This window comes from Oncorhynchus tshawytscha, linkage group LG30 (assembly GCF_018296145.1).
Source record: "Oncorhynchus tshawytscha isolate Ot180627B linkage group LG30, Otsh_v2.0, whole genome shotgun sequence".
NCBI classification, from domain to species: Eukaryota; Metazoa; Chordata; class Actinopteri; order Salmoniformes; family Salmonidae; genus Oncorhynchus; species Oncorhynchus tshawytscha.
Genome location: NC_056458.1, coordinates 45,633,757 through 45,701,772, shown reverse-complemented (window position 1 = coordinate 45,701,772; position 68,016 = coordinate 45,633,757). Strand labels below are relative to the sequence as shown.

Genomic DNA, 68,016 nt, shown 5'->3' with positions numbered 1-68,016 from the left:
TTAAAAATGCTAAATTGTTGCTGCACCTCATGACAAAATGTATAGATTTGCAGGAAATGTGCTTTCAAACCTGCAAAATGTTCCCTCCGTCAACAAGAGGGGTGTTTACAGTTTGTGTCATGAACAGTGCTTGTGCCCATACAAATAGACGTTGCTCGGGATGTTCCCCAATGCTGGAAGGGGGAGGCTGAATTAGAGAGCTGCCACACCCTGGTTAAGGGGACAGTGTTCAGCTGGAGCATGTTCCCCGAGCCAGCGTTCCTCGTGCCGGCTGGGCTTGGCCATGCTTGCACCACAGATCTGTTATACAGAGACAGACAACGGACATTGTTCTTTCTGTTGCTTCATGACTCTACGCGATGACAAACACTGTCTGCTCATTCAGTCCCACAGAGGAAGGTTCAGATGAGCTTAAACTACAGTAAAACATGTTTTAACCTTTGGATTTCAAGTTCAATTCTGTAGGAATCGTCTCTCATCCAACTTGTGTCAAAATGTAGAATTCTGAAGAGAAAACACTAGGATTCTGATCATTCAGTCCGGTAGACTGCAGGTTATATGAGGCTAAGTTAACACAGTTTCTAATCATTAGTAACCATCTCAGTCTTCATTGTTGTGGAAATCCTGCGCCAACGCCAGCCGGGAATCTGAGAAACGCCACCATGAATAGCGTCCGCGGTCCAGTCACAAGCGAAGCCTCCAACACATGATTGGGCTGTGACAGCTAACCCTTTGAAGAGAGGGAGAGAGGGATGAATTGTCTCCACACCACTCTCACCACTGGCTGAGGTCCAGTGGACCTGTGGGAGAACTACAGAAGTATAATTCAAATTAATATCTACGTATGTACTGTCAAACAACCTATTAAATATACAGTCAACTAATAAACCATTGACTTGAAGGGATTCTATATTTAAAGAGGACACTGGACCTGGTAAACAATGTATTTGAAAGTAACGCAATAAGGATTAAGCAAACCAGACACAATTGGGCTGAGACGGATCAAGGACAAGCAGGAAAAAAGTGGGTGAACTGCTATAGTATACTACTACATTTTCAGATCAGACAATGGCTGTTGGCTTCGGGCCGGCTAAAACTGATTTTTAGAGAGAGAACTCTGTGGAGGTGTCAGGTAAAGCACACCTTTTTGACCAGACAATAGGACTGAGATTGTCCCAGGTTGGACATGAAAGGTAAATACTGTAGTTATGTAAGAATTAGCAAGAGTCTGAAATAATAATGTGTTTTTGATTTCAGCTAAATTCCATACGAGTACAAAGTATGTTCCAGATGCACAGATAGGATGTAGGTACATCGTTCTATTTGACACAAGGCTTTGAGACGGGGTTCAACATGAATGGTGACGACACATACATGTACGTCGGTGTACATTGGTGAATATCGGAGTACATTGGTGTACATTGGTGTACATTGGTGTACATCGGTGTACATCGTGTACATTGGTGTACATTGGTGAATATCGGGGGTAATTTGGTGTACATCAGTGTACATCGGTGTACATTGGTGTACATTGGTGTACATTGGTGTACATCGGTGTACATTGGTGTACATTGGTGTACATTGGTGTACATTGGTGAATATCGGGGGTAATTTGGTGTACATCAGTGTACATCAGTGTACATCGGTGTACATTGGTGTACATTGGTGTACATTGGTGTACATTGGTGAATATCGGGGGTAATTTGGTGTACATCGGTGTACATTGGTGTGCATTGGTGTACATCGTGTACATTGGTGTACATTGGTGTACATTGGTGAATATCGGAGTACATTGGTGTACATTGGTGAATATCGGAGTACATTAGTGTACATCGGTGTACATTGTTGTACATCGGTGTACATTTGACAGTTGTGCGATGGTTAGAAAATAAGATGATTGGTTTTGATTTCAGCCAAATTACATACTATTATATTATATTATAAACTATTCATGCCAGCTGATGCTTATTTTGGGAAGAATCTGTTCTGATATGATGCGAGCATTCCTCTTGACCAGACACAGAAGGCCTGATATTGGGGCGAGGATTGTCATCAATGGTTTATTAGTTGACTGTATAGCTACGTATATTTAATAGGTTGTTTGATAGTACATACGTAGATATTAATTTGAATTATACTTCTGTAGTTCTCCCACTGGACCTCAGCCAGCGGTGAGAGTGGCGTGGAGACAATTCATCCCTCTCTCGCTCTCTTCAAAGGGTTAGCTGTCACAGCCCAATCATGTGTTGGAGGCTTCGCTTGTGACTGGACGGCGGACGCTATTCATGGTGGCGTTTCTCAGATTCCCGGCTGGCGTTGGCGCAGGATTTCCACAACAATGAAGACTGAGATGGTTACTATTGATTAGGAACGGTGTTAACTTAGCCTCATATAACCTGCAGTCTACCGGACTGAATGAGCAGAATCCTAGTGTTTTCTCTTCAGAATTGTACATTTTGACACAAGTTGGATGAGAGACGATTCCTACAGAATTGAACTTGAAATCCAAAGGTTAAAACATGTTTTACTGTAGTTTAAGCTCATCTGAACCTTCCTCTGTGGGACTGAATGAGCAGACAGTGTTTGTCATCGCGTAGAGTCATGAAGCAACAGAAAGAACAATGTCCGTTGTCTGTCTCTGTATAACAGATCTGTGGTGCAAGCATGGCCAAGCCCAGCCGGCACGAGGAACGCTGGCTCGGGGAACATGCTCCTGCTGAACACTGTCCCCTTAACCAGGGTGTGGCAGCTCTCTAATTCAGCCTCCCCCTTCCAGCATTGGGGAACATCCCGAGCAACGTCTATTTGTATGGGCATAAGCACTGTTCATGACACAGGATTTCCACAACAATGAAGACAGATGTTATATCGGTGTCATTTTGATAGTTGTGTGAGGGGTTAGATCAGTGTCATTTTGATAGTTGTGTGAGGGGTTAGATCAGTGTCATTTTGATAGTTGTGTGAGGGGTTAGATCGGTGTCGTTTTGATAGTTGTGTGAGGGGTTAGATCAGTGTCATTTTGATAGTTGTGTGAGGGGTTAGATCAGTGTCATTTTGATAGTTGTGTGAGGGGTTAGATCAGTGTCATTTTGATAGTTGTGTGAGGGGATAGATCGGTGTCATTTTGAATTTTGTGTGAGGGGTTAGATCAGTGTCCTTTTGATAGTTGTGTGAGGGGTTAGATCAGTGTAATTTTGATAGTTGTGTGAGGGGTTAGATCGGTGTCGTTTTGATAGTTGTGAGGGGTTAGATCGGTGTCATTTTGATAGTTGTGTGAGGGGTTAGATCGGTGTCATTTTGAATTTTGTGTGAGGGGTTAGATCAGTGTCATTTTGATAGTTGTGTGAGGGGTTAGATCAGTGTCCTTTTGATAGTCATTTTGATAGTTGTGTGAGGGGTTAGATCAGTGTCATTTTGATAGTTGTGTGAGGGGTTAGATCAGTGTCATTTTGATAGTTGTGTTTAGATCAGTGTCATTTTGATAGTTGTGTGAGGGGTTAGATTGATTTTGATAGTTGTGTGAGGGGATAGATCGGTGTCATTTTGAATTTTGTGTGAGGGGTTAGATCAGTGTCCTTTTGATAGTTGTGTGAGGGGTTAGATCAGTGTAATTTTGATAGTTGTGTGAGGGGTTAGATCGGTGTCATTTTGATAGTTGTGTGAGGGGTTAGATAGGTGTCATTTTGATAGTTGTGTGAGGGGTTAGATCGGTGTCATTTTGATGGGAAACAACATTTTAATAACACCAACAATGTTTTCATTCCAACTAGAACATTGGTGTTATCTACAGTATACATTGATTGGTGTTATTTACATAATACATTAATTTCACAATCATATCAATCAAGAGATTAGTTTGAATAGAAAATCTGAATAGAGGTTGATTCTACATTAGCTGTGAACATAGGATCATATTTAATGCTTAGGCTCTGCTTTCTCTGCTGTTTGGTCATGCTTCAGTATGCCTAGTGAATGGGGAACAGTGCCTCCTAGGTTTCTGGTTATAGATGAGTGGGGTACTTGGTCAGGCAACACCAGCAAGCATATTACTATAAAGATTGATTTACGTGTGTGTCATCAGTGTGCGTTCTGAAAACTTGTCCTCCCCAAAACGTGGCTCTGAAACTCTAATACATTCAACAAGTATATTTATTGTCTATCATTCAATGTTGGGTGTTTATTCCTTAATTAAACTATATATTTTTCTAGCAGACAGTCCCAGGCTTTTTCTCTCTGTGTGTTTCCTTCCTATCCAGGAGGCTGTATCATCTTGCACAATGCTGTGGCGGGACACAATCAAGCGCGTTTCTGATTCCTTGTGCCTTTTGTTTGTAAAAAAAAAAACGTTTTTTTCTCTCTCTCTTTTTTACGTAACATAGTTTCTGGCACACATTCCTGAGCTGTGAAAAACAGTTTGGGAGAGAGGGAGGGAGAGAGAGAAAGAAAGAGAGAGAGAGAGAGAGAGAGAGAGAGAGAGAGAGGGGGGAGATAGACAGAGTGGAGCGTGAGAGAGGGGGAAAAACAGACCGAGAGGATATGGAGAGGGGAAGGATTTGGAGAGGGGAGGATAGGAAGAGGGACAGGGAGAGATGGGGAAAAGGAGAGGTGGGAGGATAGGAAGAGGGACAGGGAGAGATGGGGAAAACAGACAGAGAGAGAGAGAGCGGATATGGAGAGGGGGGAAGGATTTGGAGAGGGGGAGGATAGGGAGAGAGGGGAGGATAGGGAGGGGGAGAGAGGGAGAGGGGGGGAGGGACAGAGTGAAATGGGGATATGGAGAGAGGGGAGGATAGGGAGGGGGAGAGGGAGAGGGGAGAGGGACAGAGCGAAATGGGGATATGGAGAGGGGGGAGGATAGGGAGAGGGACAGGGAGAGATGGGGAAAAGGAGAGGTGGGAAGATAGGAAGAGAGGGAGGATAGGGAGAGGGGAGAGGGAGAGGGGGAGGATAGGGAGAGAGGGGAGGATAGGGAGGGGGAGAGGGAGAGGGGGAGCGACAGAGCAAAATGGGGATATGGAGAGGGGGAGGATAGGGAGGGGGAAGAACGGGAGAGTGGGAGGATAGGGAGAGAGAGAAAGGACCGGGCCACTTGTTCTTATGTTTTCAACACTCCTCTGTCGAGACTGGAGAGGCACTGAGGCATTCTGGGTAAGCTACTGTAGTGACCCCCCCATACACAAACACCGACTTTCAACTAATGACAGAATGCATCTAAGAGATGCTATACATGCATGTTACAGTATATGACTACATGAATAATAGTTGTATGTAGCATATAGAATGTGTTAATATTGTAGACAGTGGTGGCAGTAATACATTCAGGGATGAAGAAGTGTTGTGGTGGTGATAATGACACAATCTTGCTTTAGCATTTTCTAGCTTTTCCTTTTCCTCCAGGTTACAAAATCATCCGACCAACCGTGAAACTAATACCCTGGTTAGAGAGTGTGGGATCCGGGGGCCTGGAGGTTCAGACTAGTGAGGATTAGCCCTGTGAAACAGAATCCCCGTGTTTTGACTCTTCCGATGAATCGGGTGACACTCGTAGCATAGCGTCCTTGAATTGGCCCCCTGAGAACCCTAACAATTGGGTGTAAACAGCTAGCCACGTTTCTCTGCCGAGGCTCAGGAAGGATTAGCTTTTTTTCAAGGAAAGTCGACTTTTAGCCTACGCTACAACGCAGGCTGCAATTCTGCTGTGAAATTCCAGTTAGGGCTGGATGGCCAGGGCTTTTTCTTGTGAGAGAAATAGGCAATTTGAGGATGGAGCCGCCCACACCCCATGTTTTGGCTCATACTGTATGAAGGTAGGGTTCCTGCTACTATGTGGTCAGATTTCCTGAAAAGCAGAGATATATATCCCCGAGCTGATAAGGTACAAATCTGTCGTTCTGCCCCTGAACAGTTAACCCACTGTTCCTAGGCCGTCATTGAAAATAAGAATTTGTTCTTAACTGACTTACCTTGTTAAATAAACAGTTAAATAAATAAGAAATATTTAGTTGTATTTTTTTGTGATGAACTGTAACAGTCCACCTACATCAATACCTCAGGTCTTCAAAAATACATCTATTGTTCCTGATATGACACTATGTTTAGCCAGCCAAGCTCCTTATGATACACCGTAAATAGTTTGATGATCAGAGATATTGAGACAGAGTGTCACACCCTGGACATAGAGAGGCTTTTTATTCTCTATCTTGGTTAGGCCAGGGTGTGACTAGGGTGGGCATTCTAGTTTCTTTATTTCTATGTTGGTGTGGTTCCCAATCAGAGGCAGCTGTCTATCGTTGTCTCTGATTGGGGATCATTTATAAGTTGTCCTTTTTTCGTTTGGGTTTTATGGGTAGTTATTTTCTGTTTAGTGTCTGCACCTGACCGGGACTGTTTCGGTTTTCACTCGTTGTTATTTTGTACGAGTGTTTTGAGTAATAAATCGCTTGCCAACGCTTGCCACGCTTTGGTCCATCTGACGAGAGACGTGACACTGTGTACAATCAAAAGGTCACGTACTGTATTGACCTCGCAGCCGGTGAATTTTTAACGTTGATTTAAATACTTCCTCTGGAAGAAAAAAAACAAAAAAAAAGGAAACCCCCAACAAAACACACAAGACACCTAAAAAATAATATGGGTGAATAGTCTCTTTGTTGTCTGCTACTACTCTATTGTGGCTGCATGTGGTCATTGTAAAGAAACACTGCGGGTATATTTCAGAGAGTGCGGAACTACAGCGGAACTACAGCGTGACTAACCAATGGGCTTTACCAGTAAAAACTCCCAAAGGGAATTTTTCCAGGAAGGAAGAAATGTCAGATTGCCATGGAAACGTCAGTCACCTGTACTCATCTGGAACAATGGGTTAAAGCGAGCAAATAAGAAATGAATCTCTGCTTTTTTTGTTGATGTGTGCTCCAATTTCCTTCTGCCTCAATGAGTCTGTTTTTGTTTTTTTCCTGGTAAGCCCCTTTTGTTGGAGTTTGGTCATTTGTTGTTGAGCATCCATCTTACTTTCTTGAGTTTGCTGTAGCATTGAGGCCTATCTGAACTCACACATCATGGGAACTTTTATTTTGTCACAAAATCTGAATACAATTTGAGCCTGTTTTAATTTTTTTATTTGTTTTCAAAAAACAAACAACAACAAAAAACTAAACAAGGTGGAATTTTATTTCAAATATTAACCTGAAACATTGAATCAGTTTCACAACTTCATAATCACACTGTGCTACTTTACTACTGTGACTGTGGGTGGGAGACACACGCACACACACACACACACACACACTACAGTCACTGCCCTCCCCCCGCATCCTCCCCATTGTGACTGTACAGTCCCTTAGATGAAGAGGACAGCGCCTTCCGTGAGCATCAGCTGAAACTGGAGATGACCAGGTACCTGTGAAGGGTTGGCTTTCAACATGGCCTTTTCTTCTGTTCTGTTTCTTCTAACCACAGGCAGTTAAAAGGGGGACGTTAGGTTATTAACATACAATGGAGATGTCTATTGTTATACGTAATCTTATCACTGAAGCCAGGTACTTATAGTCAAGGGGAAAAAGAGATGAAGGACAGTGTGTTTTCCTACATTTTTCGGACTGCGAGAGTCTGGGGAACTGTTCTACGACCTGCCATCTGAAAATACAAGGGTAATTTATTTTTTGTAGAGACTTGTTTTGGGGAACTTTGATTTTTGATAATTATTTTTTTTCCTGTGGGAGAAGAGAGCAACTTTTATTTCAGGTATGTTTCTCATCTTTGAAAATGTTTTCATTATTTTATCAAATGCACATTTTCCAGACGCCTGGCAATTTAAATTCTATTTCAAGCCAATGATTGGAAAGTAGTGTTAAATGTCCCTTTTGAATGGTTCACCACAGTGGTTCTGTATATATGGTACACCACAGTGGTTCTGTACTGTATATATGGTACACCACAGTGGTTCTGTATATATGGTACACCACAGTGGTTCTGTATATATGGTACACCACAGTGGTTCTGTACTGTATATATGGTTCACCACAGTGGTTCTGTATATATGGTACACCACAATGGTTCTGTACTGTATATATGGCACACCACAGTGGTTCTGTATATATGGTTCACCACAGTGGTTTTGTACTGTATATATGGTTCAACTCAGTGGTTCTGTATATATGGTTCACCACAGTGGTTCTGTATATATGGTTCACCACAGTGGTTCTGTATATATGGTACACCACAGTGGTTCTGTACTGTATATATGGTTCACCACAGTGGTTCTGTATATATGGTACACCACAGTGGTTCTGTATATATGGTACACCACAGTGGTTCTGTATACATGGCACACCACAGTGGTTCTGTATATATGGTTCACCACAGTGGTTCTGTATATATGGTACACCACAGTGGTTCTGTATATATGGTACCCCACAGTGGTTTTGTACTGTATATATGGTACACCACAGTGGTTCTGTATATATGGTACACCACAGTGGTTCTGAATATATGGTTCACCACAGTGGTTCTGTATATATGGTACACCACAGTGGTTCTGTATATATGGTTCACCACAGTGGTTCTGTATATATGGTACACCACAGTGGTTCTGTATATATGGTACACCACAGTGGTTTTGTACTGTATATATGGTTCACCACAGTGGTTCTGTATATATGGTACACCACAGTGGTTCTGTACTGTATATATGGTACACCACAGTGGTTCTGCATATATGGTACACCACAGTGGTTCTGTATATATGGTACACCACAGTGGTTCTGTATATATGGTACACCACAGTGGTTCTGTATATATGGTACACCACAGTGGTTCTGTATATATGGCACACCACAGTGGTTCTCTATATATGGTACACCACAGTGATTCTGTATATATGGTACCCCACAGTGGTTTTGTACTGTATATATGGTACACCACAGTGGTTCTGTATATATGGTACCCCACAGTGGTTTTGTATATATGGTACACCACAGTGTTCTGTATATATGGTACACCACAGTGGTTCTGTATATATGGTACACCACAGTGGTTCTGTATATATGGTACACCACAGTGGTTCTGTATATATGGTACCCCACAGTGGTTTTGTACTGTATATATGGTACACCACAGTGGTTCTGTATATATGGTACCCCACAGTGGTTTTGTACTGTATATATGGTACACCACAGTGGTTCTGTATATATGGTACACCACAGTGGTTTTGTACTGTATATATGGTACACCACAGTGGTTCTGTATATATGGTACACCACAGTGGTTCTGTATATATGGTTCACCACAGTGGTTCTGTATATATGGTACACCACAGTGGTTTTGTACTGTATATATGGTACACCACAGTGGTTCTGTATATATGGTACACCACAGTGGTTCTGTATATATGGTTCACCACAGTGGTTCTGTATATATGGTACACCACAGTGGTTCTGTATATATGGTACACCACAGTGGTTCTGTACTGTATATATGGTACACCACAGTGGTTTTGTATATATGGTACACCACAGTGGTTCTGTATATATGGTACACCACAGTGGTTCTGTATATATGGTACACCACAGTGGTTCTGTATATATGGTACACCACAGTGGTTCTGTATATATGGTACACCACAGTGGTTCTGTACTGTATATATGGTACACCACAGTGGTTTTGTATATATTCACTTTTTAGTTAATCAGACAATATTTCAGTGGATGGAACAACAACAGAAATAATTGAAAGGACTCCAAAAGTGGCATCTGAATTTTGACATGACAGATTTCAGATTGGGACACCAGGTAGCCTAGCGGGATGGAGCGTTGAGCCAATAACAAAAAGATCACTAGTTTGAATCCCAGAGCCGACGAGGTTAAAAACGAGCAGTGCCCTTGAGCAAGGCACTTAACCCAACTACAACCTTGGAATGCTTTGCCACTTGCTGTGTTTACATGCAAGCTATTTTCTTAGATTTTTTTTGTTCAATAATTATGATTGAAGATATGCCTCTTCCCTATTAATTAATTAGGTAAACAAAAGGAAATCTGCAATGTGGGGGTTGATGGGGCGGCAGGGTAGCCTAGTGGTTAGAGCATTGGACTAAAGGTTGCAAGTTCGAATCCCTGAGCTGACAAGGTACAAATCTGTTGTTCTGCCCCTGAACAAGGCAGTTAACCCACTGTTCCTCGGCCGTCATTGAAAATAAGAATTTGTTCTTAACTGACTTGCCTAGTTAAATGAAGGTAAAATAAATAAATAAATAAAATGATGTTTCCATGTTAATGGATAAGGGTTAAAACACGCCTGTTGACAGATGCAATAAATTGGAATTTAATGGGGTCAAAATTCCTCCCTTTTCAGTGTGTGTGTGTGACCGTGAGAGAGAGAGAGAGTGTTATATTCCTGGTTATCTTAGACGTTCATGAGTATTGTCATGGGTCCGAGGATCTTTCAGCGGCGCGGGGCAGAGAGGAGGGAGGAGAAGCACGGCGACACAAAAGGCAACATTATTCCCCGTCTGACCTGCGCTACATCCCACTATGAATGGAGTATTGAAAAACACAACATTGGGGACTAGATTATTTTTCATTCCTCATAACTGAACCGTTTGTGCCGGGGATTTGAGCGGTTTGTTAGCACGCTGTGCTCAATGGGACAGCCACGGTGCTGGGTTGCTTGGCCGATGTTAAAATCCCTGCTTCCTAATTGGACAGCACAATGATCTCTCTGATCTCTCTCTGTCTCGACCTCCTGAATGCTCGGCTATGAAAAGCCGACTGACCTTTACTCCTGAGGTACTGACCTGTTGCACCTTCTACGTCTACAACCACTGTGATTATTATTTGACCCTGCTGGTCATCTATGAACGTTTGAACATCTTGAAGAACAATCTGGTGCTAATGGTCATCTCCGGGACATTTACAGCACTCTGTGTCAAAGGACGGACAAGAAGATCCTCAAGAACCTCATCCACCTGAGTCATGGTCTGTTCACCCTGCTGCCATCTAGCAGACAGAGACAGTAAAGGTGCATCATAGCTTGGACAGAGAGACTGAGAAACAGCTTCTATCACCAGGCCATCAGACTGTTGAATCGCTTCTATTACCATGAGACTGTTAAACAGCTTCTATCACCAGGCCATCAGACTGGTAAACAGCTTCTATTACGAGGCCATCAGACTGAGAAACGGCTTCTATCACCAGGCCATCAGACTGTTAAACAGCTTCTATCACCAGGCCATCAGACTGTTAAAAAGCTTATATTACCATCAGACTGTTAAACAGCTTCTATCACCAGGCCATCAGACTGTTGAATAGCTTCTATTACCATCAGACTGTTAAACAGCTTCTATCACCAGGCCATCAGACTGAGAAACGGCTTCTATCACCAGGCCATCAGACTGTTAAACAGCTTCTATCACCAGGCCATCAGACTGTTAAAAAGCTTATATTACCAGACAGTTGAACAGCCATCACTAGCCTGCCCTGTACTCTTCCCTGCACCTTCAGACTGTTACGTTACAGCATTATTCTAATATGGATTAAATAAAACATTTTCCTCATCAATCTACACACAATATCCCACAATGACAAAATCCGTTTTCTTTTGTGTACAAATGTTTGAAAAAACCTTATTTGTATTTATTCAGAACTTTCGCCATGAGACTCAAAATTAATCTCAGGTGCATCCTGTTTCCTTTGATTACCCTTGAGATGTTTCTACAACTTGATTGTAGTCCACCTGTGGTAAATTCAATTGATTGGACATGATTTGGAAAGGTACACTGTCACCATCGTCATAAGGAGTGGACCAAGATGCAGCGTGGTATGTTTCCATCCTTCATTTTGGAATAGAAAACTTTAAAGAACAAACGAAACGTGAAGCTAATATAATGCTCACAGGCAACTATACATAGACAATATCCCACAAAGCACAATGGGAAAATGGCTACCTAAATATGATCCCCAATCAAAGACAACAATAAACAGCTGCCTTTGATTGGGAACCATACTAGGCCAACATAGAAATGTAATTCTAGATGTAACCTAGATAACCCACCCTTAAATCACACCCCGACCTAACCAACATAGAGAATAAAAGCTCTCTATGGTCAGGGCGTGACATACACACCTGTCTATATAAGGCCCCAGAGATGACAGTGCATTTCAGTAGAATTCTCCATAGAGCTCCTAGACAGGATTGTGTCGAGGCACAGATCTGGGGAAGGCTACCAAAACATGTCTGCAGCTTTGAAGGTCCCCAAGAACACAATGGCCTCCATCATTCTTAAATGGTTTGGAACCACCAAGACTCTTCCTAGAGCTGGCCTCCCGGCCAAACTGAGCAATAGGTGGAGAAGGGCCTTGTTCAGGGAGGTGACTAAGAACCCGATCTGGTCTGGTTTTGATGTGGAATTGTAGGATATTACCTGTTAGATACTGCTGCACTGTTGGATCTAGAAGCATTTCGCTACACTCACAATAATATCTGCTAACCATGTGTATGTGACCAATACAATTTGATTTGGTTTGACTAAAATGTAACATGTTCAGGCATAGGCAAAACAAGCATATTTTCCTAAATCTTATCGGTAGACTCAACAGCCTTGGTTTCTCAAATGACTGCCTTGCCGGTTCACCAACTACTTCTCAGACAGTGTTCAGTGTGCCAAATCGAAGGGCCTGTTGTCCGGACCTCTGGCAGTCTCTATGGGGGTGCCACAGGGTTCAATTCTCGGGCCGATTCTTTCCTCTGTTTCCATCAATGATGTCGCTCTTGCTGCTGGGGATTCTCTGATCCACCTCTAAGAAGACGACAACATTCTGTATACTTCTGGCCCTTCTTTGGACACTGTGTTAAACTAACCTCTAGACAAGCTTCAAAGCCACACAACTCTCCTTCCGTGGCCTCCAACTGCTCTTAAATGCAAGTAATACTAAATGCATGCTCTTCAACCAATTGCTGCCTGCACCTGCCCGCACATCCAGTGTCACTGCTCTGGACAGTTCTGACTTAGAATATGTGGACAATTACAAATACTTAGGTGTCTGTAAACTCTCCTTCCAGCCTCACATTAAGCATCTCCAATCCAAAATTAAATCTAGAATCGGTTTCCTATTTCGCAACAAAACATCCTTCACTCATGCTGCCAAACATACCCTCGTAAAACTGACTATCCTACAGATCCTTGACTTCAACGATGTAATTCGTAAAATAGCCTCCAACACTTTACTCAGTAAATTGGATGCAGTCTATCACAGTGCCATCCGTTTTGTCACCAAAGCCCCATATACTACCCACCACTGCGACCTGTATGCCCTCGTTGGCTGGCCCTCGTTTCATATTCGTCGCCAAACCCACATGTTTTCAGGTCATCTATAAGTCTTTGCTAGGTAAAGCCCCACCTTATCTCAGCTCACTAGTCACTATAGCAGAACCCACCCTTAGCACGTGCTCCAGCAGGTATATTTCACTGGTCACCCCCAAAGCCTATTCCTACTTTGGCCGCCTTTCCTTCCAGTTCTCTGCAGCCAAAGACTGGAACGAATTGCAAAAATCACTGGAGCTGGAGACTCTTATCTCCCTCACTAACATTAAGCATCAGCTGTCAGAGCAGCTCACAGATCACTGTACCTGTACATAGCCCATCTGTAAATAGCACATCCAACTACCTCATCCCCATATTGTTATTTATTGATTTATTTCGCTCCTTTACATCCCAGTATCTCTACTTGCACATTCATCTTCTGCACATCTATCACTCCAGTGTTTAATTGCTATATTGTAATTATTTCACCACTATGGCCTATTTATTGCCTACCTCCCTTTTCCTACCTCATCTGCAAACACTCTATATAGACTTTTTTTATTGTATTATTGACTGTATGTTTGTTTATTCCATATGTAACTCTGTGTTGTTGTCTGTGTCACACTGCTTTGCTTTATCTTGGCCAGGTCACAGTTGTAAATGAGAACTTGTTCTCAACTGGCCTACCTGGTTAAATAAAGGTGAAATAAAAATAAATAATAAAAGTTTTAAATAAAAATAAAAAACTGATTTAGATTGCTTTCCGCTTTATCAAATCAAAAATGCATTCAGCATTCTGTGGATCAATACAAGGATGAGGATGTGATTTCAGGACCATATTTATATATATATATATTAAAAACCAATTATTATATATATTTGTAATCAATTTATTACTACTCTATATCAGAGCCAAAAACAAACAGCCCTCAAGGCAACAGCTGTTTGTTGACCAGAAATGGAGAAATCAGCAACAAGAGTCTACAAGAGTTGTTTCTTGCTGACAGAAAGCGTCTCCTTCCTGAGCGGTATGACGGCTGTGTGGTCCCATGGTGTTTATACTTGTCTCCTTCCTGAGCGGTATGACGGCTGTGTGGTCCCGTGGTGTTTATACTTGTCTCCTTCCTGAGCGGTATGACGGCTGTGTGGTCCCATGGTGTTTATACTTGTCTCCTTCCTGAGCGGTATGACGGCTGTGTGGTCCCATGGTGTTTATACTTGTCTCCTTCCTGAGCGGTATGACTGCTGCGTGGTCCCATGGTGTTTATACTTGTCTCCTTCCTGAGCGGTATGACGGCTGTGTGGTCCCATGGTGTTTATACTTGTCTCCTTCCTGAGCGGTATGACGGCTGTGTGGTCCCATGGTGTTTATACTTGTCTCCTTCCTGAGCGGTATGACGGCTGTGTGGTCCCATGGTGTTTATACTTGTCTCCTTCCTGAGCGGTATGACGGCTGTGTGGTCCCATGGTGTTTATACTTGTCTCCTTCCTGAGCGGTATGACGGCTGTGTGGTCCCATGGTGTTTATACTTGTCTCCTTCCTGAGCGGTATGACGGCTGTGTGGTCCCATGGTGTTTATACTTGTCTCCTTCCTGAGCGCTATGACGGCTGCGTGGTCCCATGGTGTTTATACTTGTCTCCTTCCTGAGCGGTATGACGGCTGCGTGGTCCCATGGTGTTTATACTTGTTTTCCTGAGGCACAGTCAATTTCCCAGTGTTTATGTAAACTTCCTGACCAACTGGAATTGTGATACAGTGAATTGTAAAATAAATAATCTGTCTGTAAACAATTGTTGGAGAAATTAGATGTCCTAACTGACTTGCCAAAACTATAGTTTGTTAACAACACATTTGTAGAGTGGTTGAAAAACGAGTCTTAATGATTCCAACCTAAGTGTATGTAAACTTCAGACTTCAACTGTAACTGTTATTATGATGTAACTGTTATCATGATGTAACTGTTATTACGATGTGACTGTTATTATGATGTGACTGTTATTATGATGTAACTGTTATTATGATGTAACTGTTATTATGATGTAACTGTTATTATAGATGTAACTGTTATTATGATGTAACTGTTGCTATGATGTAACTGTTATTATGATGTGACTGTTATTATGATGTAACTGTTATTATGATGTAACTGTTATTATGATGTAACTGTTATTACGATGTAACTGTTATTATGATGTAACTGTTATTATGATGTAACTGTTATTATAGATGCAAAGGACCCCTTGAGTCACTGTAACCTGCACCTTTGTTGAAACTGAATCCCAATGTCAAAATACAGGCAGGAAAGTCCCTTATTTCACTCTTCTCAAAACACCACAAAACCTGGCTGTCTTCGTGTTACTGTACATGAATGACTTGCAATTTTCACACCACATATTCCGTTGTACAGAATAGACTCAACGGAACAGAATGGACGATGTTTGCCATCCTATCGAGTCTAGCAGTGGCACACTGGATACTCAATTTATCTGTGCCCAAGTGCTTTAGCAGCCAGCCAATGAGCAGTGGGGTAGAGTGGCAGTGCAGTTGGTGGCTTGGTGGCCATTTTGGCCTGGGGGAATGGGCCAGTTCTCTTCATGTTCCAGCTGGTCCTGGGGGAAACTGGGAGCTGCATTTGTGCCAATCAATCATGGCATGCCCCTCACACACATGGTTTTTCAACCACTCCACAAATGTCTTGTTAAGAAACTACAGTTTTTTCGCAAGTCGGTTAGGACATCTACTTTGCGCAAGTCATTTCTCCAAAAATTGTTTACAGACAGATTATTTCACTTATAATTCACTGTATCACAATTCCAGTTGGTCAGAAGTTTAGATGTACACTAAGTTGACTATGCCTTTAAACAGCTTGGAAAATTCCAGAAAATGATGTCATGGCTTTAGAAACTTCTGATAGGCTAATTGACATCATTTGAGTGAAGTGGTGTACCTATGGACGTATTTCAAGGCCTACCTTCAAACTCAGTGCCTCTGTGCTTGACCTCATGGGAAAATCAAAAGAAATCAGCAAGACCTCAGAATAAAATGGTAGACTTCCACAAGTCTGGTTCATCCTTCGGAGCAATTTCCAAACGCCTGAAGGTTCCACGTTTATCTGTACAAACAATAGTACGCAAGTAAAAACACCATGGGACCACACAGCCATCATACCGCTCAGGAAGGAGACACGTTCTGTCTCCAAGATATGAACGTACTTTGGTGTGAAAAGTGCAAATTAACAGAGAGGGACATGGACAGAGAGACACAGAGACAGAAAGAGACAGACAGAGAAAGAGATGGAGACAGAGAGAGAGACAGAGAAAGACACAGACAAAGACACAGACAGAGAGAAAGACGTAGACAGAGAGATATTTAGACAGAGAGATATGGAGACAAAAAAGACACAGAGACAGAGGGAGACACGGAGACAGAGAGAGAGACAGAGAAAGACAGAAAGAGTTACAGAGAGAGAGACAGAGAGACAGAGAGACAGAGAGACACGGAGAGAGAGAGAGAGAGTTGCCGAGAGAGAGACAGAGAGAGAGAGACAGAGAGAGTTACAGAGAGAGAGACAGAGAGAGAGAGACAGAGAGAGTTACAGAGAGAGAGACAGAGAGAGAGATGAAGTCAGAGAGACAGAGAGAGACAGACAGAAAGAGAGACAGAGTCAGAGACATAGTCAGAGAGAGTCAGAGTGAGTCGGAGAGAGACAGAAAGAGAGACAGAGACCTAGACAGAGAGAGACAAGGAGACAGAGAGAGAGAGGGAGACGGAGAGGGAGACAGAGACAAAGAGAGAGACAGAGAGAGAGAGAGAGAGACAGACAGAGACAGAGAGAGAGAGAGATAGACGGAGACAGAAAGAGAGACAGAGAGACACACAGAGACAGAGAGAGAGAGAGGGAGAGACAGACAGAGGGTCCAGTGCACTGATAGATTGTGTGTGTGTTCCACCAGACTGATGGGATCGTCAGTCAGACAGCGAGAGAGACAGAGAGCCATGCAATGCCAGCGTGTAAAGGAGTGTGTGTGCTGGCCGTGTGGGGGCTGGAAGTTGGCTGTCTGGCTGCTGGCATCCCTGCTAGGGTCCCTGCTACTGGTGGCTGTCGGAGTGACACTGCAGATCGGTGAGTGTATGTGTATAATGGAGTGATATATCAACCCAGCTCATTTTTGAATTGGGAGACAATCTATTTTAAAGCCCCTCGTTGTCTGAGCTGAGTGTGGAACATTTGTGAGTGTTTACTGTTAATCTTTTCATGTTTATTTCACTTTTGGTCCTCTGTAGTTCAGTTAGTAGAACATGGTTCTCTGTAGTTCAGTTAGTAGAACATGGTCCTCTGTAGTTCAGTTAGTAGAACATGGTCCTCTGTAGTTCAGTTAGTAGAACATGGTCCTCTGTAGTTCAGTTAGTAGAACATGGTCCTCTGTAGTTCAGTTAGTAGAACATGGTTCTCTGTAGTTCAGTTTGTAGAACATGGTCCTCTGTTGTTCAGTTAGTAGAACATGGTCCTCTGTAGTTCAGTTAGTAGAACATGGTCCTCTGTAGTTCAGTTTGTAGAACATGGTCCTCTGTAGTTCAGTTAATAGAACATGGTCCTCTGTAGTTCAGTTAGTAGAACATGGTCCTCTGTAGTTCAGTTAGTAGAACATGGTCCTCTGTAGTTCAGTTAGTAGAACACAGTCCTCTGTAGTTCAGTTAGTAGAACATGGTTCTCTGTAGTTCAGTTAGTAGAACATGGTCCTCTGTAGTTCAGTTAGTAGAACATGGTCCTCTGTAGTTCAGTTAGTAGAACATGGTCCTCTGTAGTTCAGTTAGTGGAACATGGTCCTCTGTCGTTCAGTTAGTAGAACATGGTCCTCTGTAGTTCAGTTAGTAGAACATGGTCCTCTGTAGTTCAGTTAGTAGAACATGGTCCTCTGTAGTTCAGTTAGTAGAACATGGTTCTCTGTAGTTCAGTTAGTAGAACATGGCGCTTGCAACGCCAAGATAGTGGGTTCGATTCCCATTATCACCTCCACATATATATACATATATAAATATATGTATGGATGACTGAGTTGCTTTGGATAAAAATTGCCTGCTAAATGGAACATGGACCGACCAGGTGAAATCTATTAACCCTTAATGATGTCTTATGACATGCACTCAGTGTGGATGAAGGGGGGAGACAGGCTAAAGAAGAATGTTTAAGACTCAAGCTAATCGAGATGTGTTGAGTGCCACTCACAGGGTAGATGGGAAAGAAAATAGATTTAAGAACTGTGTACGGTAATGGTTGCCAGGCGCACCAGTTTGTGTCAAGAACTGCAACGCTGATGTTTTTTGTGACGCTCAACAGTTTCCTGTGTGTATCAAGAATGGTCCACCACCTAAAGGACATCCAGCCAATTTGACACAACTGTGGGAAGCATTGGGGTCAACATGGGCCAGTGTCTCTGTGGAACGCTTTCGACATCTTGTAGAGTCCATACCCCGACGAATTGAGGCTGTTCTGAGGGCAAAAGGTGGGGGTGAAACTCAATATTGGGAAGGTGTTCCTAATGTTTTGTATACTCAGTGTATGTACAGTATATATATATGGTGGTATATATATCTCTGTCTCCTTGTCTCTCTCTGTCTAGGTGGTGTATATATATATATATTATTATTTAAACTGCATTGTTGGTTAGGGGGTTGCAAGTAAGCATTTCACTGTAAGGTCTACACCTGTTGTATTCGGCGCATATGACAAATACGATTTGATTTGATATATATAAATTGGATTGTGTGAAATTCGTTTTCATATGTAGCCTTTTGCAAAAAGACAGATGCATCTCTCATGATTTCCCTTTGACTAGACCAGTGAGATGCAAACTTCAAGTGTTTATTGGCTTAATGTTGCCATCGATCAAATTCATGAGGGATTGCTGTGCTATCTGACATTTCTTTGTGACGTTTTTATTTTCTGATTTCAGGAGATTTGACCGAAATCAGCAGAAGAGCCATGCCTGGTAAGTGGTTTTCTACGTGAATCTCTTCTCATTTTACTGACTGTATTTTCTGAACCGTAACATTACTGATCCCACCGCAGATTTCAGTCCTACGTCACCTATATGAATAAGAGAAGACCAAAAAAAACATATCATATTGTAACATTCTAGGACACTTTTTCAATAACTAACCCACATTGCGAACATAACACAACTGTGTTTAGGGCCTCTTGTTTCATTGACACAAGCACCCATGCACTGGGAAGCCAAAGTCATTCCGCTACCCAAGAGTGGTAAAGAGGCCTTTACTGGCTCTAACAGCCGACCAATCAGCTTGCTGCCAGCTCATAGCAAACTGTCAGGGGAAAAAATTGTGGTTGACAAAATACAATGCTATTTCTCTGTAAACAAATTAACAACATACTTTCAGCATGCTTATAACATGTACTGCACTGACACAAATGACTGATGATTGGTTGAAAGAAATTGATAATAAAAAGATTGTGGGAGCTGCATTGTTAGATTTCAGTGCAGCCTTTGATATTATTGGCCATAACATGTTGAAAAAAACGTAGGTGTTATGGCTTTTCAACGTCTGCCAAATTGTGGATGCAGAGCTATCCATCTAATAGAACAGAGGGTTTTCTTTAATGGAAGTTTCTATAATAATGTTAAACATGTGAAGTGTGGAGTACCACAGGGCAGTTCTCTAGGCCCTCTACTCTTTTCTATTTTTTCTAATGACATACCACTGGCATTAAACAAAGCCTGCGTGTCCATGTGTGCTGATGATTTAAGCATATGCGTGTCAGCAACCACAGATAATGAAGTCACTGAAACCCTTAACATGGATTTGCAGTCAGTTTTGAAATGGGTGGCCAGTAATTAACTGGTCCTGAACATCTCTAAAACTAAGAGCATTGTATTTGGTAAAGCTGAATCTGGTAATGAATGATGTGACTGTTGAACAAGCTGAGGAGACTCAATTACTTGGTGTTACCTTAGATTGTAAACTGTCATGGTCAAAACATATTGATTCAATGGTTGTAAAGATGGGGAGAGGTCTGTCCGTAATAAAGAGATGTTATTATTTTTCGAAACCACACTCCACAAAGAAAGTCCTGCAGGCTCTACTTTTGTCTTATTTTGATTATTGTCCAGCCAAGTTGTCAAATGCTTCAAAGAAAGACCTAGTTACTGTAAGCTACAGCTGGCCCAGAACAGAGCTACACATCTTGCTCTTCATTGTAATCAGAGGGCTATTATAAACATTATGCTGTCAGTCTCTCTTGTCTAAGAGTTGAGGAAAGACTGACTGCATCACTTCTTCTTTTAATAAGAAACATGAATGTGTTGAAAATCCCAAATAGTTTGCATAGTCAACTTACGCACAGCTCTGAAACACACACTTATCCCACCAGACATGCCACCAGGGGTCTTTTCATAGTCCCCAAATCCAGAACAAATTCAAGAAAGCGTATTAAATATTATATTATAATAATATACAGAGCCATTATTGCATGGAACTCCGTTCCATCTCATGTTGCTCAAATAAACAGCAAACCTGTTTTCAAAAAACAGATAAAGCAACACCTCAAGGCACAACGCCTCTCCCCTTATTTGACCTAAATAGTTTGTAAATAGTGTGTATTGATATGTAGGCTATGTGTGCATTTCTAAATGTATATAGTGCTGTTCTTGTCTATTAATGTTCTGTATTATGTTATGTTTCATGTTCTGTGTGGATCCCAGGAAGAGTAGCTAAGGCATTCACAACAGCTAATGGGGATCCTAATAAAATACCCCTTCCAAAAAACAAAAACAAATCCTAAAGGGAGAAAGCCTGTGAATTGACATACTGTATTTTGTGTGTGGTGTTTAGAATGGTTACTATTATCTGTTTTTGAGGAAGTGAATGGAACTAGAAACTAGAATAACGTCTCTACAGGAAACGGGAAACTGGATGGAAATAGACCCACATTACTGTTTGCTTTTGCTGTACCAACAAAACTTCAAATCGCGGGATAGACTACCGACCGTCATTAACCTGAGGAGTAAAACACAGCATAATCGTGATGCCCAACTTTCTCACAGTCTTTCCAAAAGAGGAACAAGACTCAGAGCACAAGACTAAACAGAACTCAACTCTAAGTAATCTGTGTGGTTGCTAAATGATGGGCGATATACCTAAGATGTCCAATCGTTATTGCTGCATGCAACTTTTATCAGTTATTTGGTTAATGTCTAAAGATATAGCGTTGAGGGAAAACAGTGTTTCCCAAACCTCTCCTCCAGTATCCCAGCCAGTCTAAACCTCTCCTCCAGTATCCCAGCCAGTCTAAACCTCTCCTCCAGTATTCCAGCCTGTCTAAACCTCTCCTCCAGTATCCCAGCCAGTCTAAACCTCTCCTCCAGTATCCCAGTCAGTCCAAACCTCTCCTCCAGTACCCCAGCCAGTCCAAACCTCTCCTCCAGTAACCCAGCCAGTCTAAACCTCTCCTCCAGTATCCCAGCCAGTCTAAACCTCTCCTCCAGTATCCCAGTCCAGTCCAAACCTCTCCTCCAGTACCCCAGCCAGTCCCTCTCCTCCAGCCCAGCCAGTCTAAACCTCTCAAACCTCTCCTCTCAGTATCCTAGCTAGTCCAAACCTCTCCTATCCAGTAGTCCTAGCCTCTCCTCCAGTATCCAAACCTCTCCTCCAGTATCCCAGCCAGTCTAAACCTCTCCTCCAGTATCCCAGCCAGTCTAAACCTCTCCTCCAGTATCCCAGCCAGTCTAAACCTCTCCTCCAGTATTCCAGCCTGTCTAAACCTCTCCTCCAGTATCCCAGCCAGTCTAAACCTCTCCTCCAGTATCCCAGTCAGTCCAAACCTCACTCCAGTACCCCAGCCAGTCCAAACCTCTCCTCCAGTAACCCAGCCAGTCCAAACCTCTCCTCCAGTACCCAGCCAGTCCAAACCTCTCCTCCAGTAAACCTCTCCTCCAGTATCCAGTCCAAACCTCTCCTCCAGTATCCTAGCTCCAGTATCCAAGTCCTCTCCTCCAGTATCCTAGCTAGTCCAAACCTCCTCCTCCCAGTATCCCAGCTATCCCAGCCAGTCTAAACCTCTCCTCCAGTATCCCAGCCAGTCCAAACCTCTCCTCCAGTAACCCAGCCAGTCTAAACCTCTCCTCCAGTACTCTCTCCTCCAGTATCCCTAGTCCAGTCTCCTCCAAACCTAGTCTCCTCCAGTATCCCAGCCAGTCTAAACCTCTCCTCCAGTATCCCAGCCAGTCTAAACCTCTCCTCCAGTACCCCAGCCAGTCCAAACCTCTCCTCCAGTAACCCAGCCAGTCTAAACCTCTCCTCCAGTACCCCAGCCAGTCCAAACCTCTCCTCCAGTATCCTAGCCAGTCCAAACCTCTCCTCCAGTATCCTAGCTAGTCCAAACCTCTCCTCCAGTATCCTAGTCCAAACCTCTCCTCCAGTCCTAGCTAGTAACCTCTCCTCCAGTATCCTAGCTAGTCCAAACCTCTCCTCCAGTATCTCCTAGTATCCTAGCTAGTCCAAACCTCTCCTCCAGTATCCTAGCTAGTCCTAACCTCTCCTCCAGTATCCTAGCTAGTCCTAACCTCTCCTCCAGTATCCTAGCTAGTCCAAACCTCTCCTCCAGTACCCCAGCCAGTCCAAACCTCTCCTCCAGTATCCCAGCCAGTCTAAACCTCTCCTCCAGTATCCCAGCCAGTCCAAACCTCTCCTCCAGTACCCCAGCCAGTCCAAACCTCTCCTCCAGTAACCCAGCCAGTCTAAACCTCTCCTCCAGTACCCAGCCAGTCCAAACCTCTCCTCCAGTATCCTAGCTAGTCCAAACCTCTCCTCCAGTATCCTAGCTAGTCCAAACCTCTCCTCCAGTATCCTAGCTAGTCCAAACCTCTCCTCCAGTATCCTAGCTAGTCCAAACCTCTCCTCCAGTACCTAGCCAGTCCAAACCTCTCCTCCAGTATCCTAGCTAAACCTCTCCTCCAGTATCCCTAACCTCTCCTCCAGTATCCCTCCAGCTAAGTCCAAACCTCTCCTCCAGTATCCCAGCCAGTCTAAACCTCTCCTCCAGTATCCCAGCCAGTCTAAACCTCTCCTCCCAGTATCCCTCCAGCCAGTCTAAACCTCTCCTCCAGTATTCCAGCCTGTCTAAACCTCTCCTCCAGTATCCCAGCCAGTCTAAACCTCTCCTCCAGTATCCCAGTCAGTCCAAACCTCTCCTCCAGTACCCCAGCCAGTCCAAACCTCTCCTCCAGTAACCCAGCCAGTCTAAACCTCTCCTCCAGTACCCTAGCCAGTCCAAACCTCTCCTCCAGTATCCTAGCTAGTCCAAACCTCTCCTCCAGTATCCTAGCTAGTCCTAACCTCTCCTCCAGTATCCTAGCTAGTCCAAACCTCTCCTCCAGTATCCTAGCTAGTCCTAACCTCTCCTCCAGTATCCTAGCTAGTCCTAACCTCTCCTCCAGTATCCTAGCTAGTCCAAACCTCTCCTCCAGTATCCCAGCCAGTCTAAACCTCTCCTCCAGTATCCCAGCCAGTCTAAACCTCTCCTCCAGTACCCCAGCCAGTCCAAACCTCTCCTCCAGTAACCCAGCCAGTCTAAACCTCTCCTCCAGTACCCTAGCCAGTCCAAACCTCTCCTCCAGTATCCTAGCTAGTCCAAACCTCTCCTCCAGTATCCTAGCTAGTCCTAACCTCTCCTCCAGTATCCTAGCTAGTCCAAACCTCTCCTCCAGTATCCCAGCCAGTCTAAACCTCTCCTCCAGTATCCCAGCCAGTCTAAACCTCTCCTCCAGTATCCCAGCCAGTCTAAACCTCTCCTCCAGTATCCCAGCCAGTCTAAACCTCTCCTCCAGTATCCCAGTCAGTCCAAACCTCTCCTCCAGTACCCCAGCCAGTCCAAACCTCTCCTCCAGTAACCCAGCCAGTCTAAACCTCTCCTCCAGTACCCTAGCCAGTCCAAACCTCTCCTCCCGTATCCTAGCTAGTCCAAACCTCTCCTCCAGTATCCTAGCTAGTCCAAACCTCTCCTCCAGTATCCTAGCTAGTCCTAACCTCTCCTCCAGTATCCTAGCTAGTCCAAACCTCTCCTCCAGTATCCTAGCTAGTCCAAACCTCTCCTCCAGTATCCTAGCTAGTCCTAACCTCTCCTCCAGTATCCTAGCTAGTCCTAACCTCTCCTCCAGTATCCTAGCTAGTCCAAACCTCTCCTCCAGTACCCCAGCCAGTCTAAACCTCTCCTCCAGTATCCCAGCCAGTCTAAACCTCTCCTCCAGTATCCCAGTCAGTCCAAACCTCTCCTCCAGTACCCCAGCCAGTCCAAACCTCTCCTCCAGTAACCCAGCCAGTCTAAACCTCTCCTCCAGTACCCTAGCCAGTCCAAACCTCTCCTCCCGTATCCTAGCTAGTCCAAACCTCTCCTCCAGTATCCTAGCTAGTCCAAACCTCTCCTCCAGTATCCTAGCTAGTCCTAACCTCTCCTCCAGTATCCTAGCTAGTCCAAACCTCTCCTCCAGTATCCTAGCTAGTCCAAACCTCTCCTCCAGTATCCTAGCTAGTCCTAACCTCTCCTCCAGTATCCTAGCTAGTCCTAACCTCTCCTCCAGTATCCTAGCTAGTCCAAACCTCTCCTCCAGTACCCCCAGCCAGTCCAAACCTTTCCTCCAGTACCCCAGCCAGTCTAAACCTCTCCTCCAGTATCCCAGCCAGTCCAACGCTCTCCTCCAGTATCCCAGTCAGTCCAAACCTCTCCTCCAGTATCCCAGCCAGTCTAAACCTCTCCTCCAGTATCCCAGCCAGTTCAAATCTCTCCTCCAGTACCCCCAGCCAGTCCAAACATTTCCTCCAGTACCCCAGCCAGTCTAAACCTCTCCTCCAGTATCCCAGCCAGTCTAAACCTCTCCTCCAGTATCCCAGCCAGTCTAAACCTCTCCTCCAGTATCCCAGTCAGTCCAAACCTCTCCTCCAGTACCCCAGCCAGTCCAAACCTCTCCTCCAGTAACCCATCCAGTCTAAACCTCTCCTCCAGTACCCTAGCCAGTCCAAACCTCTCCTCCCGTATCCTAGCTAGTCCAAACCTCTCCTCCAGTATCCTAGCTAGTCCAAACCTCTCCTCCAGTATCCTAGCTAGTCCTAACCTCTCCTCCAGTATCCTAGCTAGTCCAAACCTCTCCTCCAGTATCCTAGCTAGTCCAAACCTCTCCTCCATTATCCTAGCTAGTCCTAACCTCTCCTCCAGTATCCTAGCTAGTCCTAACCTCTCCTCCAGTATCCTAGCTAGTCCAAACCTCTCCTCCAGTACCCCAGCCAGTCCAAACCTGACCTCCAGTACCCTAGCCAGTCTAAACCTCTCCTCCAGTATCCCAGCCAGTCCAAACCTCTCCTCCAGTATCCTAGCTAGTCTAAACCTCTCCTCCAGTATCCCAGCCAGTCCAAACCTCTCCTCCAGTATCCTAGCTAGTCTAAACCACTCCTCCAGTACCCTAGCCAGTCCAAACCTCTCCTCCAGTATCCCAGCCAGTCTAAACCTCTCCTCCAGTATCCCAGCCAGTCTAAACCTCTCCTCCAGTATCCCCGCCAGTCCTAACCTCTCCTCCAGTATCCCAGCCAGTCTAAACCTCTCCTCCAGTATCCCAGCCAGTTCAAATCTCTCCTCCAGTACCCCCAGCCAGTCCAAACCTTTCCTCCAGTATCCTAGCTAGTCCAAACCTCTCCTCCAGTATCCTAGCTAGTCCTAACCTCTCCTCCAGTATCCTAGCTAGTCCTAACCTCTCCTCCAGTATCCTAGCTAGTCCTAACCTCTCCTCCAGTATCCTAGCTAGTCCAAACCTCTCCTCCAGTACCCCAGCCAGTCCAAACCTGTCCTCCAGTACCCTAGCCAGTCTAAACCTCTCCTCCAGTATCCCAGCCAGTCCAAACCTCTCCTCCAGTATCCTAGCTAGTCTAAACCTCTCCTCCAGTATCCCAGCCAGTCCAAACCTCTCCTCCAGTATCCTAGCTAGTCTAAACCACTCCTCCAGTACCCTAGCCAGTCCAAACCTCTCCTCCAGTATCCCAGCAAGTCTAAACCTCTCCTCCAGTATCCCAGCCAGTCTAAACCTCTCCTCCAGTATCCCCGCCAGTCCTAACCTCTCCTCCAGTATCCCAGCCAGTCTAAACCTCTCCTCCAGTATCCCAGCCAGTTCAAATCTCTCCTCCAGTACCCCCAGCCAGTCCAAACCTTTCCTCCAGTACCCCAGCCAGTCTAAACCTCTCCTCCAGTATCCCAGCCAGTCCAACGCTCTCCTCCAGTATCCCAGTCAGTCCAAACCACTCCTCCAGTATCCCAGCCAGTCTAAACCTCTCCTCCAGTATCCCAGCCAGTTCAAATCTCTCCTCCAGTACCCCAGCCAGTCCAAACATTTCCTCCAGTACCCCAGCCAGTCTAAACCTCTCCTCCAGTATCCCAGCCAGTCCAACGCTCTCCTCCAGTACCCCAGCCAATCTAAACCTATCCTCCAGTACCCCAGCCAGTCTAAACCTCTCCTCCAGTAACCCCAGCCAGTTCCACTTGTTAGATATATTCTTGAACTTGCACACAGAGGGTTAAGAAACAGGGATGTTAACGAAGTAAAGCCTGCCATGTTGGGGGGCAAAGACAGCATTTGGAAAGCGACAGTAGTTCATAGACAGTAGTTCATGGTTTCCATTCTCAAAACAAAAACCCCCAAATGTCACACAGACAGGAATGTATAAACCCTCTGTACATATTTGTATGTCGACTCCTTCGCTGGTTTAGCTATATGATCTAAACAGGCTTCCTGTTGCGTTGTCAAGCTGTGTCTCATATCACAGGAAATAGACAAGGTATTATTTATTTTTATTTACCTTTATTTAACCAGGTAGGCAAGTTGAGAACAAGTTCTCATTTACAATTGCGACCTGGCCAAGATAAAGCAAAGCAGTTCGACAGATACAACGACACAGAGTTACACATGGAGTAAAACATACAGTCAATAATACAGTATAAACAAGTCTATATACGATGTGAGCAAATGAGGTGAGAAGGGAGGTAAAGGCAAAAAAGGCCATGGTGGCAAAGTAAATACAATATAGCAAGTAAAACACTGGAATGGTAGTTTTGCAATGGAAGAATGTGCAAAGTAGAAATAAAAATAATGGGGTGCAAAGGAGCAAAATAAATAAATAAATAAAAATTAAATACAGTTGGGAAAGAGGTAGTTGTTTGGGCTAAATTATAGGTGGGCTATGTACAGGTGCAGTAATCTGTGAGCTGCTCTGACAGTTGGTGCTTAAAGCTAGTGAGGGAGATAAGTGTTTCCAGTTTCAGAGATTTTTGTAGTTCGTTCCAGTCATTGGCAGCAGAGAACTGGAAGGAGAGGCGGCCAAAGAAAGAATTGGTTTTGGGGGTGACTAGAGAGATATACCTGCTGGAGCGTGTGCTACAGGTGGGAGATGCTATGGTGACCAGCGAGCTGAGATAAGGGGGACTTTACCTAGCAGGGTCTTGTAGATGACATGGAGCCAGTGGGTTTGGCGACGAGTATGAAGCGAGGGCCAGCCAACGAGAGCGTACAGGTCGCAATGGTGGGTAGTATATGGGGCTTTGGTGATAAAACGGATTGCACTGTGATAGACTGCATCCAATTTGTTGAGTAGGGTATTGGAGGCTATTTTGTAAATGACATCGCCAAAGTCGAGGACTGGTAGGATGGTCAGTTTTACAAGGGTATGTTTGGCAGCATGAGTGAAGGATGCTTTGTTGCGAAATAGGAAGCCAATTCTAGATTTAACTTTGGATTGGAGATGTTTGATATGGGTCTGGAAGGAGAGTTTACAGTCTAACCAGACACCTAAGTATTTGTAGTTGTCCACGTATTCTAAGTCAGAGCCGTCCAGAGTAGTGATGTTGGACAGGCTGGTAGGTGCAGGTAGCGATCAGTTGAAGAGCATGCATTTAGTTTTACTTGTATTTAAGAGCAATTGGAGGCCACGGAAGGAGAGTTGTATGGCATTGAAGCTTGCCTGGAGGGTTGTTAACACAGTGTCCAAAGAAGGGCCGGAAGTATACAGAATGGTGTCGTCTGCGTAGAGGTGGATCAGGGATTCACCAGCAGCAAGAGCGACCTCATTGATGTATACAGAGAAGAGAGTAAGGTAGACCAAGTACAGTTCTATGGAGGGCCAAGAACCTCCTTTCAACAAATCAGTTGACCAGTGTCTCTCTCTCTCTCTCTCTCTCTCTCTGTCTCTCTCTCTCTCTCTCTCTCTCTGTCTCTCTCTGTCTTTCTCTCTCTCTCGTCTTTCTTTCTCTCTCTCTTTTTCCTTCCTCCCTGCCTTTTTTTTCCAGCCAATGGGACCACGATGACGACCTCCATGAAGACAACACATTCCCAAGGTAGGCAATGTGAGAGAGAGAGGGAGATCAGCACCCTAGGCACACTACAACAAGGTCACTTCCCTTTGCTCTCAATTTACCCAATCCACCTCGATTACACTCTTGTTCTCCCTCTCTCTTCCCCCTCTCTTTCTCTATCTTTCTCCCTCTCTCTCTCTCTCTCTCGCTCTCTCCCTCTCTCTCTCTCTCCCTCTCTCTATCTCCCCCTCTCTCTCTCTCTCTCTCTCTCTCTCTCTCGCTCTCTCACTCTCTCGCTCTCTCCCTCTCTCTCTCTCTCTCTCGCTCTCTCGCTCTCCCTCCCTCTCCCTCTCTCTCTCTCTCTCTCTCTCTCTCGCTCTCTCTCTCTCTCTCTCGCTCTCTCTCTCCCTCTCTCTCTCTCTCTCTCTCTCTCTCTCTCTCTCTCTCCCTCTCTCTCTCTCTCTCTCTCTCTCTCTCTCTCTCTCTCTCTCTCTCTCTCTCTCTCTCTCTCTCTCTCTCTCTCTCTCCCTCTCTCTCTCTCTCTCTCTCTCTCTCTCTCTCTCTCTCGTCGTTATTAACTATCATTATATGAGAGCTCTATTTCCAGACAGTAACACACACAGTATAATGTCCAACAGACACTGGGCCTGTTATGTGCTTGCCCAGACTGACATTTTGTTCCATGTTGTGTGGCACATGTATTACACAGAAAGAAAGCGTACCGTTTCTAGCCAGCAGTCAAAGCCAGTAAAATGATATGGATTGAATTGGTTTGGTGTAGTATTTTCTTCACTTACAGTGAAAAATAAGAAGATCTCGATTCAGCCTCCCGACAGGATAACATGACATCATCACACACTGGGTTCATGACGTCATCACACACTGGGTTCATGACGTCAGCATCAGAGTGAAAGGGAAGACAGTGGTGCTGATTGATGATGACGTCAGCATCAGAGTGAAAGGGAAGACAGTGGTGCTGATTGATGACATCAGCATCAGAGTGAGAGGGAAGACAGTGGTGCTGATTGATGACATCAGCACCGGCGTGAGAGGGAAGACAGTGGTGCTGATTGATAATGCCTCTGATCATGTTGCATTTGTCTCATTGTTGCATGTGTCTCATTTGTCTGTCCTCTGCAGTGGGTTTGATGATATCATATTGTGTCTCCTCTGCAGTGGGTCTGATGATATCATATTGTGTCTTCTCTGCAGTGGGTCTGATGATATCATATTGTGTCTTCTCTGCAGTGGGTCTGATGATATCATATTTTGTCTCTTCTGCAGTGGGTCTGATGATATCATATTGTGTCTTCTCTGCAGTGGGTCTGATGATATCATATTGTGTCTCCTCTGCAGTGGGTCTAGTGATATATTGTCTCATCTCTCCAGTGCGTCTGGTGATCAAAGCTGACCACGACTCCATTTTGTTGATCCCTGCCTACAGACAGAAACTAAAACAAGAAGCTCCCACGCTGAGGTCTGTCCAACGCTGGTCCGACCAAGCTGACTCCACACTCCAAGACTGCTTCCATCACGTGGACTGGGAGATGTTTCGTATTGCGTCGGACAACAACAACAACATTGACGAATACGCTGATACGGTGTGCGAGTTCATTAGAACGTGCGTTGAAGATGTCGTTCCCATAGCAACGATTAAAACATTCCCTAACCAGAAACCGTGGATTGATGGCAGCATTCGTGTGAAACTGAAGGCACGAACCACTGCTTTTAATCAGGGCAAGGTGTCTGGTAACATGGCTGAATACAAACAGTGCAGCTATTCCCTCCGCAAGGCTATCAAACAAGCTAAGCGCCAGTACAGAGACAAAGTAGAATCTCAATTCAACGGCTCAGACACAAGAGGTATGTGGCAGGGTCTACAGTCAATCACGGACTACAGGAAGAAACCCAGCCCAGTCACGGACCAGGATGTCTTGCTCCCAGGCAGACTAAATAACTTTTTTGCCCGCTTTGAGGACAATACAGTGCCACTGACACGGCCTGCAACGGAAACATGCGGTCTCTCCTTCACTGCAGCCGAAGTGAGTAAGACATTTAAACGTGTTAACCCTCGCAAGGCTGCAGGCCCAGACGGCATCCCCAGCCGCGCCCTCAGAGCATGCGCAGACCAGCTGGCCGGTGTGTTTACGGACATATTCAATCAATCCCTATACCAGTCTGCTGTTCCCACATGCTTCAAGAGGGCCTCCATTGTTCCTGTTCCCAAGAAAGCTAAGGTAACTGAGCTAAACGACTACCGCCCCGTAGCACTCACATCCGTCATCATGAAGTGCTTTGAGAGACTAGTCAAGGACCATATCACCTCCACCCTACCTGACACCCTTGACCCACTCCAATTTGCTTACCGCCCAAATAGGTCCACAGACGATGCAATCTCAACCACACTGCACACTGCCCTAACCCATCTGGACAAGAGGAATACCTATGTGAGAATGCTGTTCATCGACTACAGCTCGGCATTCAACACCATAGTACCCTCCAAGCTCGTCATCAAGCTCGAGACCCTGGGTCTCGACCCCGCCCTGTGCAACTGGGTACTGGACTTCCTGACGGGCCGCCCCCAGGTGGTGAGGGTAGGCAACAACATCTCCTCCCCGCTGATCCTCAACACTGGGGCCCCACAAGGGTGCGTTCTGAGCCCTCTCCTGTACTCCCTGTTCACCCACGACTGCGTGGCCATGCACGCCTCCAACTCAATCATCAAGTTTGCGGACGACACAACAGTGGTAGGCTTGATTACCAACAACGACGAGACGGCCTACAGGGAGGAGGTGAGGGCCCTCGGAGTGTGGTGTCAGGAAAATAACCTCACACTCAACGTCAACAAAACTAAGGAGATGATTGTGGACTTCAGGAAACAGCAGAGGGAACACCCCCATCCACATCGATGGAACAGTAGTGGAGAGGGTAGCAAGTTTTAAGTTCCTCGGCATACACATCACAGACAAACTGAATTGGTCCACTCACACAGACAGCATCGTGAGGAAGGCGCAGCAGCGCCTCTTCAACCTCAGGAGGCTGAAGAAATTCGGCTTGTCACCAAAAGCACTCACAAACTTCTACAGATGCACAATCGAGAGCATCCTGGCGGGCTGTATCACCGCCTGGTATGGCAACTGCACCGCCCTCAACCTTAAGGCTCTCCAGAGGGTAGTGAGGTCTGCACAACGCATCACCGGGGCAAACTACCTGCCCTCCAGGACACCTACACCACCCGATGCTACAGGAAGGCCATAAAGATCATCAAGGACATCAACCACCCGAGCCACTGCCTGTTCACCCCGCTGCCATCCAGAAGGCGAGGTCAGTACAGGTGCATCAAAGCTGGGACCGAGAGACTGAAAAACAGCTTCTATCTCAAGGCCATCAGACTGTTAAACAGCCACCACTAACATTGAGTGGCTACTGCCAACACACTGTCAATGACACTGACTCTACTCCAGCCACTTTAATCATGGGAATCGATGGGAAATGATGTAAATATATCACTAGCCACTTTAAACAATGCTACCTTATATAATGTTACTTACCCTACATTGTTCATCTCATATGCATACGTTGATACTGTACTCTATATCATCGACTGCATCCTTATGTAATACATGTATCACTAGCCACTTTAACTATGCCACTTGGTTTACATACTTATCTCATATGTATATACTGTACTCGATATCATCTACTGTATCTTGCCTATGCTGCTCTGTACCATCACTCATTCATATATCCTTATGTACATATTCTTTATCCCCTTACACTGTGTATGACAGTAGTTTTTTTTGGAATTGTTAGTTAGATTACTTGCTCGTTATTACTGCATTGTCGGAACTAGAAGCACAAGCATTTCGCTACACTCGCATTAACATCTGCTAACCATGTGTATGTGACAAATAAAATTTGATTTGATTTGATTTGATATCATATTGTGTCTCCTCTGCAGTGGGTCTAGTGATATATTGTCTCATCTCTCCAGTGCGTCTGGTGATATATTGTCTCATCTCTCCAGTGCATCTGGTGATATATTGTCTCATCTCTCCAGTGCGTCTGGTGATATATTGTCTCATCTCTCCAGTGCGTCTGGTGATATATTGTCTTTTCTCTCCAGTGCGTCTGGTGATATATTGTCTCATCTCTCCAGTGCATCTGGTGATATATTGTCTCATCTCTCCAGTGCGTCTGGTGATATATTGTCTCATCTCTCCAGTGCGTCTGGTGATATCATATTGTGTCTCCTCTGCAGTGGGTCTAGTGATATATTGTCTCATCTCTCCAGTGCGTCTGGTGATATATTGTCTCATCTCTCCAGTGCATCTGGTGATATATTGTCTCATCTCTCCAGTGCGTCTGGTGATATATTGTCTCATCTCTCCAGTGCGTCTGGTGAACGGGCGTGACCGGTGTGAGGGCCGTGTGGAAGTGTGGCACAACGGAACGTGGGGTACGGTGTGTGATGACGACTGGGACATGGTAGATGCCAATGTGGTGTGTCGGCAGCTGGTCTGCGGTCTGGCTGTGGCGGTGGGTAGCATCTCAGAGTACGGCCAGGGCTTGGGGCCCATCATGCTGGACAACGTAGACTGTAAAGGAGGGGAGACCGACCTGGGACAGTGTGGCAGTCTGGGCTGGAGAATCCATAACTGTTACCACTACGAGGATGTATCGGTCACATGCAAAGGTAAGGCTCATTGAGGTATATTTATCCTACTCCAGTCCAGGGCAACTCTTACAGGCCGACAGACTGCACACGCGTGTCTGGATGCACCATCTCACACATGTTGATTTTATTCCCCACACCAGACGCGATCACGACACGCAGGTTGACAGTATAAAACTAACTCTGAACCAATTATATTCATTTGGGGACAGGTCGATAAGCAAACATTTATGGCAATTTAGCTAGCTAGCTTGCTGTTGCTAGCCACTTTGTCCTGGGATATTAACATTAGGTTGTTATTTTACCTTTTACAAGGTCCTCTACTCCGACAATTAATCCACACAGGTTAAAAGGTCAACCGAATACGTTTGTAGTAAACTCTCCTCCTTCAGTGTATTACTCTTCTAATTATGTTTTGTGTAGGAAAGGGGCCTTACAATTACAATTTTCTAAAGATTTCATGTGATGTCAATGCATGACATCACATGACTTATTAGTGAGTCAATGCATGACATCACATGACTTATTAGTGAGTCAATGCATGACATCACATGACTTATTAGTGAGTCAATGCATGACATCACGTGACTTATTAGTGAGTCAATGCATGACATCACGTGACTTATTAGTGAGTCAATGCATGACATCACTAATAAATATAATGTATTATTTTATTACCTCTGTCTCATCTCTCCTTAGTTCCATCAGTGGTGGCGTCACGAAGCCTCGGTGAGGCCGCCACTTCATCTCGGAGAAACTCGGCTTTAAGTAAGTGATCCCGTTAATTTCTCTTCTCTCTAATTTCAGTCAAATGATTCGAGCCTGGGCCGTTGTTGCTCCTAGACGTTTCCACTTCACAATAACAACACTTACAGTTGACCGGGGCAGCTCTAGCAGAGCAGAGATTTGACGAACTGACTTGTTGGAAAGGCATCCTATGACGGTGCCATGTTGAAAGTTACTGAGCTCTTCGTTACGGGCCAATCTGCTGCCAATGTTTGCCTTTGGAGTTTTTTTTGTGTTATTACATACAACCAAAAATAACTTTTAGATATCAGAAATGGTGCATTGCGACCAGGAATACAACTTTCCCCAATTGGATCCTTTGTTCGTACCCCCCAGGGCAATTAAGCTTATCCCAAAGGTTGCTCCATGACGTCGCCGGCAGAGAAGATTTCGGAGTGGACTTCTGCACACCATCCACCACTAATGTTCAGTCTCTGGATAATTAAGTAGACGAGCTCAGGGCGAGGATCTCCTTCCAGAGAGACATCAGGGATTGTAACATACAGAAACATGGCTCTCTCTGTGTATACTGTCCCCGTCCATACAACCAGCTGGGTTCTCAGTACATCGCGCAGACAGGAATAAAGAACTCTCCGGGAAGAAGAAACGAGGGTGTGTATGTTGCATGATTAACTACTCATTGTGTGATTGTGATAACGCACAGAAACTCAAGTCATTTTGTTCAGCCGGCCTAAAACACCTCACAATCAAATGCCGACCGTATTACCTCCCAAGAGAATTATCTTTGGTTATAGTCACAGCCGTGAATATCCCCTCAAGCCGATACCATGACGGTCCACAAAGAACTACACTGGACTTTATGCAAACTGGAAACCACATATCTTGAGGCCGGCGTTTAGTGTAGCTGGGGATTTTAACAATGCAATTTGAGGAAAATACTACCGAAGTTCTACCAACACAATGACTGTAGTACTCGCACTGGGAAAACATTGGACCACTGCTACTCAACTTTTCAAAATGTCTACAAGGCCCACCTCCACCCTTCCTTCATAAAATCTGATCACAACTCCATATAGGCAGGAACTCAAACAGGACGTAAATGTGCTCAGGTCTATTCAACGCTGATCTGACCAATCGGAATCCACGCATCAAGATTTTTTTGCTCACACGGACTGGAATATGTTCCAGGTAGCCTCTGAGAATAGCACAGACGAATACACGGATACGGTGACTGAGTTCATCAGGAAGTGTATAGGAGATGTTGTACCCACTGTGACTATTAAATCCTACCCAAACCAGAAACCGTGGATAGATGTCAGCATTCGCGCAAAACTGAAAGTGCGAACCACTGCATTTAACCATGGGAAGATGACTGGGAATATGGTTGAATACAAACAGTGTAGTTATTCCCTCCGTAAGGCAATCAAACAGACAAAACGTCAGTATAGAGATAAAGTGGAGTCGCAATTCAACGGCTCAGACATGAGACGTATGAGGCAGGGTCTACAGTCAATCACAGACTACAAAAAACCAACCACGTTGCGGACACCAATGTCTTGCTTCCGGACAAGCTAAACACCTTCTTCACCAACTTTGAGGATAACACAGTGCCACCGACGCGGCCTGCTACCGAGGACTGTGGGCTCTCCTTCTCCATGGCCGACGTGAGTAAGACATTTATGAGTTTTTACCCTCGCAAGGCTGCCGGCCCAGACGGAATCCCTAGCCGTGTCCTAGAGCATGCCTGGAGTGTTTACGGACATATTCAATCTTTCCCTATCCCAGTCTGTTGTCCCCACTTGCTTCAAGATGTCCACCATTGTTCCTGTACCCAATAAAGCAAAGGTAACTGAACTAAATGACTATCACCCTGTAGCACTCTTGTCATCATGAAGTGCTTTGAGAGGTTAGTTTAAGGATTATATCACCTCCACCTTACCTGGCACCCTAGACCCACTTTACTTTGCTTACCGCCTCAATAGCTACACAGACGATGCAATCGCCATCACACTGCACACTGCTTTATCATCACACTGCACACTGATTTATCCATCACACTGCACACTGCTTTATCCATCACACTGCTTTATCCATCACACTGCACACTGCTTTATCCATGGCACTGCACACTGCTTTATCCATCACACTGCACACTGCTTTATCCATCACACTGCACACTGCTTTATCCATCACACTGCACACTGCTTTATCCATCACACTGCACATTACCTTATCCCATCAGGACAAGAGGGAAACCGATGTAAGAATGCTGTTCCTTGACTCTCGCTCAGTATTCAACCCCATCGTACCGTCTAAGCTCATCATTAACCTTGGGACCCTGGGTCTGAACCCCGGCCTGTGCAACTGGGTCCTGGACTTCCTGATGGACTGAAGGACCGCGCACAGGTGGTGAAGGTAGGAAACAACACCTCCACTACGCTGATCCGCAACACAGGGGTCCCACAAGGGTGCGTGCTCAGCCTCCTCCTGTACTCCCTGTTCACCCATGGCTGCATGGCCACGTACGCCTCCAACTCAATCATCAAGTTTTCAGACGACTCGAGTAGGAGGCCTGATTACCAACAATGACGAGACGGCCTACAGGGAGGAGGTGAGGGCCCTGGGACAGGGGTGCCAGGAAAATAACCTCACACAACGTTAACAAAACAAAGGAGCTGATCGTGGACTTCAGGAAATAGCAGAGGGACCACCCCCTAGCCACATCACCTGGACAGCAGAGGAGAAGGTGGAAAGCTTCAAGTTCCTCAGCGTACACATCACTGACGATCTGAAATGGTTCACCCACACAGACAGTGTGATGAGGAAAGCTTCTTCAACCTTAGGCTGAAGAAACTTGTCTTGGCCCCTAAAACCCTCACAAACTTTTACAGATACACAATTGAGAGCATCTTGTCGGGCTTTATCACCGCCTGGTATGGCAACTATACCGCCCACAACCGCAGGGCTCTCCTGAGGGTGGTGTGGTCTGCGCAACGCATAACCTGCCCTCCAGGACAGCTACATCACCTGATGTCACAGGAAGGCCAAAAAGATCATCAAGGACGTCAACCACCCAAGCCACATCCTGTTCACCCCGCTATCATCCAGAAGGCGAGGTCAGTACATCTGCATCAAAGCTGGGACTGAGAGACTGAAAAACAGCTTCTATCTCAAGGCCATTAGACTGCTAAACAGCCATCACTAGCCAGCTTCCACCCGGTTACGCAACCATGCACCTTAGAGACTGCTGCCCTATGTACATAGACATGGAATCACTGGTCACTTTAATAATGTTTACCTACTGCTTCACTCATCTCATATGTATATAATGTATTCTATTCTACTGTATTTTAGTCAATGCCACGCCGACATTGCTCAATCTAATATTTATATACGTATAAATTCCATTCTTTCACTCTTAGATTTGTGTATTGTTGTGAACTGTTAGATACTACTGCACTGTTGGAGTTCAGAACATAAGCATTTCGCTACACCCACAACAGCATCTACTAAATATGTGTATGTGACAATTCAAATTTGATTTGATTTTTGAAAATCACTGAGCTCTTCAGTACGAGCCATTCTACTGTCACTGTTTGTCTATGGAGATTGCATGACGGTGTGCTCGACTGTATACACCTGTCAGCAACGGGTGTGGCTGAAATAGCCGAATCCAACTAATTTGAAGGGATGTCCTCATACTTTTGCATATATGGTTTACATGGAATGCTGATAATTCCCGCCCTCCCCTATATTTTAGGAGATGGTAGGATCCGGTTAGTTGGTGGACTGGACTACTGCCAGGGACGGGTGGAGGTCTTCTACCAGGGCAGCTGGGGGACGGTGTGTGATGACGACTGGGGTAGGAGAGACGCAGGGGTGGTGTGTCAGCAGATTGGCTGTGGCCACGCTGTTTCCTCCACCACCAATGCCTACTTTGGTTACGGCACAGGACTGATTCTACTGGACAATGTCAACTGTAATGGTTACGAGAACCAGCTGAGTAAATGCTACAGCCTGGGATGGGGGATACACAACTGTGGACATCATGAGGACGCTGGGGTTATCTGTTCAGGTGAGAAGCTGTTTCTGTCTCTCTCTCCCTGTATCTCTCTGTCTCTCTCTGTCTCTCTCTGTCTCTCTCTCTCTCTCTCTCCCTGTTTCTCTCTCAGTCTCTCTCTGTCTTTCTCTCTCTCCCTGTATCTCTCTCAGTCTCTCTCTGTCTTTCTCTCTCTCTCAGTCTCTCTCTGTCTTTCTCTCTCTCCCTGTATCTCTGTCTTTCTCTCTCTCCCTGTATCTCTCTCAGTCTCTCTCTGTCTTTCTCTCTCTCCCTGTATCTCTCTGTCTCTCTCTGTCTCTCTCTCAGTCTCTCTCTGTCTTTCTCTCTCTCCCTGTATCTCTCTCAGTCTCTCCCTGTATCTCTCTCTCTCCCTGTATCTCTCTCAGTCTCTCCCTGTATCTCTCTCTCTCCCTGTATCTCTCTCTCTCTCTCCCTGTATCTCTCTCTCACTCTCTCTCTCTCTCGCTGTAATTCATGTTGCCAATGTCTTTAATACTATATCTGCTATTCATGTCTGTTCTCTGTGTAGGTTCAGGCTCCACCACAGTTTCTACCAAGAACACAATGCCCATGGGAAGGGGATTCTTCCAGACTGCCAGCATTACAGGCAATTATTTAGCTTAAGTATTATAATGTAGTAATAGTGTGGTCCCCGTCAGACCACACTGCTCCACCTGCACCTCTATCTATCCTATGACCAATAGAGGGTGCTGTTTCCTCTCTAAGTTTCTCTTTAACTCTGGGACAGCGGTGCCACTCAGTACATGGTGGTGATGGAGCAAGTAAATTAAGTCACCCCCATAGAGATGCTATTAAATTACTAGAGGGGCTACAGTGTTTTCTAAACCCTCAAAGTTCCAGAACATGGTGAAAATGGCAGCCATTTTGGTCAGTCTAATTGGAATGAATGCAGTAGAGGCATAAGTGATGCATTTCCTGATTTGACGAATGCAGAAAAATAAAAGTAAGGCATGTGATATGTATCAGAAATTGTGTAATAGAATTATAGTCAACCTAAAATATTGTCATATTATAAAAACAGCTTATACGGGTTTTATGCCAATTTTCTGAATAAATAACCTTGAAAATATAACCTTTAAAATATATGTAATGTTTAATGTTTGTTTCCAAGCTGTGATATTATATTATACAATATCAGTACTTGTGTTTACAACTTGTCTAAGCTGTGGAATGACTGTATTGTATTGTATTGTATTGTATTGTATTGTATTGTATTGTACTGTATTGTATTGTATTGTATTGTATTGTATTGTATTGTATTGTACTGTACTGTACTGTATTGTATTGTATTGTATTGTATTGTATTGTATTGTATTGTATTGTATTGTATTGTACTGTACTGTATTGTATTGTATTGTATTGTATTGTATTGTATTGTACTGTATTGTATTGTACTGTATTGTATTGTACTGTACTGTATTGTATTGTACTGTACTGTACTGTACTGTATTGTATTGTATTGTACTGTACTGTATTGTATTGTATTGTATTGTATTGTATTGTATTGTATTGTATTGTTTTTGTACTGTATTGTATTGTATTGTATTGTATTGTATTGTATTGTATTGTATTGTATTGTATTGTATTGAATGTTGGCATATGGGTAGTTCATTTGATCAGTTTATAGAATTATTCCTCTAAAACTGGCTGGCTAGCTAGCTAACAAACACGCAGTGCAGACACATTCTTCAAATGAATTGTTTTACACAATATTTGACCAATTCCCTGACCAAAATGGCTGATCTTTTCTACATTATAAGATTATAATGTCCATTCTGGTATTCTAAATTCTAGTATTGTAATTCCTAATTCGACACCCCCCTCCTCACAGAGGATGGGAAATGGTCTGCCGTCTACTGTAGGCATCAGCTTGCTGGTGTAGACTGACTCATTATTCTGATTCTAATGCATCGTTTGTCTTATTCTAGTGACCGACCGAACAGAACCAGTCAAGACCACTACTACAACTACCGTGACAAAGACAATGGTTGCTATGACAACCAAAGGTAGTGGTGATGCTGCGCCCCCCCCATGTGACAAATGAAAGGGAATTATCTCCAGCTAATGTACCCTAAACAGATATATCTGTTGTTATAATACTTGCTTATTATTTAAGCAATAAGTCACGAGGGGGTGTTGTATATGGCCAATATACCACTGCTAATGGACACACCCCTTAGCAGTGGTATATTGGCCATATACCACAAACCCCCGAGGTGCCTTATTGCTATTATAAACTGCTTACCAACGTCATTAGAGCAGTAAAACATAATTGTTTTGTCATACCCGTGGTATACGGTCTGATATACCATGGCTGTCAGCCAATCAGCATTCAGGGCTCTAACCACCCAGTTTATAATCACAAATATTCCATTTATAGACTAAAGCCATTGTGCAACAAGGAAACCATAGTAACACCTTTTACTAATACACCATGAAGAATGTGGCTCTCTGTGTGTCTCCTCCTCCAGAGCGTCCCGTCATCCGCGTGGTGAACGGTAATAGCAGCTGCGAGGGTCGCGTGGAAGTGTTCCACGGTAACCTCTGGGGCACGGTGTGTGACGACGACTGGCAGCTGCCCAACGCCCAGGTGGTGTGTAGGCAGCTGGGTTGTGGTCCCGCTATCGCCGCCAAGATCCTGGCCTTCTTCGGCTACGGCTCGGGTCCCATCTTGCTGGACAACGTGGACTGTACGGGCAGTGAAATAAAACTGGAGAATTGTTTCAACCTGGGCTGGGGACAGCACAACTGTGGACACCATGAAGACGCTGGAGTTATCTGTGCACGTAAGACTGACTGGGACTATGGCAATATAACTTATTTGTCCGATGAGAATTTAGATATTGTCCTTTTGATCTGCTGCAGGGAGGACTGGTACAGTAGACTGAGTAATGTTGTCCACCAGCCGTCCCCAAACATCTGGTTTCAAATCAAATCAAATCCAATTTTATTTGTCACATACACATGGTTAGCAGATGTTAATGCGAGTGTAGCGAAATGCTTGTCACAGCTCCTCAGAATGGAGTTTAAAATTCTATTGAATGGAAGCCTATGACAGAAGTGGATGATAGCAAGCGCTGGTTGTGATTGGCTGATCTCTATTCATCACCATCTAGCATAACCCTTGACCTCTCCCCCCCTCTACATTGTAGACTTCAAAGTGCGACCAGCACAAGAGTGTTAAAGTTTGGAAAAAAATCTCACAGCTTCTTAGAAATAGTTTTCACGTCACGTTCGTTAGAGCGATGAGACCAAGGCGCAGCGTGATGTGAATACATCTTCTATTTTAATGAAACGAAGAACACTTCAACAAACTTACAAAAACAACAAAACGAACGTGACGCTATATAGAATAAGTGCAGACACAGGCAACTAATACGTAGACAATAACCCACAAATTACCCAAGGAATATGGCTGCCTAAATATGGTTCCCAATCAGAGACAACGATAAACAGCTGCCTCTAATTGAGAACCAATAGACATACAAAACACCTAGACTAGTGAACAACCCCATAAATATACAAAAACCCTAGACAGGACAAAAACACAACGGATCACCCCTTGTCACACCCTGACCTAACCAAAATAATAAAGAAAACAAAGATAACTAAAGGTCAGGGCGTGACAATTCACATAAACTGTAAATACCCGAACTCAATTGGTTGTGGCAAAAACAATACCGGCCGACATGATACAACATTTATTTTTAATTGCCTCTTTTCTCCATTCATCAAAGTCCCCTCTAATACAACTGTAGCAGGCTCGCTGCCTCTCCAGCCTCGATTTAGAGCCACAGTGGCTGGAATTTGTATTACGTTGGTTTTTACTGTACTTGTGAGGACCAACAATTGATTTCCATTCAAAGCCTATTTTCCCTAACCCCTATTTATTTTGTACCTTTATTTAACTAGGCAAGTCAGTTAAGAACAAATTCTTATTTTCAATGACGGCCTAGGAACAGTGGGTTAACTGCCTTGTTCAGGGACAGAACGACAGATTTGTACCTTGTCAGCTCAGGGATTCGAACTTGCAACCGGTTTCGGTTACTAGTCCAACGCTCTAACCACTAGGCTACCCTGCCACCTCTATGCTCTAACCACTAGGCTACCCTGCCGCCCCTACACTCTAACCACTAGGCTACCCTGCCGCCCCTACACTCTAACCACTAGGCTACCCTACCGCCCCTACACTCTAACCACTAGGCTACCCTACCGCCGTATCTAACCACTGGCTACCCTACCGCCTCTCACTCTAACCACTAGGCTACCCTGCCGCCTCTACACTCTAACCACTAGGCTACCCTGTACACTCTAACCACTAGGCTACCCTACCGCCTCTACACTCTGGACTAGGCTACCCTACCGCCTCTACACTCTAACCACTAGGCTACCCTACCCTAAAATTGACGTTCTCCTTGTGAGGGAATATGTCCTCACTTGTCAGCGTTATCCTTGGCTGATTATTCTGGTAAAATCAAAATCTAAGGTAATCAGATTTCGCTGGAGGTAATCAGCCTCTCTGGGGTAATCAGCCTCTCTGGGGGTAATCAGCCTCTCTGGAAACCTGCAGGCCAAACCTAAATGAGACACACAGTATAGAAAAGACGAATAAAAATAGAGAAAGACATCCTTCCTGTGACTAAGGTCTTCATCATGTCAGAGAAAGATGTCCTTCCTGTGACTAAGGTCTTCATCATGTCAGAGTAAGATGTCCTTCCTGTGACTAAGGTCTTCATCATGTCAGAGAAAGATGTCCTTCCTGTGACTAAGGTCTTCATCATGTCAGAGAAAGATGTCCTTCCTGTGACTAAGGTCTTCATCATGTCAGAGAAAGACGTCCTTCCTGTGACTAAGGTCTTCATCATGTCAGAGAAAGACGTCCTTCCTGTGACTAAGGTCTTCATCATGTCAGAGAAAGATGTCCTTCCTGTGACTAAGGTCTTCATCATGTCAGAGAAAGATGTCCTTCCTGTGACTAAGGTCTTCATCATGTCAGAGAAAGACGTCCTTCCTGTGACTAAGGTCTTCATCATGGCAGAGAAAGACGTCCTTCCTGTGACTAAGGTCTTCATCATGTCAGAGTTATCAGAGCAGACCAGGTGAACCTTAGTGAACCTCTGATGATAAAGGGGATCACAAAGTTGACTTCCAGAGCCCTTGTCTTCTAATCTAACTGATTAACTGATCAATGGAATAACTTACTACAACATTTTGAGGGCTCTGGTATAGATTGCTCTGATTGAACCGTATCAACAGTTGTTCTCAAGTAGATGACCACTCCCCAGGGAAACATACACAACAGATAGAAACCTCATACGATCTCCCTCTTCTTCTCTAGCCTTTCAGCCTGTTCGAGCTGGAAGAGACTTCACCGTGACAGAAACAACAACTAGACCACCAAGTGACGGTTAGTCTTATACCTGTTCAGGTTTAGCTACATGTTCCTGGTTCAAGTTAAAAGGTGAAAGGTCAACACACATTCACAGCATCACTTTTCAGAGGCCAATCTTCCATAACGCATCGTATTTCATTCGCATCTCAGGACTAGCCATGATGTGTGGTACGTGTCTCTAGTGTTAAATGACCATCACTCATTCATATATCTTTATATACATATTCTTTATCCCTTTACACTTGTGTCTATAAGGTAGTAGTTTTGGAATTGTTAGCTAGATTACTTGTTGGTTGTTACTGCATTGTCGGAACTAGAAGCACAAGCATTTCGCTACACTCGCATTAACATCTGCTAACCATGTGTATGTGACAAATACAATTTGATTTGATTTGAAATGTTAATTTGCTACAGAATATGTGACTGTTTCTACCCTCTCTTTCCCTCTAGGCATGGTGAGGTTGGTAGGCGGGCAGCACCACTGCGAGGGTCGGGTGGAGATGTTCTCGGGGGCGAAATGGGGTACGGTGTGTGACGACGCCTGGGACATGCCAGATGCCCAGGTGGTGTGTCGCCAGCTGGGCTGCGGGGAGGCTGCTGCGGCTCGCGGGGAGGCCTACTTCGGGCCCGGCAACGGCACCATCCTCCTGGACAATCTGAAGTGCAGTGGCTCCGAGGCCTCGCTCCAGCAGTGCTCGCACATATCCTGGGATGTACACAACTGTGACCATTCTGAAGACGCTGGCGTCACGTGCTCACTGTCGTGATTCGAGAAGCGATTCGCCGCCAGGGAGCCGTCAAACTACTTCCACTGTCAACTAATAGGACGGGCGCCTTGGTGGGCATAACCCGGGACTTGTAAACATGATGTAAATAAAAGCTCACCCCAATGCCAAATGGAAGGAAGACAACAACAACAAAATAAATAAAATAAAAAATAAATAAAACAAATTAACATATGACAATATATTATTAAATATTCTGATTATCTATTCCTATTAAGCACTTTATAAATATAAATAAAAAATATGACATATAAAACGCTGTACACATTTTTTTGATATTTGATCAACAAAAGAAAACCATGGCTTTTAACCATCTCTCTCTCTCTCTCTCTCTCTCTCTCTCTCTCTCTCTGTCTCTCTGTCTCTCTGTCTCTCTGTCTCTCTCTCTCTCTGTCTCTGTCTCTCTCTCTCTGTCTCTCTCTCTCTCTCTCTCTCTCTCTCTCTGTCTCTCTGTCTCTCTGTCTCTCTGTCTCTCTCTCTCTCTCTCTCTGTCTCTGTCTCTGTCTCTCTCTCTCTCTCTCTCTCTCTCTGTCTCTGTCTCTCTGTCTCTCTGTCTCTCTGTCTCTCTCTCTCTCTCTCTCTCTCTCTCTCTCTCTCTCTCTCTCTCTCTCTCTCTCTCTCGGTCTGTCTGTCTGTCTGTCTGTCTACACTACAACAACAGAAACAGACATACTGTACTACAACATCAGAAACAGACATACTGTACTACACTATAACATCAGAAACAGACATACTGTACTACACTATAACATCAGAAACAGACATACTGTACTACACTATAACAACAGAAACAGACATACTGTACTACACTATAACAACAGAAACAGACATACTGCACTACAACAACAGAAACAGACATACTGTACTACACTATAACATCAGAAACAGACATACTGCACTACAACAACAGAAACAGACATATTGTACTACAACAACAGAAACAGACATACTGCACTACAACAACAGAAACAGACATACTGTACTACACTATAACATCAGAAACAGACATACTGTACTACACTACAACAACAGAAACAGACATACTGCACTACAACAACAGAAACAGACATACTGCACTACAACAACAGAAACAGACATACTGTACTACACTACAACAACAGAAACAGACATACTGTACTACACTACAACATCAGAAACAGGCATACTGTACTACACTACAACAACAGAAACAGACATAATGCACTACAGCAACAGAAACAGACATACTGCACTACAACAACAGAAACAGACATGCTGCACTATAACAACAGAAACAGACATACTGTACTACACTATAACATCAGAAACAGACATACTGTACTACACTACAACAACAGAAACAGACATACTGCACTACAACAACAGAAACAGACATACTGCACTACAACAACAGAAACAGACATACTGTACTACACTACAACAACAGAAACAGACATACTGCACTACAACAACAGAAACAGACATACTGTACTACACTACAACAACAGAAACAGACATACTGCACTACAACAACAGAAACAGACATACTGCACTACAACAACAGAAACAGACATACTGTACTACACTATAACAACAGAAACAGACATACTGCACTACAACAACAGAAACAGACATACTGCACTACAACAACAGAAACAGGCATACTGCACTATAACAACAGAAACAGACATACTGTACTACACTACAACATCAGAAACAGACATACTGCACTACACTATAACAACAGAAACAGACATACTGTACTACACTATAACAACAGAAACAGACATACTGTACTACAACAACAGAAACAGACATACTGTACTACACTACAACAACAGAAACAGACATACTGCACTACAACATCAGAAACAGACATACTGTACTACACTACAACATCAGAAACAGACATACTGCACTACAACATCAGAAACAGACATACTGTGCTACAACAACAGAAACAGACATACTGTACTACACTACAACATCAGAAACAGACATACTGTACAACACTATAACATCAGAAACAGACATACTGCACTACAACAACAGAAACAGACATACTGCACTACACTACAACATCAGAAACAGACATACTGCACTACACTATAACAACAGAAACAGACATACTGCACTACACTACAACATCAGAAACAGACATACTGCACTACACTATAACAACAGAAACAGACATACTGCACTACAACAACAGAAACAGACATACTGTACTACACTACAACATCAGAAACAGGCATACTGTACTACACTACAACAACAGAAACAGACATAATGCACTACAGCAACAGAAACAGACATACTGCACTACAACAACAGAAACAGACATACTGCACTACAACAACAGAAACAGACATACTGCACTATAACAACAGAAACAGACATACTGCACTACAACAACAGAAACAGACATACTGCACTATAACAACAGAAACAGACATACTGCACTATAACAACAGAAACAGACATACTGCACTACAACATCAGAAACAGACATACTGTACTACACTATAACGACAGAAACAGACATACTGTACTACACTAAAACATCAGAAACAGACATACTGCACTACACTATAACAACAGAAACAGACATACTGTACTACACTATAACAACAGAAACAGACATACTGCACTACAACAACAGAAACAGACATACTGTACTACACTATAACATCAGAAACAGACATACTGCACTACAACAACAGAAACAGACATACTGTACTACAACAACAGAAACAGACATACTGCACTACAACAACAGAAACAGACATACTGTACTACACTATAACATCAGAAACAGACATACTGTACTACACTACAACAACAGAAACAGACATACTGCACTACAACAACAGAAACAGACATACTGCACTACAACAACAGAAACAGACATACTGTACTACACTACAACAACAGAAACAGACATACTGTACTACACTACAACATCAGAAACAGGCATACTGTACTACACTACCTGTCAACAGAAACAGACATAATGCACTACAGCAACAGAAACAGACATACTGCACTACAACAACAGAAACAGACATGCTGCACTATAACAACAGAAACAGACATACTGTACTACACTATAACATCAGAAACAGACATACTGTACTACACTACAACAACAGAAACAGACATACTGCACTACAACAACAGAAACAGACATACTGCACTACAACAACAGAAACAGACATACTGTACTACACTACAACAACAGAAACAGACATACTGCACTATAACATCAGAAACAGACATACTGTACTACACTACAACAACAGAAACAGACATACTGCACTACAACAACAGAAACAGACATACTGCACTACAACAACAGAAACAGGCATACTGTACTACACTATAACAACAGAAACAGACATACTGCACTACAACAACAGAAACAGACATACTGCACTACAACAACAGAAACAGACATACTGCACTATAACAACAGAAACAGACATACTGTACTACACTACAACATCAGAAACAGACATACTGCACTACACTATAACAACAGAAACAGACATACTGTACTACACTATAACAACAGAAACAGACATACTGTACTACAACAACAGAAACAGACATACTGTACTACACTACAACAACAGAAACAGACATACTGCACTACAACATCAGAAACAGACATACTGTACTACACTACAACATCAGAAACAGACATACTGCACTACAACATCAGAAACAGACATACTGTGCTACAACAACAGAAACAGACATACTGTACTACACTACAACATCAGAAACAGACATACTGTACAACACTATAACATCAGAAACAGACATACTGCACTACAACAACAGAAACAGACATACTGCACTACACTACAACATCAGAAACAGACATACTGCACTACACTATAACAACAGAAACAGACATACTGCACTACACTACAACATCAGAAACAGACATACTGCACTACACTATAACAACAGAAACAGACATACTGCACTACAACAACAGAAACAGACATACTGTACTACACTACAACATCAGAAACAGGCATACTGTACTACACTACAACAACAGAAACAGACATAATGCACTACAGCAACAGAAACAGACATACTGCACTACAACAACAGAAACAGACATACTGCACTACAACAACAGAAACAGACATACTGTACTACAACAACAGAAACAGACATACTGCACAAAACAACAGAAACAGACATACTGCACTATAACAACATAAACAGACATACTGCACTATAACAACAGAAACAGACATACTGTACTACACTACAACATCAGAAACAGACATACTGTACTACACTACAACAACAGAAACAGACATACTGCACTATAACAACAGAAACAGACATACTGCACTACAACATCAGAAACAGACATACTGCACTACAACAACAGAAACAGACATACTGCACTACAACAACAGAAACAGACATACTGCACTACAACATCAGAAACAGACATACTGTACTACACTACAACATCAGAAACAGACATACTGCACTACAACAACAGAAACAGACATACTGTACTACACTATAACATCAGAAACAGACATACTGCACTACAACAACAGAAACAGACATACTGCACTATAACAACAGAAACAGACATACTGCACTATAACAACAGAAACAGACATACTGCACTACAACATCAGAAACAGACATACTGCACTACAACAACAGAAACAGACATACTGTACTACAACAACAGAAACAGACATACTGCACTACAACAACAGAAACAGACATACTGCACTACAACAACAGAAACAGACATACTGTACTACACTATAACAACAGAAACAGACATACTGCACTACAACAACAGAAACAGACATACTGCACTACAACAACAGAAACAGACATACTGCACTACAACATCAGAAACAGACATACTGTACTACACTATAACGACAGAAACAGACATACTGTACTACACTAAAACATCAGAAACAGACATACTGCACTACACTATAACAACAGAAACAGACATACTGTACTACACTATAACAACAGAAACAGACATACTGTACTACACTATAACAACAGAAACAGACATACTGCACTACAACAACAGAAACAGACATACTGTACTACACTATAACATCAGAAACAGACATACTGCACTACAACAACAGAAACAGACATACTGTACTACACTACAACAACAGAAACAGACATACTGTACTACACTATAACATCAGAAACAGACATACTGCACTACAACAACAGAAACAGACATACTGTACTACACTACAACATCAGAAACAGACATACTGTACTACACTATAACATCAGAAACAGACATACTGCACTACACTATAACAACAGAAACAGACATACTGCACTACAACAACAGAAACAGACATACTGTACTACACTACAACATCAGAAACAGGCATACTGTACTACACTACAACAACAGAAACAGACATAATGCACTACAGCAACAGAAACAGACATACTGCACTACAACAACAGAAACAGACATACTGCACTACAACAACAGAAACAGACATACTGTACTACAACAACAGAAACAGACATACTGCACTACAACAACAGAAACAGACATACTGCACTATAACAACAGAAACAGACATACTGCACTATAACAACAGAAACAGACATACTGCACTATAACAACAGAAACAGACATACTGCACTACAACAACAGAAACAGACATACTGCACTACAACAACAGAAACAGACATACTGCACTACAACAACAGAAACAGACATACTGCACTACAACATCAGAAACAGACATACTGTACTACACTACAACATCAGAAACAGACATACTGCACTACAACAACAGAAACAGACATACTGTACTACACTATAACATCAGAAACAGACATACTGCACTACAACAACAGAAACAGACATACTGCACTACAACAACAGAAACAGACATACTGCACTACAACATCAGAAACAGACATACTGCACTACAACATCAGAAACAGACATAATGCACTACAACAACAGAAACAGACATACTGTACTACAACAACAGAAACAGACATACTGCACTACAACAACAGAAACAGACATACTGTACTACAACAACAGAAACAGACATACTGTACTACACTACAACAACAGAAACAGACATACTGTACTACACTATAACATCAGAAACAGACATACTGTACTACACTATAACATCAGAAACAGACATACTGTACTACACTATAACAACAGAAACAGACATACTGTACTACACTATAACAACAGAAACAGACATACTGTACTACACTATAACAACAGAAACAGACATACTGCACTACAACAACAGAAACAGACATACTGTACTACACTATAACATCAGAAACAGACATACTGCACTACAACAACAGAAACAGACATATTGTACTACAACAACAGAAACAGACATACTGCACTACAACAACAGAAACAGACATACTGTACTACACTATAACATCAGAAACAGACATACTGTACTACACTACAACAACAGAAACAGACATACTGCACTACAACAACAGAAACAGACATACTGCACTACAACAACAGAAACAGACATACTGTACTACACTACAACAACAGAAACAGACATACTGCACTACAACAACAGAAACAGACATACTGCACTACAACAACAGAAACAGACATACTGCACTACAACAACAGAAACAGACATACTGCACTATAACATCAGAAACAGACATACTGTACTACACTACAACAACAGAAACAGACATACTGCACTACAACAACAGAAACAGACATACTGCACTACAACAACAGAAACAGACATACTGTACTACACTATAACAACAGAAACAGACATACTGCACTACAACAACAGAAACAGACATACTGCACTACAACAACAGAAACAGACATACTGCACTACAACAACAGAAACAGACATACTGTACTACACTATAACAACAGAAACAGACATACTGCTACTACAACAACAGAAACAGACATACTGCACTACAACAACAGAAACAGACATACTGCACTACAACAACAAAACAGACATACTGAAAACAGACATACTGTACTACACTACAACATCAGAAACAGACATACTGTACTACACTATAACAACAGAAACAGACATACTGTACTACACTATAACAACAGAAACAGACATACTGTACTACAACAACAGAAACAGACATAACATAACAACAGAAACAGACATACTGCACTACAACAACAGAAACAGACATACTGTACTACAACAACAGAAACAGACATACTGCACTACAACAACAGAAACAGACATACTGCACTACAACATCAGAAACAGACATACTGTACTACACTACAACATCAGAAACAGACATACTGCACTACAACAACAGAAACAGACATACTGTACTACACTATAACATCAGAAACAGACATACTGCACTACAACAACAGAAACAGACATACTGCACTATAACAACAGAAACAGACATACTGTACTACACTACAACATCAGAAACAGACATACTGCACTACACTATAACAACAGAAACAGACATACTGTACTACACTATAACAACAGAAACAGACATACTGTACTACAACAACAGAAACAGACATACTGTACTATAACAACAGAAACAGACATACTGCACTACAACAACAGAAACAGACATACTGCACTACAACAACAGAAACAGACATACTGCACTATAACAACAGAAACAGACATACTGCACTACACTATAACAACAGAAACAGACATACTGTACTACACCATAACAACAGAAACAGACATACTGTACTACACAACAACAACAGAAACAGACATACTGTACTACACTATAACAACAGAAACAGACATACTGCACTACAACATCAGAAACAGACATACTGTACTACACTACAACAACAGAAACAGACATACTGCACTACAACATCAGAAACAGACATACTGTACTACACTACAACAACAGAAACAGACATACTGTACTACACTATAACAACAGAAACAGACATACTGTACTACACTACAACATCAGAAACAGACATACTGTACTACACTATAACAACATAAACAGACATACTGTACTACACTATAACAACAGAAACAGACATACTGTACTACACTATAACAACAGAAACAGACATACTGTACTACACTACAACATCAGAAACAGACATACTGTACTACACTACAACAACAGAAACAGACATACTGTACTACACTATAACAACAGAAACAGACATACTGCACTACAACAACAGAAACAGACATACTGCACTACAACATCAGAAACAGACATACTGCACTACAACAACAGAAACAGACATACTGCACTACACTATAACATCAGAAACAGACATACTGTACTACACTATAACAACAGAAACAGACATACTGTACTACAACAACAGAAACAGACATACTGTACTACACTATAACATCAGAAACAGACATACTGTACTACACTATAACATCAGAAACAGACATACTGTACTACACTATAACAACAGAAACAGACATACTGTACTACACTATAACAACAGAAACAGACATACTGTACTACACTATAACAACAGAAACAGACATACTGTACTACACTATAACATCAGAAACAGACATACTGCACTACAACAACAGAAACAGACATACTGTACTACACTAAACATCAGAAACAGACATACTGCACTACAACAACAGAAACAGACATACTGCACTACACTACAACATCAGAAACAGACATACTGCACTACACTATAACAACAGAAACAGACATACTGTACTACACTACAACATCAGAAACAGACATACTGCACTACACTATAACAACAGAAACAGACATACTGTACTACACTATAACAACAGAAACAGACATACTGTACTACACTATAACAACAGAAACAGACATACTGTACTACACTACAACATCAGAACAGACATACTGTACTACACTATAACAACAGAAACAGACATACTGTACTACACTATAACAACAGAAACAGACATACTGTACTACACTATAACAACAGAAACAGACATACTGTACTACACTACAACATCAGAAACAGACATACTGTACTACACTACAACAACAGAAACAGACATACTGTACTACACTATAACAACAGAAACAGACATACTGCACTACAACAACAGAAACAGACATACTGCACTACAACATCAGAAACAGACATACTGCACTACAAAAACAGAAACAGACATACTGCACTACACTATAACATCAGAAACAGACATACTGTACTACACTATAACAACAGAAACAGACATAATGTACTACAACAACAGAAACAGACATACTGTACTACACTATAACATCAGAAACAGACATACTGTACTACACTATAACATCAGAAACAGACATACTGTACTACACTATAACATCAGAAACAGACATACTGTACTACACTATAACAACAGAAACAGACATACTGTACTACACTATAACAACAGAAACAGACATACTGTACTACACTATAACATCAGAAACAGACATACTGCACTACAACAACAGAAACAGACATACTGTACTACACTATAACATCAGAAACAGACATACTGTACAGAAACAGACATACACTACAACAACAGAAACAGACATACTGTACTACACTACAACAACAGAAACAGACATACTGTACTACACTACAACAACAGAAACAGACATACTGCACTACAACATCAGAAACAGACATACTGTACTACACTACAACATCAGAAACAGACATACTGCACTACAACATCAGAAACAGACATACTGTACTACACTAAACAACAGAAACAGACATACTGTACTACACTATAACAACAGAAACAGACATACTACACTACAACATCAGAAACAGACATACTGTACTACACTATAACAACAGAAACAGACATACTGTACTACACTATAACAACAGAAACAGACATACTGTACTACACTATAACAACAGAAACAGACATACTGTACTACACTACAACATCAGAAACAGACATACTGTACTACAACATCAGAAACAGACATACTGTACTACACTATAACATCAGAAACAGACATACTGTACTACACTATAACATCAGAAACAGACATACTGTACTACACTATAACATCAGAAACAGACATACTGTACTACACTATAACAACAGAAACAGACATACTGTACTACACTATAACAACAGAAACAGACATACTGTACTACACTATAACATCAGAAACAGACATACTGCACTACAACAACAGAAACAGACATACTGTACTACACTATAACATCAGAAACAGACATACTGCACTACAACAACAGAAACAGACATACTGCACTACACTACAACATCAGAAACAGACATACTGCACTACACTATAACAACAGAAACAGACATACTGCACTACACTACAACATCAGAAACAGACATACTGCACTACACTATAACAACAGAAACAGACATACTGCACTACACTATAACAACAGAAACAGACATACTGTACTACACTATAACAACAGAAACAGACATACTGCACTACAACAACAGAAACAGACATACTGTACTACACTATAACATCAGAAACAGACATACTGCACTACAACAACAGAAACAGACATACTGCACTACACTACAACATCAGAAACAGACATACTGCACTACACTATAACAACAGAAACAGACATACTGCACTACACTACAACATCAAAACAGACATACTGCACTACAACAAAGAAACAGACATACTGTACTACACAACAGAAACAGACATACTGCAACAACAGAAACAGACATACTGTACTACAACAACAGAAACAGACATACTGCACTACAACAACAGAAACAGACATACTGCACTACAACATCAGAAACAGACATACTGCACTACAAACAACAGAAACAGACATACTGTACTACACTATAACATCAGAAACAGACATACTGTACTACACTATAACAACAGAAACAGACATACTGTACTACAACAACAGAAACAGACATACTGTACTAACATCAGAAACAGACATACTGTACTACACTACAACATCAGAAACAGACATACTGTACTACACTATAACAACATAAACAGACATACTGTACTACACTATAACAACAGAAACAGACATACTGTACTACACTATAACAACAGAAACAGACATACTGTACTACACTATAACATCAGAAACAGACATACTGCACTACAACAACAGAAACAGACATACTGTACTACACTATAACATCAGAAACAGACATACTGCACTACAACAACAGAAACAGACATACTGCACTACACTACAACATCAGAAACAGACATACTGCACTACACTACAACATCAGAAACAGACATACTGCACTACACTATAACAAAGAAACAGACATACTGTACTACACTATAACAACAGAAACAGACATACTGTACTACACTATAACAACAGAAACAGACATACTGTACTACACTAAACATCAGAAACAGACATACTGTACTACACTATAACAACAGAAACAGACATACTGTACTACACTATAACAACAGAAACAGACATACTGTACTACACTATAACAACAGAAACAGACATACTGTACTACACTACAACATCAGAAACAGACATACTGTACTACACTACATCAACAGAAACAGACATACTGTACTACACTATAACAACAGAAACAGACATACTGCACTACAACAACAGAAACAGACATACTGCACTACAACAACAGAAACAGACATACTGCACTACACTATAACATCAGAAACAGACATACTGTACTACACTATAACAACAGAAACAGACATACTGTACTACAACAACAGAAACAGACATACTGTGCTACAACAACAGAAACAGACATACTGTACTACACTATAACATCAGAAACAGACATACTGTACTACACTATAACATCAGAAACAGACATACTGTACTACACTATAACATCAGAAACAGACATACTGTACTACACTACAACAACAGAAACAGACATACTGCACTACAGCAACAGAAACAGACATACTGCACTACACCATAACAACAGAAACAGACATACTGTACTACACTACAACAACAGAAACAGACATACTGTACTACACTACAACAACAGAAACAGACATACTGCACTACAACATCAGAAACAGACATACTGTACTACACTACAACATCAGAAACAGACATACTGCACTACAACATCAGAAACAGACATACTGTACTACACTACAACAACAGAAACAGACATACTGTACTACACTATAACAACAGAAACAGACATACTGTACTACACTACAACATCAGAAACAGACATACTGTACTACACTATAACAACATAAACAGACATACTGTACTACACTATAACAACAGAAACAGACATACTGTACTACACTATAACAACAGAAACAGACATACTGTACTACACTACAACATCAGAAACAGACATACTGCACTACAACAACAGAAACAGACATACTGTACTACACTATAACATCAGAAACAGACATACTGTACTACACTATAACATCAGAAACAGACATACTGTACTACACTATAACATCAGAAACAGACATACTGTACTACACTATAACAACAGAAACAGACATACTGTACTACACTATAACAACAGAAACAGACATACTGTACTACACTATAACATCAGAAACAGACATACTGTACAACAACAGAAACAGACATACTGTACTACACTATAACATCAGAAACAGACATACTGCACTACAACAACAGAAACAGACATACTGCACTACACTACAACATCAGAAACAGACATACTGCACTACACTATAACAACAGAAACAGACATACTGCACTACACTACAACATCAGAAACAGACATACTGCACTACACTATAACAACAGAAACAGACATACTGCACTACACTATAACAACAGAAACAGACATACTGTACTACACTATAACAACAGAAACAGACATACTGCACTACAACAACAGAAACAGACATACTGTACTACACTATAACATCAGAAACAGACATACTGCAAACAGACATACTGCACTACACTACAACATCAGAAACAGACATACTGCACTACACTATAACAACAGAAACAGACATACTGCACTACACTACAACATCAGAAACAGACATAACAACAGAAACAGACATACTGCACTACAACAACAGAAACAGACATACTGCACAACAACAGAAACAGACATACTGTACTACAACAACAGAAACAGACATACTGCACTACAACAACAGAAACAGACATACTGCACTACAACAACAGAAACAGACATACTGCACTATAACAACAGAAACAGACATACTGCACTATAACAACAGAAACAGACATACTGCACTACAACATCAGAAACAGACATACTGCACTACAACAACAGAAACAGACATACTGCACTACAACAACAGAAACAGACATACTGCACTACAACATCAGAAACAGACATACTGTACTACACTACAACATCAGAAACAGACATACTGTACTACACTATAACATCAGAAACAGACATACTGCACTACAACAACAGAAACAGACATACTGCACTACAACAGAAACAGACATACTGTACTACAACAACAGAAACAGACATACTGTACTACAACAACAGAAACAGACATACTGCACTACAACAACAGAAACAGACATACTGTACTACACTACAACAACAGAAACAGACATACTGTACTACACTACAACAACAGAAACAGACATACTGTACTACACTATAACATCAGAAACAGACATACTGTACTACACTATAACAACAGAAACAGACATACTGTACTACACTATAACAACAGAAACAGACATACTGTACTACACTATAACAACAGAAACAGACATACTGCACTACAACAACAGAAACAGACATACTGTACTACACTATAACATCAGAAACAGACATACTGTACTACACTACAACAACAGAAACAGACATACTGTACTACAACAACAGAAACAGACATAACAACAACAGAAACAGACATACTGCACTACACTATAACAACAGAAACAGACATACTGTACTACACTATAACAACAGAAACAGACATACTGTACTACACTATAACAACAGAAACAGACATACTGTACTACACTACAACATCAGAAACAGACATACTGTACTACACTACAACAACAGAAACAGACATACTGTACTACACTATAACAACAGAAACAGACATACTGCACTACAACAACAGAAACAGACATACTGCACTACAACATCAGAAACAGACATACTGCTACACAACAACAGAAACAGACATACTGCACTACACTATAACATCAGAAACAGACATACTGTACTACACTATAACAACAGAAACAGACATACTGTACTACAACAACAGAAACAGACATACTGTACTACACTATAACATCAGAAACAGACATACTGTACTACACTATAACATCAGAAACAGACATACTGTACTACACTATAACATCAGAAACAGACATACTGTACTACACTATAACAACAGAAACAGACATACTGTACTACACTATAACAACAGAAACAGACATACTGTACTACACTATAACATCAGAAACAGACATACTGCACTACAACAACAGAAACAGACATACTGTACTACACTATAACATCAGAAACAGACATACTGCACTACAACAACAGAAACAGACATACTGCACTACACTACAACATCAGAAACAGACATACTGTACTACACTATAACAACAGAAACAGACATACTGCACTACACTACAACATCAGAAACAGACATACTGCACTACACTATAACAACAGAAACAGACATACTGTACTACACTATAACAACAGAAACAGACATAATGTACTACAACAACAGAAACAGACATACTGTACTACACTATAACATCAGAAACAGACATACTGTACTACACTATAACATCAGAAACAGACATACTGTACTACACTATAACATCAGAAACAGACATACTGTACTACACTATAACAACAGAAACAGACATACTGTACTACACTATAACAACAGAAACAGACATACTGTACTACACTATAACATCAGAAACAGACATACTGCACTACAACAACAGAAACAGACATACTGTACTACACTATAACATCAGAAACAGACATACTGCACTACAGCAACAGAAACAGACATACTGCACTACAAACAACAGAAACAGACATACTGTACTACACTACAACAACAGAAACAGACATACTGTACTACACTACAACAACAGAAACAGACATACTGCACTACAACATCAGAAACAGACATACTGTACTACACTACAACATCAGAAACAGACATACTGCACTACAACATCAGAAACAGACATACTGTACTACACTACAACAACAGAAACAGACATACTGTACTACACTATAACAACAGAAACAGACATATTGTACTACACTACAACATCAGAAACAGACATACTGTACTACACTATAACAACAGAAACAGACATACTGTACTACACTATAACAACAGAAACAGACATACTGTACTACAACATCAGAAACAGACATACTGTACTACACTATAACATCAGAAACAGACATACTGTACTACAACATCAGAAACAGACATACTGTACTACACTATAACATCAGAAACAGACATACTGTACTACACTATAACATCAGAAACAGACATACTGTACTACACTATAACATCAGAAACAGACATACTGTACTACACTATAACAACAGAAACAGACATACTGTACTACACTATAACAACAGAAACAGACATACTGTACTACACTATAACATCAGAAACAGACATACTGCACTACAACAACAGAAACAGACATACTGTACTACACTATAACATCAGAAACAGACATACTGCACTACAACAACAGAAACAGACATACTGCACTACACTACAACATCAGAAACAGACATACTGCACTACACTATAACAACAGAAACAGACATACTGCACTACACTACAACATCAGAAACAGACATACTGCACTACACTATAACAACAGAAACAGACATACTGTACTACACTATAACAACAGAAACAGACATACTGTACTACACTATAACAACAGAAACAGACATACTGCACTACAACAACAGAAACAGACATACTGTACTACACTATAACATCAGAAACAGACATACTGCACTACAACAACAGAAACAGACATACTGCACTACACTACAACATCAGAAACAGACATACTGCACTACACTATAACAACAGAAACAGACATACTGCACTACACTACAACATCAGAAACAGACATACTGCACTACACTATAACAACAGAAACAGACATACTGCACTACAACAACAGAAACAGACATACTGTACTACACTACAACAACAGAAACAGACATAATGCACTACAGCAACAGAAACAGACATACTGCACTACAACAACAGAAACAGACATACTGCACTACAACAACAGAAACAGACATACTGTACTACAACAACAGAAACAGACATACTGCACTACAACAACAGAAACAGACATACTGCACTATAACAACAGAAACAGACATACTGCACTATAACAACAGAAACAGACATACTGCACTATAACAGAAACAGAAATACTGCACTACAACATCAGAAACAGACATACTGCACTACAACAACAGAAACAGACATACTGCACTACAACAACAGAAACAGACATACTGCACTACAACATCAGAAACAGACATACTGTACTACACTACAACATCAGAAACAGACATACTGCACTACAACAACAGAAACAGACATACTGTACTACACTATAACATCAGAAACAGACATACTGCACTACAACAACAGAAACAGACATACTGCACTATAACAACAGAAACAGACATACTGTACTACAACAACAGAAACAGACATACTGCACTACAACAACAGAAACAGACATACTGTACTACACTACAACAACAGAAACAGACATACTGTACTACACTACAACAACAGAAACAGACATACTGTACTACACTACAACAACAGAAACAGACATACTGTACTACACTATAACATCAGAAACAGACATACTGTACTACACTATAACAACAGAAACAGACATACTGTACTACACTATAACAACAGAAACAGACATACTGTACTACACTATAACAACAGAAACAGACATACTGCACTACAACAACAGAAACAGACATACTGTACTACACTATAACATCAGAAACAGACATACTGCACTACAACAACAGAAACAGACATATTGTACTACAACAACAGAAACAGACATACTGCACTACAACAACAGAAACAGACATACTGCACTACACTATAACAACAGAAACAGACATACTGTAACAACAGAAACAGACATACTGTACTACACTATAACAACAGAAACAGACATACTGTACTACACTACAACATCAGAAACAGACATACTGTACTACACTACAACAACAGAAACAGACATACTGTACTACACTATAACAACAGAAACAGACATACTGTACTACACTATAACAACAGAAACAGACATACTGTACTACACTACAACAACAGAAACAGACATACTGTACTACACTACAACATCAGAAACAGACATACTGTACTACACTATAACAACAGAAACAGACATACTGTACTACACTATAACAACAGAAACAGACATACTGTACTACACTATAACAACAGAAACAGACATACTGTACTACACTATAACATCAGAAACAGACATACTGTACTACAACATCAGAAACAGACATACTGTACTACACTATAACATCAGAAACAGACATACTGTACTACACTATAACATCAGAAACAGACATACTGTACTACACTATAACATCAGAAACAGACATACTGTACTACACTATAACAACAGAAACAGACATACTGTACTACACTATAACAACAGAAACAGACATACTGTACTACACTACAACATCAGAAACAGACATACTGTACTACAACATCAGAAACAGACATACTGTACTACACTATAACATCAGAAACAGACATACTGTACTACACTATAACATCAGAAACAGACATACTGTACTACACTATAACATCAGAAACAGACATACTGTACTACACTATAACAACAGAAACAGACATACTGTACTACACTATAACAACAGAAACAGACATACTGTACTACACTATAACATCAGAAACAGACATACTGCACTACAACAACAGAAACAGACATACTGTACTACACTATAACATCAGAAACAGACATACTGCACTACAACAACAGAAACAGACATACTGCACTACACTACAACATCAGAAACAGACATACTGCACTACACTATAACAACAGAAACAGACATACTGCACTACACTACAACATCAGAAACAGACATACTGCACTACACTATAACAACAGAAACAGACATACTGCACTACACTATAACAACAGAAACAGACATACTGTACTACACTATAACAACAGAAACAGACATACTGCACTACAACAACAGAAACAGACATACTGTACTACACTATAACATCAGAAACAGACATACTGCACTACAACAACAGAAACAGACATACTGCACTACACTAAACATCAGAAACAGACATACTGCACTACACTATAACAACAGAAACAGACATACTGCACTACACTACAACATCAGAAACAGACATACTGCACTACACTATAACAACAGAAACAGACATACTGCACTACAACAACAGAAACAGACATACTGTACTACACAACAACAGAAACAGACATACTGCACTACAGCAACAGAAACAGACATACTGCACTACAACAACAGAAACAGACATACTGCACTACAACAACAGAAACAGACATACTGTACTACAACAACAGAAACAGACATACTGCACTACAACAACAGAAACAGACATACTGCACTACAACAACAGAAACAGACATACTGCACTATAACAACAGAAACAGACATACTGCACTACAACAGAAACAGAAATACTGCACTACAACATCAGAAACAGACATACTGCACTACAACAACAGAAACAGACATACTGCACTACAACATCAGAAACAGACATACTGTACTACACTACAACATCAGAAACAGACATACTGCACTACAACAACAGAAAAGACATACTGTACTACAATAACATCAGAAACAGACATACTGCACTACAACAACAGAAACAGACATACTGCACTACAACAGAAACAGACATACTGTACTACACTACAACAACAGAAACAGACATACTGCACTACAACAACAGAAACAGACATACTGCACTACAACAACAGAAACAGACATACTGTACTACACTACAACAACAGAAACAGACATACTGCACTACAACAACAGAAACAGACATACTGCACTATAACATCAGAAACAGACATACTGTACTACACTACAACAACAGAAACAGACATACTGCACTACAACAACAGAAACATACATACTGTACTACACTATAACAACAGAAACAGACATACTGCACTACAACAACAGAAACAGACATACTGCACTACAACAACAGAAACAGACATACTGCACTACAACAACAGAAACAGACATACTGCACTATAACGACAGAAACAGACATACTGTACTACACTAAAACATCAGAAACAGACATACTGTACTACACTATAACAACAGAAACAGACATACTGTACTACACTACAACATCAGAAACAGACATACTGTACTACACTACAACAACAGAAACAGACATACTGTACTAAACTATAACAACAGAAACAGACATACTGTACTACACTATAACAACAGAAACAGACATACTGTACTACACTATAACAACAGAAACAGACATAACACACTACAACATCAGAAACAGACATACTGTACTACACTATAACAACAGAAACAGACATACTGTACTACACTATAACAACAGAAACAGACATACTGTACTACACTATAACAACAGAAACAGACATACTGTACTACACTACAACATCAGAAACAGACATACTGTACTACAACATCAGAAACAGACATACTGTACTACACTATAACATCAGAAACAGACATACTGTACTACACTATAACATCAGAAACAGACATACTGTACTACACTATAACATCAGAAACAGACATACTGTACTACACTATAACAACAGAAACAGACATACTGTACTACACTATAACAACAGAAACAGACATACTGTACTACACTATAACATCAGAAACAGACATACTGCACTACAACAACAGAAACAGACATACTGTACTACACTATAACATCAGAAACAGACATACTGCACTACAACAACAGAAACAGACATACTGCACTACACTACAACATCAGAAACAGACATACTGCACTACACTATAACAACAGAAACAGACATACTGCACTACAACAACAGAAACAGACATACTGTACTACACTATAACATCAGAAACAGACATACTGCACTACAACAACAGAAACAGACATACTGTACTACACTATAACATCAGAAACAGACATACTGCACTACAACAACAGAAACAGACATACTGCACTACACTACAACATCAGAAACAGACATACTGCACTACACTATAACAACAGAAACAGACATACTGCACTACAACAACATCAGAAACAGACATACTGCACTACACTACAACAGAAACAGACATACTGCACTACAACAACAGAAACAGACATACTGTACTACACTACAACAACAGAAACAGACATAATGCACTACAGCAACAGAAACAGACATACTGCACTACAACAACAGAAACAGACATACTGCACTACAACAACAGAAACAGACATACTGTACTACAACAACAGAAACAGACATACTGCACTACAACAACAGAAACAGACATACTGCACTATAACAACAGAAACAGACATACTGACATACTGCACTATAACAACAGAAACAGACATACTGCACTATAACAACAGAAACAGAAATACTGCACTACAACATCAGAAACAGACATACTGCACTACAACAACAGAAACAGACATACTGCACTACAACAACAGAAACAGACATACTGCACTACAACATCAGAAACAGACATACTGTACTACACTACAACATCAGAAACAGACATACTGCACTACAACAACAGAAACAGACATACTGTACTACACTATAACATCAGAAACAGACATACTGCACTACAACAACAGAAACAGACATACTGCACTACAACAACAGAAACAGACATACTGCACTACAACAACAGAAACAGACATACTGCACTACAACAACAGAAACAGACATACTGCACTACAACAACAGAAACAGACATACTGTACTACACTACAACAACAGAAACAGACATACTGTACTACACTACAACAACAGAAACAGACATACTGTACTACACTACAACAACAGAAACAGACATACTGTACTACACTACAACAACAGAAACAGACATACTGTACTACACTATAACAACAGAAACAGACATACTGTACTACACTATAACAACAGAAACAGACATACTGCACTACAACAACAGAAACAGACATACTGTACTACACTATAACATCAGAAACAGACATACTGCACTACAACAACAGAAACAGACATATTGTACTACAACAACAGAAACAGACATACTGCACTACAACAACAGAAACAGACATACTGTACTACACTATAACAACAGAAACAGACATACTGTACTACACTATAACAACAGAAACAGACATACTGTACTACACTATAACAACAGAAACAGACATACTGTACTACACTACAACATCAGAAACAGACATACTGTACTACACTACAACAACAGAAACAGACATACTGTACTAAACTATAACAACAGAAACAGACATACTGCACTACAACAACAGAAACAGACATACTGCACTACAACATCAGAAACAGACATACTGCACTACAACAACAGAAACAGACATACTGCACTACACTATAACATCAGAAACAGACATACTGTACTACACTATAACAACAGAAACAGACATACTGTACTACAACAACAGAAACAGACATACTGTACTACACTATAACATCAGAAACAGACATACTGTACTACACTATAACATCAGAAACAGACATACTGTACTACACTATAACAACAGAAACAGACATACTGTACTACACTATAACAACAGAAACAGACATACTGTACTACACTATAACAACAGAAACAGACATACTGTACTACACTATAACATCAGAAACAGACATACTGCACTACAACAACAGAAACAGACATACTGTACTACACTATAACATCAGAAACAGACATACTGCACTACAACAACAGAAACAGACATACTGCACTACACTACAACATCAGAAACAGACATACTGCACTACACTATAACAACAGAAACAGACATACTGCACTACACTACAGCATCAGAAACAGACATACTGCACTACACTATAACAACAGAAACAGACATACTGCACTACAACAACAGAAACAGACATACTGTACTACACTACAACATCAGAAACAGACATACTGTACTACACTACAACAACAGAAACAGACATAACACTACAGAAAAACAGACATACTGCACTACAACAACAGAAACAGACATACTGCACTACAACAACAGAAACAGACATACTGTACTACAACAACAGAAACAGACATACTGCACTACAACAACAGAAACAGACATACTGCACTATAACAACAGAAACAGACATACTGCACTATAACAACAGAAACAGACATACTGCACTATAAGAACAGAAACAGACATACTGCACTACAACATCAGAAACAGACATACTGCACTACAACAACAGAAACAGACATACTGCACTACAACAACAGAAACAGACATACTGCACTACAACATCAGAAACAGACATACTGTACTACACTACAACAACAGAAACAGACATACTGTACTACACTATAACATCAGAAACAGACATACTGCACTACAACAACAGAAACAGACATACTGCACTATAACAACAGAAACAGACATACTGCACTATAACAACAGAAACAGACATACTGCACTACAACAACAGAAACAGACATACTGCACTACAACAGAAAACAGACATACTGTACTACAACAACAGAAACAGACATACTGCACTACAACAACAGAAACAGACATACTGCACTACAACAACAGAAACAGACATACTGTACTACACTACAACAACAGAAACAGACATACTGTACTACACTACAACAACAGAAACAGACATACTGTACTACACTATAACATCAGAAACAGACATACTGTACTACACTATAACATCAGAAACAGACATACTGTACTACACTATAACAACAGAAACAGACATACTGTACTACACTATAACAACAGAAACAGACATACTGTACTACACTATTGCTATAACATCAGAAACAGACATACTGCACTACAACAACAGAAACAGACATACTGTACTACACTATAACATCAGAAACAGACATACTGCACTACAACAACAGAAACAGACATACTGCACTACACTACAACATCAGAAACAGACATACTGTACTACACTATAACAACAGAAACAGACATACTGTACTACAACAACAGAAACAGACATACTGTACTACACTATAACATCAGAAACAGACATACTGTACTACACTATAACATCAGAAACAGACATACTGTACTACACTATAACAACAGAAACAGACATACTGTACTACACTATAACAACAGAAACAGACATACTGTACTACACTACAACATCAGAAACAGACATACTGTACTACACTACAACAACAGAAACAGACATACTGTACTACACTATAACAACAGAAACAGACATACTGCACTACAACAACAGAAACAGACATACTGCACTACAACATCAGA

At 41.8% G+C, this 68,016-nt stretch overlaps 1 protein-coding gene across 1 annotated transcript; it reads left to right on the top strand.

Annotated features, from left to right (window-relative positions):
* Positions 1 to 7,356: 7,356 nt before the first annotated feature.
* On the top strand, positions 7,357 to 44,559 carry LOC112265638 (scavenger receptor cysteine-rich domain-containing group B protein-like). The gene is made up of 12 exons (XM_042309154.1): positions 7,357 to 7,743; positions 17,250 to 17,419; positions 19,251 to 19,286; positions 28,634 to 28,681; positions 33,033 to 33,335; positions 34,014 to 34,082; positions 37,822 to 38,136; positions 38,651 to 38,728; positions 40,059 to 40,148; positions 40,614 to 40,928; positions 43,481 to 43,549; positions 43,985 to 44,559. The coding sequence occupies exons 2-12, from the start codon at positions 17,254 to 17,256 to the stop codon at positions 44,299 to 44,301; spliced, it is 1,806 nt and encodes a 601-aa protein (XP_042165088.1). The 5' UTR covers positions 7,357 to 7,743; positions 17,250 to 17,253; the 3' UTR covers positions 44,302 to 44,559.
* Positions 44,560 to 68,016: the final 23,457 nt, after the last annotated feature.

Bases quoted from the DNA above. Each gene is read 5' to 3' on its own strand.
- LOC112265638 (XM_042309154.1), top strand. From the start codon at position 17,254: ATGGGATCGTCAGTCAGACAGCGAGAGAGACAGAGAGCCATGCAATGC. The intron at 28,682-33,032 runs GTAGGCAATGTG...TCATCTCTCCAG, and splicing joins GAAGACAACACATTCCCAAG to TGCGTCTGGTGAACGGGCGT. The intron at 40,929-43,480 runs GTAAGACTGACT...CTTCTTCTCTAG, and splicing joins CGCTGGAGTTATCTGTGCAC to CCTTTCAGCCTGTTCGAGCT.